The sequence below is a fragment of the Saccostrea echinata genome, unplaced genomic scaffold (assembly GCF_033153115.1).
Source record: "Saccostrea echinata isolate AGI-Se365-2 ecotype Australia unplaced genomic scaffold, CSIRO_AGI_Sech_v1 ptg000008l, whole genome shotgun sequence".
Taxonomy (NCBI): domain Eukaryota; kingdom Metazoa; phylum Mollusca; class Bivalvia; order Ostreida; family Ostreidae; genus Saccostrea; species Saccostrea echinata.
In genome coordinates this window covers 218,173-285,647 of record NW_026889757.1, presented here as the reverse complement: position 1 = coordinate 285,647, position 67,475 = coordinate 218,173, and the positions used below count along the sequence as shown (strand labels likewise).

The 67,475-nt window shown below is 31.9% G+C and overlaps 1 protein-coding gene and 2 non-coding genes across 3 annotated transcripts; 1 reads left to right on the top strand and 2 right to left on the bottom strand.

The window, feature by feature from the left end:
• The first annotated feature begins 32,387 nt into the window (after positions 1–32,387).
• Positions 32,388–38,374, top strand: LOC133181189 (homeobox protein EMX2-like). Its single transcript, XM_061315726.1, has 3 exons — positions 32,388–33,057; positions 35,834–36,000; positions 37,871–38,374. Exons 1-3 carry the CDS (start codon positions 32,499–32,501, stop codon positions 38,108–38,110), a joined length of 966 nt encoding a protein of 321 aa, XP_061171710.1. The 5' UTR covers positions 32,388–32,498; the 3' UTR covers positions 38,111–38,374.
• A 19,238-nt stretch (positions 38,375–57,612) lies between these two features.
• Positions 57,613–57,685, bottom strand: Trnar-ucu (transfer RNA arginine (anticodon UCU)). Its single transcript has one exon. It is a non-coding gene; the product is annotated as a tRNA-Arg (tRNA).
• A 536-nt stretch (positions 57,686–58,221) lies between these two features.
• Positions 58,222–58,294, bottom strand: Trnar-ucu (transfer RNA arginine (anticodon UCU)). Its single transcript has one exon. It is a non-coding gene; the product is annotated as a tRNA-Arg (tRNA).
• Positions 58,295–67,475: the final 9,181 nt, after the last annotated feature.

The window sequence follows — 67,475 nt, the reverse complement described above, 5'->3', positions numbered from 1 at the left end:
CTGTTAGTTGAACGACCTCTTACAAAAAGACCGACAGAGAATTTGGACACTGGACAAAGGTTGCGATTCATACACATGGTAGAAAAGTTTACTTTCGACATCAAAAATGGAACAATTAATCTCTATTTGGGCGGAGTGGTTGGTTTTTGGTTTGTTTCTTTTGTTTTGCATGTTTTGTTTGTTTCTTTCTTTTGCATTTTTTAAAGTTGCTTTTTTTTTAATTTGCATTTTTCCTGCTGAAATTACATATTTTTCAAACATGAAGAAATGGAAAACCGGAAACAATATTGTAGACTATTTTTCACCGATTTCTTTTCAATGAATGTCGTTCCTTGTTACTGAAATTACACATTAACCTATGATTTTGATGATTTTCATAAAATCGGACACAAATGTTGTTCTGTTTACAATACATAGTTCTCTATATTTATTATAGTTCTGAGGATAGATGTTACAGCCATAACTAGAAATAGAATTATCTATTTAAATACATTTAAACTTCTACTCCTCCTGTATAACTCGTTTGTTTGAAGTAAGACCTGGTATTGATGTAATATCCATAAAATAAATAATTTCATTGAACAATTTTGTCAATATTTTAAGAATATAGTAGAAATAAATAAAACCCCTTAAATATATTTCAAAATCCTTCAGCATGCTGCTCTTTCTGCCTTTATTTCACAATTCAAATAGATTCAAGAAAGTTTGGGAACTTTTCATGGCAAAAATGAAAGTTCAGTCAATAACAAAATTCTAAGTATAAGTATTTTCTTCTTGACGAGTTTAAGCTTGCACACAATAATAGCTATGGCGTCTTCCACGCTTATCTTCATCATTGTTTCATAAAATTCATTAAAAATGTTGTCAAACACAGATGAAGAAATCAATATATATATTCAATCAAATTTGTTGGTTATTTTTGCTATAATTACACTATTCCTTGTGTGAAGAATACGATTTTGAGAATCATATTGAATTTTTTTAACATAATAAAATTGTCTTAGATTAGAATGAAAATTCAATAGGTTATTTACACACTGAATTGTCTACGGATTTTTCCGTTTGCCCGATCATGACAAGGAGCACACGGCAGGTGTGACCTGTTGACAGGGGATGCTTACTCCTCCATGGCACCTGATCCCACCTTTGATGTTTTTAGATGTCCGTGTTAGCTCTGCTCCAAAGAATTGTTTCAATGGACTTTTGAGCTTGATTACTGGTCGTTATCTCCATATTTCATCTAAGAGATGTAATTAACAAACAATATTATTGGACTATAAAAATTGGTCCCAACCGGTTTCAAATTCCGGAGCCATGCATAGCCTACCTACACTACTCATTAAAATATTCGTAAAATCATCAGCAGGCTTGTTTATTATTTAGTTCTGAACTAATCATAGTTTCTATATCTTCAAAGTTAAACATGTATTTATGAATTAAAGTACATTATATGTATAATTGTAAAGATTAATAAAAATTTATCTTAAGTGTATTCAACTTGTATGAATAGTCATAAGATATTCTTGCAAGAATTTATAAATCGACATTATTCATAAATAAATAAAATTTGGATCTTACAAAATCCATTTCATTGATTATCTTTACAAACAATAACCCCCACCTCTTTACATGTAACAAATATGTCCTTCGAGTGTGTGTACATGTTCAGTAAGTGCGCAGAAATTAAGTAAAATGAGTTTTTCCGAGTTTCCTCTGTTATATATATATATAAAAGAAAAAGTATTACTAGTATTTTAATTCATGCCATCAACACGTATCTATCCATTCTTTACAGCCATTTGAATTATGTTCATTATATATATATATATATATATATATATATATATATATATATATATATATATATATATATATATATATATATATATATATATATATATATATATATATATATATATATATATATATATATATATAAAGCACTAAAAATGACCAACGACACGAACAATAATAATTGTCAAATTTTTTAACTTTTAACTTTTTTTAAAACTTTTTCTTTGTCCTGAAGAAGGGACAGGTTGTCCCAAAAATTTGACAATTATTATTGTTCGTGTCGTTGGTCATTTTTAGTGCTTTATATAAATTTCCATCCGTGACCTTGTATTTACTTAGTAGATCCGACACTTACGATATACAGTGTTGTTGGTTTTTAGTGCTTTATATATATATATATATATATATATATATATATATATATATATATATATATATATATATATATATATATATATATATATATATATATATATATATATATATATATATATAAATCAAGAAAAATAGATTTTAAAAAAGAATGAATCCTACCTGTTGAAGTTATCGTAAAAACTTCGTGTAATCCAGCTATGTATATTGCTTTAAATAAGACAAAACAAATGTGTAATGACAAATTAATATAGAAAAAGCACTTTATATCTTGCCAATAAACTTTTGTGGATGATGTCAGATTACAATCATTTGCATTTTATTGGTGCATGAAGGTACCAGGTTTAAAATGGTAAGAAAACAATTAAAAATTGTTTCAAAATTTGAGGAAGGGTGAGAAAGCATTCATTTGTTTAGAACAAATGGGACAAATTCTTTTACTTCATATAGAACAAATTATTCTTGAAAGAAATTATATAACCACCACATTGAAAGTACATGTAACATCAAGAAAAACCTAATTGCAAATTCAATTCACGCTTTACTTGTTTTTATGTATAAAAATTTCTGTATTAAGTCCCATCTCATTTAAAAAATGAATCTCCACCCTTGGGAGATTAATTATTTATATATAGATATTCTTTATTGAACTTTTTTTGTTTGTTATTTTGTACCTTGCAATTCTGTAGTATACAAGATCGAAAATCGGGGGAATGATAAAGTTTATATAAGTTACATGTATTACTATGTTCATTGTGTTTATTAAATACTAACACATGTAACCATCTTGCCAAAAACAGCTGCTTAAATGAATTAAAACTCAGTTCATAAGATGATGGCTTTGACAAATATAATGTATTTTACGGTGCAACCGTTGGGACAAGAGCAGTTATATACCACAAAAAACCTCTACATAACTTACACTTTAAACTTTGATCCTCCTCTTCCAACTTTAAACCGCACAAGACGGTTTACACTGTAACGTCACATGACGTCGAGAGCAAGTTTCCGTAAATGAGCCTAAGTATGCCCTTTGTAGTTTTGTAGAGAAAGGCATTGTAGAGAAGATGCAGTTATTTTTTGTTTCGTTTAAGCTCTCTGCAAGAACTAAATCTTAACACATGATGACTGTGGGACTGTTTATTCGCCATCATGGCATGGAATCCTGGTAGCGAAGGAATTCTGGGAATGTTTCACAGAAAAATTTGCTTGACGAATATACAGATTTTAATTCGAATTTTTCTCTGTTATTATACGATCTATTGAGCTCGCTGCGCTCGCTATTAAATGGTTAATTTTAAATTTTAGACAAAAATGTCGATCAAAACCGTTTAAAAGATTCTGTTTTAGAAGCAGTATACTTCAATAAGTGGTGTTTTAACTTTTAACCATTAGTTTAGAATGTGTATTTTAACCATATCTTCCTTCTTAGATACGAAACTGCAATGCAGAGTGATAAAAGTAGCAAACAAATGATTCACTCAAGTCTCCATGATACTTGGAGCTCATGGTTTTTGAGCAGAGAGGGTTCTCTTCATGACACAATGACACCTGGCTGCCAGCGTGGTGCAGTGGTTGGAGCGTTTGCTTTAGAGTCGTGTAGTAAGGATTGATCCTTACGTCGCGGGTTCTAATTTCATTGGGACGAGGAGACCGGTCCTTTGGAAGAGACCGTATAAACGAGTCCCCGTGTCGCAGTAGGCATGAAAAAGATCCCTTGCTGCTCAAAGGCTGTAGTTGCTGAGTACAGGTCTAAATCTGCAGCCCTTCACCGTCAAATGGTTGCGTCTCAATATGAGTAAAATATTCTTGAAGGGACATTAAACAAGCAAACAAACAATGACCCTGCTGTAACACTAATGATATCTTAATATCAGAGTTTATATCGTTCCTCAACTACACTTGACTATGCGTTTACTATGTTTGTCCCAGAAGATTGTAAATACATCGTACAATACTATCGTCACATTACAACGTGACCACGTTTGGGACATCTTCTTTCTCATTGTTTCAATATAGCAATACTTTTTTCAATTCCTATGAAAAGAGGAGCATTTCAAATAATATTTAATATTCTATATCAATGGCAACATTATTCAATGAGTTTCAAAATCAATTCATAAAATTTTCTTCATGTAGTCGAGTAGCTAGTATGTGGAGTAATTTCATGCATTAATCTCTTTTAGTGAACCATCAAAACAATTGTTCAGTATAATTATAGAACAGTTTACCTTAATAATTTTACGTATTAAACCTTTGCAAGGATAAATTGTATCAAAGGCTAATACAAATTTCGGAGTTATGCTTTCTTGAATTGACTTCATATAATAGTATTCTACGTTCACATTTTATTAGTAATATCATTAATACATACACCTTTCCTCTGACATTGATTTAGATCTTTTAATACTGCATCTTTTGAACAGATTTTCTGATTTATCATATGTTATCTGTGCGTGTCTGTCCTGTTGTTTTCAATCTCTAATGATATGTCAAATGACCTTGTACTTCTTTCATTGTATACAATTATCACAACATCCACCATATTAATTACCAAAGATAATTATGATGCATTGAGTCTTTATAAGCCCCTATCTTTATTCAACTCAAAAAATTAACTGCTGTTAAACTTCAGACATATTGTGCTACAGCACAGTCTAGAAGTGGATTATGAAAAACTCCAAAGAACTTTTAGAAAATTTAAAAGTACAAAATGTATTTAACATCAAAAGCATCAAAGCATATTTCTTTTCTACGCTTCCTACAATTATTCTTGGAGATAAATTGAAGAGCATGCGTTTTACCTTCACAAGAGCTTGTTTGGGGAGGGGACTACCTACGTTTTTGGAAATTATGTCCAATTCCGTTGACATATATTGTCATATGTTCAAAACAAAAAAAAAACTGCTGGCTCAGTAAAAACGGAACTCGCATTTTTTTAATATCATGGACAGAATTACTTTGTTAAAAATCTTTCTGATTCTATTGATACATACAAGTACTCTGAAGTTGATACTAAAAAGATGCTTCAGTTTCTCATCGATAATATCTATGTAGTTTTTGGAGACACATCCTCGCAATGCCAGGGGTCCTGAGTCTTGAATTGCGAGTATGTTGGAGACCAGATCTTCCCAATATCTATTGGAATTTTGATGGACAGTTATTGTTTCCCTTTATTAGCCGACCTGTCTTTATATTCATAGAAAGCCGAATTTATTCATAAACTTCTACATGAGAAGAAGAAAACTCTTGCTGTGGCCTTCAACTTGACATTTAGATATATCGACGACGTTTTATTAATTATTAATAGTTAATAAATCGACTGAATTCGAAATAAGTCACTACAGTCTGCCACATTTGTTTCATATGTGGATGCTTTGCTGACCACAGACGATAATAACCAACTAGTAACAAAACTGTATGACAAACGAGATGACTTCAGCTTTTCCATCTTCAACTTCCCTTTATGTAGCAATATTCCAACATCACCTGCATATGATATTTATGTCCCAAACTGATTCGATATGCAAGAGCATGATCTGAGTACGATCAATTTTTAATCCAAGGCAAGCTACTGATAAATAAGTTGATGTTACAAGGATTTCAACAACTCCGTTTAAAGTCAGCTTTTTGCTGATTTTACAGTCGTTATGATGACCTTGTTTGTAAATACAACCTATCTTTGCTCGCATTTTGTTCGACATATCATACCATTTGTAGGGTCATTGCTTTCATACTAAATTTCACTACGGAAGATTACGTATTTCTTAACACACATAGGGCTCACGACGGGTGTGAACGTGTACAGGAAATGCTTACTGCTCCTTGGCACCCGATCCTGCCTCTGGAATTTCCGGGGGCCCGTGTTTTGTGCTTCGTTCACAGATTTGTACTGTTTACGGGTTTTATGAGATCAATCACTATTCGTTATTTTCACCTTTTCTTATTGCAACTGGTCACTTACAGTGTCTCTTCATTGGATCACTACCTGTATAGTTAGTAGGAATGAATCTTTGTGCATATTCGATATGTATTTCCAATTCTGCTTCAGGGGCAGTTTTGTTGTGGTGAATGTAACAAATTTAATATTGCAATTCTTACATTTTTGTAATTCTTTTTGCATGTATTATAAAATAGTTAAGATAGTAGAGTGTCAGTTGTATATAACTTTATTTTCTAAAAGAGAAATGTTTTATTATATTTTAATAAATACTTTCTAAAAAAAATTGTTTTGGTCATGCTTTGTTTCGTAGCAGGTCATAGGTACACGTACCTATAAATCAGTCACAAGCCTAATCTGTCTTAATGATGCACAAGGTATGCATGCACACAGGTCTAGACAACTTACCTATATGGAGGGCATAAGCGAATAATAACCGGATATTACAATTACACAGTAGACAGACTCTTCATCTACATCCCTCTACTCAGATAACTCCATTTGAGAAAAAAATCCATACAAAAATAAATAAAACACATTTATTTACGATAACTTTCTTCCAAAATATCTTTTTTCCACAAAATTTGTATTTTTTGAAAATTGGGAGCACATCTACATGTAGGAATTATATAATGTACTTTTTTTCATTTCAGCCTTAAACACCATGACTGTTACTTGATTAAAAACATTTTCCTTTTTGTACACATATTTAAGAAGCCTTAATACTTTTATTTATTATAGTGGATTCGATATAAATGTGTCAAATGTTTCCGTCTTTGAGTCTTTGTCTGCCTGGCGATGTCATGTTAGTAAATTTTAGCAATTTGTTTTCCGAGAATACGCAATTCTCTGATTTATTGAAGAATTTTAACATCAGAAACAACGTCTGCAGATTTTTTTTATTTTTTTTTTAATTTATTTTTTTAATGGTTTTGAATAAAAATTTATTTTTGTTTCTGAAATATATCTGGGGAATACCCAATTCTTTCTCATTGGTTCCTCTCTTTTAGAAATTTCGAGGTAAAGAATTCATATTCTTTTTTAATTATGCAAAACGACATGTTTTCTAGATGTTTCTGCAACACCTTTTTATGAGTGTGTGAAATAAGTGTCACCTGATTGGTTGGATTAGCTTTTAATGTTTGCCGAATTCATTATAGCGATTTCCAGTTATTGTATGAAAATAAAAAGGGTGATGATAAAGATAGTGATCGATATAAAAGAAAATTAACAGATAGTGTCCAGGTCTAATAGATATTTTATGAACTTTGTTATATATAAGACTTACACTTTCTAGATAACTGATCTAGGAGACAGTTTTGGGAGCATTTCCAATTCATTATTCTTTAAGTTTTGCATTATATTCTTTTAGTGTTGCACTACTCGTCATGCCTTCAAAGATGCATGAGACCAATATGAAGTGGATGAAACATCATTTAGTAGTTTTGGTTGGTTGGTTGTCTGCTTGCTTTAAGTCCCTTAAGAATTTTCCCTCCTGTTCGGACGCCATCAAATGCTGAAGGGAGGCTGCAAATGTTGACACTTCGGCACTTATGGACCATGGAGAAGTGAAAGATCTTTATTGTGCCAGCACCTGCTGCAACACTTGACCTCGGTTTAACGGTCTCATCTACAAGACCGATCTCTATATCCCGCATGGATTCGAACCCACGATGTAAGTGTCATGTTGTAAATTTTGAATTTACCTGGTGGCATAAATACAAAATTTACCAAGTAGTTGTCATGTTGTACATTTTGTATTTACTGCCGTGCGTAAAATTCAAAATTTACAACATGACGTAAGAATCAACTCCTTACTCTACTACATTTGAACGAAACACAACTGATTAAGCTTTTGGAAATCAATGTAATTTTCAGTTATGCTCTTGACACTTCAAGTGGCTGATATTTTCATGATGCGTGCAGCTTTAAAGGTTTTGTAGCATGATTATAAACAAGTAGTTACAAAATCGTCGTAAAAATCAAATAAAGATATTTAAAACAAACTAATTATTAATGTGAATTCTGAATACGACATATTTCTTTCATGATATTCAGGGCATTTTAGGAGGTTAAATTCTAAGTTATTCGATTTATACCGATCAAGTTTAAATTTACATTACTTATAGAATGTTTTATGTTTCTTTTTTTTTCTTTCTTAAGTTTTAAAATTAACCCAGCCAATTGGCAGCTGAGCACAGTCCTGAGAGTTACATTTTTTTTTTTATAATTTATAGTTTTTGGTTTGCAATTTTAAAAAAGTATAATACTGTGTTTATTAAAATTGTGCCGGAAAGCTATATTTTTTATTTTGTCATAGAGCACGATGAAAATGCGTGAATAAAATAAGGTAAACCTAGTTGTGCAAGGAGCGTCTGATCTATTACACTACTACAGTAGGGGATGATACACGTTGGTAGTTTTATGTGTGTATGGTGATTAACTTGAGGCATATACATGTATTTGTGGGGGGCTGTGACACTTTTACTGTCTTAACTTGTTAAAGACGTTAATATAATTTCAAATTAGGACGGTATTTACTGTTTATTAATTTGACAATGAACATAACACAAGTGAGTAATGAACAAAAATATTTTAATTAGCAAAAATGTTTATAATAAATAATATGGATTATTTGCGCATCAGAAAAATGTCTCACTGATATGGGGGAGGGGGCTAGTTTTACCAATCACAATTAAGGGATTAATGCATGCAGTTATTAGCAACAACTATATGTAGGATTATTTTTTTTCTTTAAACTTAACAGATAAATTGGTGGTGATGAGTGTCGGCGTGGCTTCAGTTAGAGAAGAGAAGTAACAGTTTCATTATAAAGATAATCAAAAATGGTTCGAGGTCAAATATATTCTTATTGAGTCCGATTTATATCATTACTGTTTATACGTGTCTTTACTTTCTCTATTTGAAAAGAGTCATACATTTGCATTGTTTACTTGTAAATATACGTATTATCAATGTGTTTTCTCTTAGCTAATAACTTATTGTATGATATTATATATATATATATATATATATATATAGAGAGAGAGAGAGAGAGAGAGAGAGAGAGAGAGAGAGAGAGTTTGAACATATTTTATTGTATAAATAATATACAAATGGTTTGAACACAAGTCCTAACAACTTACGAGGTTTTCATCATAAATGGCTACAACTGTCAAGGTCTATATATAGAAAAAAATATTGTTATGCAAACATGTTTGTTTAAAACATACATACATAGAGAGAGAGAGAGAGAGAGAGAGAGAGAGAGAGAGAGAGAGTCCATCCTTCTATATACAATATCTTTAAAAGTGTCAAGTATTCCTTAGGTAATTTTTGGGTTGTTTTTTTTCATATTTTGCAGAATATTTACCTTTCACATACTAATTCTTGGCTGCACCTTAAAGTATTTTTTTTTTGTAATTAAGAATAAAAATTTTAAAACGAACAACATTTGATGTTAATTCGTTTAATTTTAAGCATATATGTTTTTTTTTCAAAAAATTCGCATTCTTAAATAAAATTTTGATTTGATGTCTTATTTTTGAATATCACAAGCTTGATAACAATTATAGTACGTCATAAGTCAAATATTTGTCGATTTCTACGGATGTATTCCCCCACCCTGTATTGTATTTAGAAATTGAATACTAGTATTCTAATTAACTTTATAGACCTATATTGTCATAATTAATTGGCTTATTTATTTTATGCTATTCTATTTATTATACATTTCATCAATTTTCATATCATTTCTTGAGGGCATCGCAACCATGAATCCCAATCCCTCAGGGTTCGTAGCTCCCACAAATTGTCATATACATGTATTTGAATTAAAGAACCACTGTTGATTTTTTAAAGATGTTAATATAATTGTGTTAAAATTGGCAAATTTGCTTTAGGTTTAGAACATCAACATCTATTAACCAAGACTGCATCTTGTATTTCCATTGTAAATGAGACATTTGTGGTAATACGTATCTAATTGACCCACTGCCTGAATTCTGGTTCGTCTGGAAGTTTTAGGCGGAGTTCACTGAAAGTGGTGTTTAGTGAAAATAATGCAATGCAATTATAATCACTTGTCATGCTCATACATATTTTGGTATTACAAATATTTCAAGTGTTTCATTCTAGGCAGGACACAGGATTGTAGGGGTTAAATCTGTATTGTGGGAACATTATAGATGTATTTTCTATGATAAATAATACATGGTGGTTTACAGAAAGGATCAGAGCGATTTTACAACTATGAACCCTTACAAATTTTATACTTTTATTTAACAGCGGGTTGCTTTCAAAATAGTTCAAGGATTTTTCGACGATCAGAAGCTCTATTACAATTCAAGTGCTTCTTTAATTAATAATAACAAAAGCAAAGTTTTCCCTTTACATAGGAATACATTTGAAAACTTTTTTTTAAAAAATCGATATCTAGAATTTCAACATCCGCTTAATTGATAAATATGTATCTATAATTGAATAATAATTTTCTAGATATTAAAGCAGCTACTATACATGTGAGGAAATTTCTTTTTATAAGCACAAGTAAGTATAAATATAATATAGGAATATTTTTTTCAGTATTATCCTCTTTCTGTGCAATTTTGAGTTCTAAATCCCTTTGTGCATTCCATACTTATTTCACCATTATAAAATATATTTCAATTAATGTTTGCTTTCCTCAACTTTCAAAATATCAATGCATCAAGCCTACACGGAATGCTTCAACTGCCTTATGTGGCATGATTATATCTCTTCATCACGTGTTGATAGTTTGTCTCTATGTGCCGAAACTTTTTCATGGTATGCTGATACATGTACTTCGTTATTAAATGCTTGTAATTCGTGTTTATATTGGGGATGATACGTAATATTCTTAGCCATAAAAGGGTTCAGTTTTGTATCCAGCATATTCAAAGTTGAAGTCCACACCTTATTTCTTTTAAATATCATTCAACCATTGCTTCCAAACTTTTTAATTACTAAAAAAATTCTACAGTGTCTCGATACATCTAAAAGACATCAATGGCAAACTGAAAACCACTTTTTATGATAAACGTGATGACTTTAGCTTTTCTACCGTCTAGTTCCCATACTTATCAAAAATCAAAACAATTTATCAAATGAGGCAGGCTATTAACAAATAAATTTATGATACAAGGATATCAACAATCTCTTTTAACGTCAGCATTTCGCTAAGTCTATTCAATGGTCAATTCAATGACCTTATCGCAAATACAACCCTAACAAAAAATACTATAGTTAATTATTGTTAACTACAGTAAATCAAAATTATCAAAGTGATCGCTATAGTGTTATAGAGATCACTATTGTAAATCAAAGTTTTCAAAGTGATCACTATAGTATCATAGTTATCACTATAGAAAATCAAAGTTTTCATCATAGTAAATCAAAGTTTTCATAGTGATCACTATAGTATTTCAAAGTTTTCATAGTTTTCACTATAGTGTAATAGTGATCAGTATAGCAAACCAAAGTGTCAAAGTTATCACTATAGTTAACTATAGTTTTCATAGTGTCAAAGTTATCACTATAGTTAACTATAGTATTTTTTGTTAGTGAATCTGTCATTAGATCGAATGTAGACTGACGTTATTCATACAAATTATTAGACCTTTTTTACCTCATTTATCTACGGATTTTCTGTTTAGCCAATCACGACAAAGAGCACACGGCGGGTGTGTCCGGTCTTCAGGGGATGCTTACTCCTCCATGGGACCTTATCCCACTTCTGTTTTCAGAGCTTCGTGTTGGCTCTTGTCATAATTTGTTTAAATGGACTTTTGAGAATGATTACTGTTCGTTTTCCTCACATTTCATTAGAATTTAGTGTTTTAAGTTTTTCACAATCTTCTTTCCGGAAGTTCAATTTTAAATTTCACAAAATATCAAAAATAATAAATAATCATACCATTATAAAGTATCGTATTACAATAAAGATGTCTCACTATATAGTGTTAAAATATCAGCATACAGCTGTAGAACATTGTCAAAGTACATCATGATATAATAAAGAAGTTGCACATTTAAGGACAAAGTATTAGCACACCATGTCAAAGTATCATCATATAATGAGGAGCTAACAGATTGTACTATTAAAGTATCATCATGTAATGAGGTATCAGCATCTAATTTAAAAGTATCGTTATAAAATTCAGAAGTATAGGCATATTTTGACAAAATATCATCATAGAATGAAGAAGTAACAGTATATAAATAAGAATCATCAGAGTATAAAGATAAAATATCAGCATATATGATGTATGATCACCAAATGAAAGTTATTTACGTAAGGCAGGTAAAGCGATCTTTACATCTACACCTGAATTCTTACCTGAATGATTTCCTATGTACTTTACTATTTCAGAGGTAAAAGATAATAAAAAGTTTTAATACTTTTGTTCAGGAATGTCTCGAAAATATTATTTAATGATTCTTTGATGATCTTCTAAGCATGAAACAAACTTCTGTTTTATTTCCTGTTTCATTTGAGCCTGGTGCTTTTAATTGCATTAATATTTCTTTGGACACTCCAGTGTTTTCGTCAAGGTTATGTTGAGGGGAGCGATCGGATCTGTCATGCATGATGCAGATTAGAGTCTGAAAGCAAAAATGTCAGACATGATACCATTTACATAAACATGGGCAATAAAGTTTGTGTAAAATCCAAAATTTTAAAGTTAATGATTTCTAGTGGTTATTTTTTTAATAAAATGTCCTAAAATCTAACTATTTAGGCAAATTTCCATATAATAACATTTAATTATGTAAATATGTAAGCAGATCTACGTCATCAAAAGGGTATTGGTGTTTCGTCATTATCTTTTTTTATTTTAATTGCTTGTTTAATTAGATAAAAACTGTGAAATTACCAAATCAACGTGTTGTATACATCCTTGACTTATTGCAGCATCTGAGGTCTTGAAAGCCATAGTTGCACGATCATCACATTTAATTTTAACGATGATATACATGTAGAATTAAATAATAATTCATAGGGATAAACGTTTCGATTGTGCAAACGAAACTTCTTCATAGAACAATTTAAAAGATAATTTTAAGGTATATATGTGATAAATCTCCCCTCCGTTAAAATACGTGCAGAAAAAATAAGGAGTTTCAACAGATCATGGATCCAAAGAATCTCTTTCGAAAAATGATTTTATAATTTAAAAACTTTTTTTGCTATTTTATTTGATATGAGATATATTTATTATATGATAAGAAATATATATATGTATATATATATTGATTTTTTTTTTCGAGAACATAGAAAATAGTTTTGTCGCAAGAAAGATTTTCTTGAGCTTAAAATGTGCTGCTAATTGATGCACAATGAACATGTCTAATAAAACTTGTTAAGGAAATGCAGGTTGATTTTAATTTTATAAAGAAAATTATTTCTGGAAATGAAAATAGGCATTATTTGTTTATATTTTTTAATGTATGGCTTAAAATTGATATAAGATTTCCTCACAGCTCCCTACTCCGCCCTTAATTAACCGAAACAAAATGAAGCATTACTCATTTTTTTGTGTATTTTATTTTTAAGGTCGTACCTGATTGATACATTTCATTATTTTCAAAGTTTGCAAAGAATGACTTGTAAAACCTGATATCACTAATATGAGGATAAACATTGTTCAAAAGATTATGATGCAAAAATCATATCGGCAATTTTAATGAATATATTTTTGTTAACATAAGACTCTAATATAAAGGGGGAAGATAACGAACAGTGATTAATCTCATAAATCCTGTAAACAAAACGAATAGTGAACAAGACAAAAACACGGATCTCTGAAAACACCAGAGGTGGGATCAGGTACCTAAGAGGAGTAAGCATCCCCTGTCGACCGGTCACACCCGCCGTGAACCCTCTGTATTGATCAGGTAAACGTAGTATTCTGTAGTCAGAATTAATATAAAAACAATGACATAACAATTGAATTGAAAGATATCAGTTTAAATACAACCCAAGAATAGGTTGTAATTACAATCAAGGTAATTATAATAACTACCTTAGAATTTCCTCATTGCTGACTTGATTGTAAAAAAAAGCCCTGTAAAATCAACTCATTTGTCGGTAGCCTGCCACTGTATAAAAATTGATCGTACATGTTTTTCGTACCGAATCATTTGGGAGAATAAACCCCATACGCATATGATAGGTGAATATTATTACGCAAAGGGAAGTTGACAATGGAAAAGTTCAAGTCGTCCCGTTTGTCATATAATACTTTAGCTGTTAGTTTATAAGCATCGTTATTTATTTGTTTAGTGAAAATTATACGTAACCGATACAAATGTGAGAAAAATCCAAAAAGAGACCATTCCGTTATTTTTCCTAAAAATCCTGACCAGATTAAACAGCAATTTAATCATAATTTAACTTTTGCTGAAAATCTTCTCATTATCTAACTAAAATGCTTTCAGTTCTTTACGTAAATTACATATAACCAAATATGATGATTTGGTGCACAACTTTGTAAAATGTGAGACTGTAGTCCTTTGTGTTATTATTTGGCCATTTGAAATTTTGGGTACGTATTCTAAACCACTGTATGTAAATCAGTATGAAAGGATATCGTTAGGTTTAGGCTTTTTTAGTTGGCTTCTGAGTTGTTTAGGATATTCAAATAATTAAAAAAGAAAGAAAGTTTTGATAAGATTGATGTGCGTTAAGTAATGCATAAAATGTACGAGAGGAAAAGGGGATGAATCAGATATGTTCCCCATTTTTGATGAGAGTATGTGAGAAACGTAAGATCAAATCCCTGAGAGGGAGCCATATTAACCGGAAGTCCTGTGACAAACAGGCGTGATGTGTAATGAAAATTAAATCAAAATTAAGAATATTTCAATGTATCATTCAACTATAACTTACACATGTTATTCTAAAGCACTGGGACACTAAATCTCGTTGAAAATTCCTTACATACTGATAAAATTCCGTCTTTTTCTGATGTAATTTGCAATTTGTGCAAACATCGAAAAGTACTGACTCGACCCAACATTATTATAGTCTTGCTTTGAATTGTCCTTGCCAACACCGCCCCATACAAATTACACCAGTCCCCGTTGAGATGCTGAGGATGGTTTAACCCCAGTAGTGGTTACAGTAATACGTATGTTATTAATTGGGGACAATTTACGATTGTGCGTCAATAAATCACCCACTAACACGAACACTAGGGCCAAAAAGCTTTATCGAAATGTTTAACGAACCTTTAAACCTTTTAACAGAACAAATCGACCGGTATTCTTTAACTGCTCATTGACAGAAATTGTCTCCATACGCTGGTCATAATAACTGTTATTAGTAAGATATATATCTCCCTAACTAGGTTGTTTAATTGACATATAGACCTCGGGTTGATTTCGGCGATTCCGTTTTTGTTCGGCCGGAAATCATCCCGGAACGAATAGTCATGTGATGAAACCAATTGCGCGAATCTGGGACGCCATTAAATAATTTGTTTTGACTCAACGATGGCAGTATGCGAGAGATGCTTTACATCAAATGGCAAAAATCTCTATGACTGTAATCGACCTTTAATTAAGTGATCTTGTAGTCACTTCAACCATTGTAATTTAGTGCTGTTTTACAAATAAACGCTTTTAGAATCTTTTATTAAGATTCTTAATGTTTTGCTATCTCTGCTTTGACCTGCAATGAAGGATGATCTTAATTCTCATAAATGTTGTTGCCAGACAACAGGAAATGACCAAGGAATTTCAATTTTTCCCCTACGATAATACAAACGTTACACTTTATTTTCAAAAACATAATAAACTTATTAATTACTTTGGCTTTACATTTCTATATTTGTTCGAAGCATAGAAGAATAATTAAAAAATCTAACAATAGACAGAGAATATTAAATATGGCAAAATATTTTAATTTTCAAATGCCATATCAACAGAAAATTCCAAAGGCTGCCCGAAGGCCCTAGTTCCACCCTTTCCTTTTCCTTCAAAAAGAAGACGCCTAAAATGTAAATTATATTGCAAGCTTAAGTTGTGGCATATTCTGTGAGGATTTTTATCATGCCAACGCATACCGTGACACGGGACTTCATTTTTTGATGTCTCTTCCGAAAGATCCGTGACTTTTACTTCTAATGCCAGGCGCTTGGCGAAGGAACAGTCACTATCTATGTGTTTACATTCTTAGATTTGACGCGGAGAACGAGAATCGAACCCTGGCCTTTCAGTCACTAAGCGAACGCCATACCACTAGGCTACCGTAATATGTAGTGAGAGGCAGATACATCTGTGTCGTTTAAGGAGGTGATCAATTTGAAAATATTAGAATAATCAGAAAAAATGTGAGGCAAAGTAACTGAAAAAGAATATCATCATAACTGCACCCAAGTTCTATCTCGATATGCTTCAGTAAATTTACTGGCAGAATCCCACATTTAAATTCTATTTCCACATTATATTTTCTAGTTCATTAGACACTTGGTTTATATATTGGTATGATACATAACTGATTAAGCATCATATCGAAAGTCTACTGTTATAATGCGTATGAAATTCTACTGTAAATTTTGCAATATTATTGAAATAACTTAGTTTCTTTAATTTAAAGATTTACAGTACTTTAGGTTCATCAGACTGATACAAATTGGAGGATAGACAGATCCCTGTTTAAGGAGGTAGGTGAGACATTTGCTGTTAGTTGCGTGACGCGAATTTGGGAACAACCACATCAGACGTAACTGTATTGCTCGACGAGAGGGCAACGGGTACAGTTAAAATGATTATGTTTAAATTAACAAATTTACAAATTATGGAGAGTACATGATTTCTTTGTGATTTATGTTTTGAGACATAAGGGTGGGACTGCAAAAATATGTAAAATTCAAAAGTTTACACATCAAGAGATGTGTAGGCGATTTTATCCTCCGATTCTTAGGATGTAAGCTATTTTTGAATTAATTTTTAATATGAGGTCTATTTGAATCAAAATGTTACAAACTACAATATATCTTTAAAAAGATTTTGAAATGGACTAAGTGATGGACCCCTTTTGATATGAAAAAAAGTGCGTTCGAATTAAATAACCGTGAATTCTTAATTATGGTTGCAATATTTGAAAAAAGAATAGATCATGCAATTATCACCGACTTTACTTTTTCACATTGATTGTTCTCAATAAACAAAGACAAATTGAGAAATGCCAAATTGGTAATGGAATTGCATTTTCTTTAATTGATCACTAAAGATCAGTTAATAAAAAAGAAAGGAAAGAAAATTTAATAAATCAATGCATTTTGTCATCTACACCGACCCGCTAAATAGTTTCGGAAACTTCGCCTTATCTGCGAAAAGAAACCATAGTTATCAAAATGTCTAGAACCCATCTATTTATCATTAATGCTTTCTCACTTAGAGCAACCTTTCAGATCAAATACTCTATCAGAGTTTTATTGAGCTCTAATTTGAAACTTTATTTTTCATTAATTTGACCCTTGTTGTGAAGTCCGGATCTTTTGATTCCGTGGAGAGAGCGTTAACATTTATCAAAACAGGCACTTCCGGTAAGAGTTTGGATGACCTAAGTGCATTCTATGTATTCAATTATTAACATTGAGAGTTTATGTACTCTATTGATTTCCTTTCAGCTAACTCGTTAAAGTACTTTAAACGAGGATTTGCTATATCCACATTTCTTTCTGTTGACACTTATGTCAGATACTAAAGGATTCGATGAAAATGGTGGTTATGAAATTGCTACAAATAACTTTAAGTAGTGGAAAATACATTTGAATTCCTTTTGAAGTAAATATATATAAAGACAATCTTCGATTCACCCCTCATTATTATTACCCGATCGTATTTATTTACGTTTTGGAGAAAATTCACAGACTTGAACAGTTATATGTAAGTACTGCTGAATGCTGCTTGTATTTCATCGTAAGTGTACTAGGGTTAATCCCTTAGTTATTTCGAATTTAGGCATATGAATTAATTAACAGTACGTATTTAATTTCAAAGTTATGCTTTTTACCTAGATCTGTGGGGATTAATATATTACGTTTAGCTGTTTAGCCTCAATATGTCCGTATTATATACGCGGACGCAAAAAATGGAACAGTGAAGAATTTTATTTCGCAAGAACATGCAGTATTAAAACACAAATGTTGAAAACTAAATTATTCACACCTTTGTATATCAACTGCTCAATCAGGCATAATTACTGTCACCAACCGTAACGACAGCCGCCAGGGAGTACTTCAATATAACCGTTATTAAAACAACTCATTATCACCTGTGGGGACCAATCAGTGGCTTCAATATAAGCGAAATTTCAATATAACCGATTTCAATATAACCGTTATTTTAATGCAAAGAATATGAGAGGCAAAATCTGGGGATTTATTTCTAATTCAAAATAAGCGGAATTTCAAAATAAGCGAGTTCAATATAAGTGGAGTAAGCTGTATATATATACTGTTATATATATATAATTTACCAGGTGCAATAATAAGGATTTTTTCCCTTGTTAACTTAATTTTTGTACAAATTCTAAGACCTTTCAAAAATATCCTTGAAGATTAGTTCGTCTTTTTAAAATAATACCGTAACAACAAAAGCCTTTTCAAACTTATAAAATATAAGCAAAAAGACATTCTTGGTCAGAAATGACAATTTCAGGCACAAATTACTTTTCGAAAGGGCCAGCATTCACTAGCTTATACTACCTAAAATATAACCATCGTGTTGGTGCAAAGAACGTATGGAATATTAACGTTAAGTATTAAAAAGACAGTTGGTATTTATTGATACACATTTACATGTTAAATGATTGCCCTATGCAAACAAATATATTTTGATATTCCGCGGTATATATCTAAAAAACAGGCACTTTTATAAATCTTATCTGGAATGCAAACTTCGTTAAGGTATAAATGTTTTTTCAAAGCCAATGCCGGAGCTTAACTTTGCTCTTGGTTGAAGGAGGATACCTTTTGACCAGAACTTTACTATTTCACGTGCATGATCAATACCTTTAAATCCTTGCATCAAGATGTTACCTGATGCTATTTTATTAATAACAATTTATCAGAATTACAAGCACACAATTGCCAAAGACTCCATCTTCGAACAATGTCTACATGCTGGGAACAATGACGAATAAACAATAACAACAGCTTAACACCCAATAAAAGTTTTAAGGAAAAGAAATTCTTTTATTTAGAGAAGGAGAGATATTGGCCAATTGTGATAATTGTCAATGCCATGTGTCACATCCCTACTCATGGTTTTGTTATGTTTACTTTCAACAGATCTGTAATAGATTTGAGCGTTATTTTCCATGTTTAACAAATGTTGCAGGAACAAACACAACAGCATATAAGGTCTATTCGTGTGCTGAAATACCAAATTTATGGATATAAATTGTTATGGTAGTTATTATTGATAGCTTCTATATCCGCCACATATTTTGAGTTCATTCATCGTTAGTTCCTTTTGTCAGAATTTAGGCTGATTCATAACGCCATATAAAATCACTAAATCTGCTTTTATAACCCCACTCTCAACTGTTTGACACAGTCTGTACTCATTCTAGACCAAACCATGTATTAATCCCCTTTCTCACAATATAAGCGATAAATTGATACAAATGCAAGGTTTTTACCAGGGTTGTGCAAATATCCATTTTTTAAAGAAAAATTTAGATGATTTTTTTTTAAATATATCAAAGAGATGATACATTGTGTTAAGTCTTTTAAATAATAATTCGAACGATTTTATTTGCGAAGTATTTATTCGGCAATTAAAGAGTTTACTTATATTCAAACCCGAATTTTAAAGCTGTTAACAAGAATTTTTGTACAGACGAATAATGACCCCCGCAGAATAATGACCGGGAGTCATTTTGCGACCCGGTCATTATTCAACGTCGAAAAATGACCCCTGGTCATTATTCGACGTCGAAAAATGACCCTTTTGCCTGTAGAAAAAGTGGCATCACCCTTAAAATCTGCATAGTTTATCTAATTCTTAAGGAGGGATTCTTGTCTGGTTTCTGACTAGAGGTATATTTGCTTATACAGGGTGTTTCAGCAAACATGTCCCAACTTTGCGGATTCAATTTAATGTTACACAGTATTAATGTAAGAAATTTTTTGCAAAAATGAAAACCACATAAACTAAACAGTTTTATCAATATGAAATTTGAAGTAATTCTGAATCAATTAATTTTTAAGACAGGTATTTATAAAGTTTGAACACCAGCAGCAGTTTTCAATTTAACGTCATTTTTTATGTGTTCGAAAAAGCCGCAATGTATTAAAGTCAGCATCCTCATTTTGTCTTTGAAGTCCTGTATGACATATATTTTGACACCATTTGAAAAGTCTGCTCTTTAGCAAGATGGTTTACATATGAGTACTTCTTTTTTCAAAATCTTATGCACTAGAATTGGTGATTTTGGAGATTTTCTGTTCGTATTGTTTAGTTCAAAAACAAACATAGATCCATTTTTGGAGGAAAAAACCTGACTACCTGATTTTTGAAGATGTAATCAAAACTTCAATGGAAAAAATAAAATGACGTTATTTTATATTGTTTGTATCACAATTATATTGCCGGAAAATGTGCTATAAAATACAGATATAATTTTATAAATATTTTATTATTGTGCAAAAATATAGACATCAAAAGTCGGGACATGTTTGTTGAAACACCCTGTATGTTTTATGTAAGAGATTTAAAAGATCATATTTTTCTTTCCTCATCACAATTGTACAACTTTAAATAGAAATGGTAAACTGAATTTGAAATCTAGCAGGGACTATATTTTTGGTGGAATGGCGGCGTATGAAAATATCTTCTTTTCTGCCTCTCAAAATAATTATAGAACAATGAATTTAGTTATAATTTTTACACAATCAAAGACTTGAGAAAATTTTTAAATGTAAGTTAAATTAATAATTAGGGACTAAAGTTTAAAAATATATCAAATAAATATGATTTTCCAAACAAACTACAATTATGTTAGCATTTAAAAGCTTCCAATCTAAGTTCAGATTTGAGCCAAAAATCCGTAAAAAGTGTTTTTTCTCTCTTAGTAAACGGTCAAAACTTTTTGTTTTTATATCATTTTGTATCTTTATTTGACAACTTTACCATATGTGAAAATAAGAAAAATTTTAATATAGGAAGCATATAAAAATAACTAAAATATCTTAAAATTTTAAGAAAAATAGAGAAAATTCGGATCAGCCAATATCTATTTTAGTTAAATTATTTATGTCAATTTGATAATATCATCTTATAGACCCTATATGGTAATACCTCTTTATGCAAAAAGAAAAACATTTAATTCATTGAAATAGAAGTAGGCATCGCATGATTGGCAACAGTAATTTTCTATTCTTAATGTCCAGGGAAAAGGTACTGACCTTGACCTGACCTTGCCTCTAATATTAAACGGTCAAATTTAATCTAACTGATACCATCACTTAGTGATATTGTCTTCTTGATTCTGTGAAAATTTCATTGATTTGTAAATATACGAAATAAGTGTTCTTATGAGAAGAATCCCACCTTAAACCAATGGATACACAATATCACAATATGTGCAATACACAGTATAATGAGTAATGTTATATGTATTCATTTAAAGTAATATTGCACTTTTAATTCATCTAACAAGTATTCATACCGAGTTCTTATGCAAGCAATAAACTAACCACCATTTCTAAAAAAATAAATAAATAAATAAATAAATAATATTTAATTATAACGATTTGATAAAATTTCCTGATAAATAAATTCTTAGAAATGAATTCCAAAATTTTAATTCAGAAAAAAATGCATTGTTAATGACGACTAGGAAATGTGGATATATCATTCCCCTTTTTTTCTATTGCTCAACCGGATCCGTAATACAGAGATTTAATTTATGGCTTGCAAAACAATTGGGGCTACATCAACTATCGCATTACGTTATTTTAGAATAGAATAGAATACCTGTAAAAACTTAATTCTTATAGCCACTGAATTTGGCCTAGTCATGGTCCTAATCATCCATCCCCACTGGACCGTGTTCGCTATTAGGTACAGTAGCCTGACAAATTTAAAAAGGCACAGTCACGGGACCGTGTCTGGTACTTGGTACGGTAGACAGACGGGTCTGAAAATCGTAACTGAAAAAACTGAAAAAAGTCACTGAACTGTGTCTAGTACTTGGTACAGTAGACAGACAGGTCTGAAAATGGCACAGTCACTGGACCCAATCGCATCTCCTCGGGTCTTTTCGTCAAGCTCGGAAAGACACCTCGCATGTATTAACATATCACCAGGTGTTAAAATTTTGGAAAAAAAATTGACTTACTGAGTCGCTTCCTATTTCTTAAAGTATTGGAAAGACAGAGGTGATTGTCATTTCCGCCGTATATTTTGGGTTATATTTTTAAATTCAATAAAATAAGCTCCATACTCTACAAATAAGAGAACTCCCTGCATTTATTTCATTGTTCATGAAAAGGGGGTTGTCGTGGATGCCTACTACAACATGAGGTTGTTTTTCTGCTTGTCGGGAAGACCCGAGATGTTGCGAGTGTCTGGACCGCTTACTCGAAATACTTCGGTGTTTTTTAAAAATATTCAAGAAAGAAAAAAAAAGATTTTGTAGTGTTTTTATGTTTAGTCTATAATAAGTAATGAAATATAAATGTCATCGTCAGTTTTATCCAATACTTACAATCCATTTATACTTTACCTATATAACTGCTTATCAAATATTAAAAGTCCTAGAAAAAACTCAGTTGCATTTTAGGTGTAAATGCAGTGCAATACAGAACGTCACCATGATAGTGATTTCGTCACCACGATAGTGTTTTAACCAGCTGAAATAGTTTTTATGTGTATACATAAAATGGTTAACAACACATCAATATGTATAACCAACGAAAATATTCGCTTTAAATTATTTTGCTTTTCACCGTGTCAAAAATCACACGAAATGCACTGTACATACATGTACAATGTTTTATATTAATGAGCGATTCCAATCGTTTATATATCTACTTATTAGATTATGACATGAAGCAATGCCAAAGAAAAAGAAAATATCAATTGGAAATTTTACTAAGAATTTTATTTTGGTGATTTCCACGCATTGTTTATTATTCATGAATTTAATATATCACTTTAAAAAAGCTTCTCCAAATGACTTTTACCTTCGACCCACTAATACTTAAGTGCAAACCATTTCGTGATCGTTTTCCCCGTAATTTTAAAGATCAAAGTCATAAATCACCCCTAAATACCCCTAAATACCTGTCCAACCCAGCTTCTTCTCTGCATTTCTTACCCCAGTTGACAAATGGCTTATTTGTGACTGGCCAAAACGCTCATCCGCGAGAACAAAAACCGCATCACAACGAAGGTGATCATTACGAGATGACAAATAGCTTACGATTCGTAAACATGCATATTAAAAGTCCGCCCATTTGTAATTATACCGACCTGATATATTAATTAAATGTTATTAAGCCATATTGTCGGAAAATAGATGGTAAACTACCATTTAAGGGGAAGCCTGATACCCCCTTTCTTTACTAACAAGGCTGCTTGACGTTGAGGAATTTCAGCTTTTAGGTCGAAAATTGCAACTGCGATAGTCTAATCGTAGAGACTGTCGAGAGACAGGTATTTTTATTTTCAGAAAAGCTATTAAATATTGTGAAAAAAATGAATAATTGTCGCTGTTTTCCCTTCTTTTTAAATTTTCAGTTGTAGCATGTTTTTTTGCGGTAATAGACTTTTTTAATTTTCCCCGTTTAAATGTACATGTGTATGATGATTTTATTCTCAAAATCGAGAAGATGAATACATTCCGCTAATTAAATAGAAATGTAATTATATATCAGCTTCTTAAATTTTCTCTTAAATAGAAGTGTCTACAATACATCAATCTGAAATATTTCTTGTCAATATCCATATATCTTGTTGTAAATTTTGAATTTACTAGGTGATGTAATTGCAAAATTTACAACATGACAACATCATGTTGTATCTTTTGCATTTACCTCCACCTACTAAATTCAAAATTTACAACATGAGACATATCAGAATTTCAAAATCCCCATCTCTTTTGTTTCTCTCAGTATTATTTTGCTTGCAATTTAAGTAAGCACAATTTTCCTTGTTTAACATAAACTTTCTTGTTAAAAGTCGTTATTTTATGAATCATTACACTTTTAATTAGTTGTCAAATAAATACGTGTTGATTCTAACACGTATAAAATGTCTGGAGAAAAACACGTGTTTTAAAAAATCATGACATCTACTGAATCTGACATTTACTATACTGGTAAAGGTTTCGTTTCTTTTCCATGGTCTTTTCTCTATCTGTATATCCATTCTTCTCCTTAATTATCTTAATTTGTTTCAGATTTAGTATCACGTTTCTCATCCCCCTAATTAACCCGGTTCGCGTCTCTTAAACCCTGGTACGGTGTTGGGATAAATGACCCTAACATATGTCAGAATTTATGTTTAAATCTTAAAATTTTTCCTGAGAAAATTTGTTTTTAATTGGAATTTCATCGCCAATGGATTTAAACCTCATTTGTTCATCATAAAACAAACTAGAGAAAGTAAGTGGTTTATATCACAAGCTTGATAAAAATTAAGTTATTCCTAATCATAAGGTCAAGAAAAATAGAAATTCACTGACAACAACTGTGAGAGAACAGTATTGGAAATCCTTATATTCCAAATACTAAAGGAAAATAAATAATTCTATACAGCTAAAATCAAAGTGAATGTTTTTAATTTAAATTCCTTCCTAATTGTCATTTTCTTCCTTTCGGTTGAATTGCAGAATGTTCCCCTCATCCAGAAGACAAATTTTATCCTATAGTACTCAGCAAACGCATGTTCTACCACCTTGTTATATAGCAATTTTCTCTGATACAAATAATTCTAACATTAACAAAAGCTGCATGGGGATTTATTTTGTTTATTAAAACAGCAAATTAATCATAACGATTAACTGAAGAAGAAAAACCACGTGCATTATTGCAGCAGCTACATATATCTTGGACCGTCCGTCCGTCTGTTTGTCCCAACTTCTCTTATATCCCTCTATGTGGACTGCAAATACATGTAATAATACAATTATTAGCATTGCCATGAGGATGAGTAGCAAGGTTTTGGGATTTGAATTCTCTTTTCTTTGGTCCACATGAACCCAGAATGATTTGTTTCTAAATGCAAACTTTTGAATCCTCCTCTGTCATTTTTTGTACCTGTTTTTGAAGTGGGTCGTTTAAGATAAAGTAGTGAAATAATAAAGTTTTTTTTCCTTGTGAATGATTGGTATAAAGCCATAACCCCATTATTTGTTTGATGCATGTTTCATTTGACCTATCACGTAATACGTTTATGGTCAAGTAAGATTTTGCCTTGTTTTATTTAAAATAAGAGTAGGAACATCAAGCATTTCTACAAAAAACCATTGCTGCATGGATATGCCATCTGAAGGTAAAAATTTAAAAATTACACCTGATGCATGACCTCTTGATATTTTGTGCTTGAAAAATCGGGAAACGAGATTTTGGAGTAAAGCAATTCCAAAGCTTGCAAAGATATCAACACTTAGCATACTACATAGTATAATTCTGAAAGATTTTTAGCAGGTCCTTTTTCATTTATTTACAAATTCTGTATTACCTATTTTACTAAATCCGTGTAGTTGCATCTGTAGAGACATACACTGTTTTCTTTGGACACTTCAAGTAGTGTGTATAGTGTTTATAGTGTATTACCTTTAAAATTTTGACAATTATACATTTTACTTCAACTAAAGGTATATTGGTATCTAAATTACACTAGTTATGATATTGCAGGTTTAGCTTTTATACTAATGATTTTCTGAAAGAAATATGGTTTGTAATTAAAATACAGACAATTTCAGCATACCTTGCGGGGCAAAATTTGATAGAATGAACTTTTAAGCTTTATAAAGGAATACCAGTCATTTAATCTGGATGTTATCTCTCTTATCGGAGGGTCAATGTACCTAAGTAAAAAAGAGGTCCTACCTTTGACTCAAAAATTTTGCATTTTAAGATGCAAATTAAATACTTGTAGGTGGCCTTTATTTTCCTTATGATTGAACAGGTCAAAATACCTATAGAAAAAGTAAATTGCGAAATACATGACATTGTACATGTAGTTACAAGTCTCTCATAGACCAAACTTGCACAGAGGTTGCATCTTCGGATATATTCACCTATGATGCTGTACCCCTATATTTTCCAGAAAAATGACCAGGCTATAGTTAAACAAGGAAAATTGGATTTGGGTAGAAGATCGAATATGAAAACTTTTTGTACCCTTCACCCATGTAGACTATTTCTCGAGTTAAGTCGCTGCTCTACTTTTGCAATACAAAATATTTCTTTCGGGAATATAGACTTTGAAGTCATAAATACACCGTAATATTATGTGTTTTTACTGTTCAGAATAAACACTCTTGATGAATTAGAATTTACAAATGTCAAGGCGGAATTTTATATTTGGAAATATATCGTGCATCTTTGTAAATTAGAAGTGCACTGTAAGGATGACTCACGAGAACAAAAAAAAATAATTCCGAATTATGATCGCTCATTTGAAAAGAGAATAAAGTATGATGATTTGTGCATAAAGATACATGTATTGAAGAAAATACGGAAATATCCTTTCTTTCAAATTTGATATCCAGGCAATCTTTTGCGAAATTTGTAGCTAGTTGTGTTGAAATTTAGATATTTTTTTTTCATGCATTTTTAAAAAATTAAAAGTGAATGCTGATAGTTTTCAATTGTCAGAGTTTCCTTGAAGTATCATACCTAATGAATTTGAAGGGAGCATGAAGATTTGCAAATTCATCCTAGTAAGTTTTAAAACTGGTTCAATAATCCTCTACTACCTATCTGCATTATATATTCCTCCGAGCAATTTACTCTTGGGTTGGGTTTCAGTGAAATTACATCAAATTAAATATCGGTGAACTTTAGTGTTTAATAGGTTTTTTTCAGGATTTGGTATAATTAATGGTATAATTTTTATATATTTTCCTCTTTACGCTCTCTAATACCAATCTCCATCCTTTTGTATCTGGTGTTACGAGTATTTTTTAGGATTAAGTGTATAAGATGATAAAGTATGTTATGTTTGTATTAATTTTCATGTACATGTGTATAAGATAGATTTCTGTCCATATTAAAGTGAAATGACCGAAGTAAAATTACAACTAATCATTTGACCTTTTGGTGGAACCTCATGGCGCAGAGTAACAAGTGCGTAAGTCAAAAGTGAAGTTGTTCTGAAAGTTGAAATTGTTCTAAGGATAAAATTTTAGTTTGAGTACCTAGTATATAATAACATTGCAAAATTATACAAGTAGCTTTGACCCCATTGTAGCAGAGTAACAAGTGCGTAAGTTAAAAATTAATGTTGTAAAGACAAATTATAATTTGACGAACTGTAATGTTTGTGTTGGTGTTCGGCAAGGTGAAAATTTATCTCCTTTCTTGTTTTCCTTATATATCAATGACCTGGAAGGGTTTCTATTAGATAAAAAATATTGTTGGCTTGCTAAGCATAACAGATGCAACTGAAGAAAAATTATATGCGCACTTTATGTGTATTTTAAGCTTTTTATTTTGTTATATGCAGATGATATTGTTATTATGGCTGAAACAGAGGTAGATCTGCAAAATGCTTTTTATTTGTATTGTTCACAATGGAAAATAACTTAATGTTAATGTTAGTAAGACAAACATTTAATATTTTCTAAAGTACAGTTTAACTTACCAATTGAATGTTAGTTATATCTTTTTGATAAAGTTGTTGTACCAATTTTGACTTATGGCTGTGAAATTTAGGGGCACGGAAACCTTGACATCATTGAACGTATACTTTTAAATATTTTTAAACATATTTTCCATTTAAAGAGTAATACAACTTCTTATATACATGTAGTGTATGTGGAGACTGGGCGATTCCCATTGTATATAAATGTTATATATGTATTATATACATACAAATTTATATAAGATAACTGTATTTACAAGAATGGTCTCTTTGTGGTGAAGATTACTTGCTTCGAATTCTTCAGAAAACAAAATTGTCTGTATATTGTATAAATATATTTATGTTCTCAATATTTTAAAAGAGGCTGAAAAATCCATTGGCAGATTTTATTCACAAAATTTTGACCTCATGGATTTTCCAACATTTGGTATGAACAAAGTACCAGTGGCAGGAATTGGGTCCTTGCTGTTGTGATGCAAAGATTAAGCGACCAATTTATCAAAAATAGTACGGTGATATAAATAAATCATCAAAAGGCCATATCTAAAAAAATTTAAGAGTTATTGTGGACTTGATAAAAAAATCGGTATTTTTACCAAGTAAACTACGAAAAATACTAATAATATTCAAAACTTCAAAACACTACCTCCCATTTGAGACTGGAAGATGGTCAAATATATGATTTAAATGAAAGACTGTGTAAATTATATGTAACTCGGGTCAAATAGCAGACGAATTCCATTTCATTTTACAATGTAAAACATTGAGTAGTATTAAGAAGAATCTTTCACATCCCAAATTGTGTAAAACACCAAATTTACTTAAGTTTATTGAAATTATGTCAATCAGAAATTTTAAATCTTTAAAAAATCTCTGTATATTTATATCTAAAATATAATTTATATGTCCTCATTTCTTTTTCTTTGTGTGTTATTTTGCTATGTTTTGTACAAATTTTGTATATGTTTAATATTCGTTATTGCAACATATATTTAATTTTCCTTTCACGATTGACTATGACGACTTTTTATACACTGTGCCTTATGTACCACTGATTTGTTAGTGTGAGCGTAATAAATGAACTTGAACCACCTAGTATATAATTACATTGCAAAAATTATAAAAGTAGTTAAAATTTTACACTATAGATCTCTAGACGATGGTGATGTTTTATGAGTTCAAAATTGAAATGTTTGACATACTATTTAACAGAAAAATATCATTGAGTAGAATTTTACCACTGGTTTTGGGTTACACAGGCGAGCATATACTGACTCTGGCATTTATTTTGTTAATGCATTGTGTCACATGACAGCACACGTGATGCCAAAGGATTTGAAAAATTATTTGTCTGTTTTTCAGTTTCTTCATGCTAACTAGTCAAAACTGAACATGACATGTTGATTGCATGTGCTGTGTTGCAGATATTTATACCACTGTCAAAATATACCTGTTTATTTCTTTGAAAAATCTTTCAAGGTACTTTAAAATTTTAAAGTTCTTTTTGCGTCATTTTAAAATCTGTAGGTGTATATTGTGGGATATGAAAATTCAATTTCTGTATCATACAGACACGTTTTCCCCTCATCATTTTCTTATTGTCTTTTTTCTACAAAATTCAGGGGATTTGACTAGATGTATGATGTTTCGCAGGTGTGAATTTCAGACCGACTTTGGTTTTGAATAGAATGTTTCAGAAATCCATCTTGGTCAGATATTGTCTTCAAACTTAAGATGTGTGAAATGAAAGGCTTATTTCCGATTGATGACAAATTTGTGGAAACGTGTGGGATAACTTGCGATTACAATAAAGGGTTCCCCATTAGGACATACCAATCGGTAAAATATTATTCAGACTTACCTCAAAACTCAAAGACTTTTGGGAAGAAACATTGCACATACAATGTGCAAAGTAAATTCATCCTTTGTCTGTCCCTTTATTCCTTTATAACGTTAACCCTTTTATCCAGTGGATGTCACTCACTGAATAATTCTTCCCCCATATCACACTTTGTATTCCGACGCCTTGTGATATCCTATGTACAAATACAACAGTGTGTATTTGTAAACATAGAAGAATTCCAAATAAATTAAGAAATAATTAAACAATAGATGTTACTTTTTCTTTATTTCTTTAACGGCATAATCTTTTTGGCGTTTTGCGGCGTATGACAGTCGACGAGAGAAAGAGGTAAAATGTATAAAGATCATGTAATATATACACATGTAATTGAAAAAAAAAATCCCATTAAAAATGATAACAGTTAACAGCTTTTGTGTTTCATTATTCATCTTTCGGATTAATTGGTCACTTATAACATTTTGCATACTATATCCAGGTTTTTTAAAGATTTTACAAAGGACATTTTGGTATGAACTTGCTTCAAAAGTACCTAATCACAAAAAATATAGACATTTGCAGCATTATAATAAACCTTACCCTAGCTGATTCTGATTTATCAAATATTGAGCATTGGTCTAGTTGGAGCTGACATATGGAGTTACTTCCTGAGCATTTATGGCTTTGGTGTGCAGACTTGCTCTTCGTGATGTAGGTACATGTAGAGTATGTGTCCTTAAGTTATCTTATGTATATTTTTTTATTCTCTGAGTTCTGCATAGCATTTCCTGTATCTCTGAAATTAATCTCGGCAACAAAAGTATCGACTGGAAATATTACGGAGTGAAATCTCTGAAATTTCACCTCATGTGGTGGATTAAAAATGCATGGTTTGTAAATAGAAATGAAAGCAGCATATTTTTCACAGAATGGACGCCGTATGACATTCTGAGTCCATTAATATTACTCCCAAGAATTTTAGATTTATTTTCATCGTAAACAACCAAAGTAAGGAACATTGATACAAGCATGAATTGTTTCATCTTCGGGAGGCCGACAGGTTAAAACAATGGAGATTTTAAGGACACAATGTTTTATTCAGATGATTTAACGTGGAAAAATTATTAATAAAAACAAAACATATTTTGTGCTTCGGTCTAATATCGTGTTAGTTATGGTTTTGTACTTGTGGAAATTTTGTATTGTAAGAGTATAACCTAATTAAATGACTAAACATTTAAATCCAGCACCAGCGGCGAAAATATTAAAAAGGGAAATTGAATCCATTTTCACAATTTTTATGGGTAGCTGTTTCTTTGAAGCGTGGTCATTTTTTTTCTATTCGTTAATAGCTAGATAATACTAAATTAATTTACACAAAATAACATGTCGCTGTATTATATTTTATTTCCAGAGAGAGATAGAGTTGTTGACTACAACGCAAAAAGTATTTTGCTAGATAATTTTCCGCTTTTGTTCTAGTCTCTGATAAAATATAAACAATTGAACCAATTTACACACTTGTGCCATCTGAATTTCATTATTTACCCCCTTTCCCCCATTCAAAGTAAATATACTATTTTTTTGTAGATCACATATCTGTATTGAACTTAAAAGAAAAAAAATCAAATGTGCACAGTAGATAAACGTTATCCTTATCAAATCGTTTTCATTTTTTCCTTTTTCTTCTTTTTCATTTCTTAAAAAAAATTAACAGAAATTGAAAAATCATTATTGAAATGGAAATGATCAATTTTATCATTTCGAAACAAACATTAAAAATGATAAAACTGATTAAATTGGTGTTTCACAAAAGAAAAAGAGACATAGGTCAGTTGGGAATGAATGTGTGATTCAAATCGGACACTGATATAATTTTTCTTACAATAATAAGCACAAGGAAAATAATTTAATTTTAAGTTTTTGAAATTGTTCCAATTATTTTTGTAAAAATATTGAATCAGTAGCGGATCCAGCGGGCGATGAGTTGGGTTCAGGGGATCCTTTTTTTCTTTTTGCTTTTCAAATATTTCTGAGTCGGATTTTTTTTTTATTTGGCCGAAGTGGGTACGGACTCTCCCTTATGGAAAATTCCTAGATTCATCCTTGACGATACAAACTTTTTTTTAGATGTCACATTCTAAATGATTTCTTGATTAAATATAAAAATATTATATATATATATATATATATATATATATATATATATATATATATATATATATATATATATATGTATATATATATATATATATATATATATATATATATATATATATATATATATATATATATATATATATATATATATATATATATATATATATATATTCAAGGTTTATACAGTGACACAGAATACAGAATAAATTCATTCGTGGGCTGTAAATCTTTTTTTTTTAAATCTTCAAAAATGCAGCAGCGATGTTGCATGTACTAAAAAGAATAATTTGGGATTTAGTAACGCCCTCCTCACAATTTTCATTTGATTACACAGGAGGAAGGCGGGGCTATGTTTCGCAAGGACAGCCTACCATTTGATAGAGATAATAGTGTGACTGCACTTTGTCACTGAAGGAAATCGGATAAGTGTCTAAATAGATTTCAGCTCGAACTTTTCCAATGTTTTGTCGCATACATTAAGATAAATCTGGATAAATACAAGTTGATGAGGAGACTAGACATTTTTCTAAGGGACCGATGGTGATAACAAAAATGGTGGAGCACAGTTTGAGAAAATCATCTGGTTTTACTATTGATTCTTTAATAGGAAAAGACTCTGATAAAACAGAGAGTTCTTCGAGTGGTAGAAATTATGAAGAGTATGTGCATTTAAATTCAGAGACCAATAAAAGTGACAGTCCAAGGCCGCGGATACAGGATCGACCAGAAAATCTGGAACGAACGCGTAGGGAACCTGTTGTACATGATTCAATGAGACATTTTCCAGATTTGGCCACAGCACGGAGGGACAGGGATTTGTTCCTTGCATCAAACCCACACAGTGCTTCAGAATCATTAAAACATTTACATGACGTTTTATCTCAAACTGCGGGGGCCACGGGAACATATTTTTCCCCCCGAATGTGTCGTCACCCCATGTCACCTTTTAATTTACATTCTATGTATCCTGGTCAGTTACCAGCCTCTACCCCTCTTCATCCCCTGATGCTGAACCCCTCCACCTCTAGAGATATCAGACATCTGCACCCCTGGATATCAGAGCGTTACTCTGGATATTACTATCCCAGATACCCAGGTAAACATATTTAACAGGTACCAGCTAATTGTCAATAGATGACTAAAATTTCAATGTCTTCTTTTATTTTTAATTTAAAAAAAGATAAATTATTTTGAGTTTAAATGCTTTTCTTCTTATTTTCATTTATTTTTTAAGGTAATTTGGTCGAGTCAACAAATGATAGATAAATTGAATATGAATAAATCATATCTTTAAGATCAATTATATTTAAACTAGCACGCTTTGTGTACGTATATAAGTAGAAAATATCATGTACCATATTACATGTTATCAGAATTTTCTAAATGAAAGTCTGTTTTACTTGATTTTAAAATACGTTTCACAATTAAATTGAATAAGGATATGATTTTCTAAAATTCTAATTGACTCCTTTTATGACCTCCTCATATTAATCGTTAGTTGGGCAAATATTCCTCTAAATTTATTATCTTATAGGTTTATATATCACCCAACCACCCAGAATATCTTGTATAAAACATATCACTTGGTTTATTTAAACTTCCCTTGCTTTAAATGTATAGTCAGCTGTTTATCGATTTCCTAAATATAAAGGAAAAAAGTTTATAAATTTCTTTCTTTCTTTATTGAATTAACAATCGCGTTTTATAATTGGATGTTTATCGTTTGCCAATCGCTTAATTTTCTACTTCTCCCACATCAGTTGGGGATTATAATATGAGAATAAAGAATAAACAGACTTTCTTTTAAATGCCCTTTCTTCATGAGAAAATGACATTTAATTCTCGTGCACGAGTGTGACTTTAAAGAAACGAGGGATTATTATTCTCTCGATATTCTACATAACGGAAAGATTATATTATGAAAAAGGAAAAGATTTAGAAGTAAGAAAGTTGCAGTGTTTTTATGTTTTCATAACAAAGACACAATATATGTACATTTACCTATGTTTAAATTCATGAAAAGAACAATCTTCATTTTTTTTTAATTTCACAAGAAGATGAAGCTTTATCTTTTTTGATTTATTATTCATATTTACTAGAAAATAATTTTTATTGCTACCCCAGATCTCTCATAAAGGTTTTTAGTCATTAACAAAGATATTTTTTTATTATTTTTTTAACAATGGCATTTTGGGATTTAAAAAAATTATAAATATATATGTGCATAGAAATTTATGATGAACCTTTGTTTAAAAAAGAGTCATACTTTGATATAATTCAATGGAATTAATTATGTTAACAAATTAAAAAAAATAGCAATGAAGCATCCTTTTTCTATTTTCATTTAATAATATTTTCTAAATATCAAAAATGAATATAATTGAAAAAAAAATAATGTCCACATCGATAGAAATGCACTAAAATACAGGTCATAAGATATAATTATATCATATCATATCAAAGGATATATTTTTTAAATAATAATGTTTATGGAAATAACTTTGAAGAAAAAAAAATTAAGCACCAGTTACAATTATTATCAAGTTTATAATTTTTTTAAGATTATTTATCAAAAGCAGAGATTTAGAACTATTGGCTCGAATTGAAAGTGATGACAAAAGATTTTATCTACAGTGCTTTTATTTCACGTAAGATATTTTTCTTCAAAGGATTTAAAAATATTCAAAAATACAGAGTATAAAACTGCTGATTTTAGTGCCTGTATCACATTGAGTGAAAAGTACTTCTTGAAAAATTCGTTGTAATGATAAATTTCCAAAGCTTTGATGTTTTCTGTCTATGGAAAATCATTCTTAACCTATAATTTATCTGTTTGATACCACTTTATTTCAATTATTGCTGTTTCATGTAAATTTCATTTGTACAGATATACATCGTTTTTTGTTTATATGGACAACAAAATGGGATGAAATACGATGTATGGTAATTAGAAAAAAGACAAAAATATGACTTAATTAATATGTATCATAGAAGTGTATGAGAGCAGAAAACAAGACTTGTTATTTACGTCTTGAATAGAATTAAAATGAAACGAGATGAAAACGCCGTGCAGCTCTTAATTTTCCAGCTTGACACTAAAAACCAATCTATTTTCTGTTTTTGCGCGCATTAGTTGCCGAAATGTGTCGTAGGACCATTCATAAACACGAAAGCTCATTAATAATTCTATGACAACTATAAAATATAACAGCTTTTGTGTTTAAAAAATACTGCAAAACTGCCTCCTTGATACGACGTTGTCCCAGGATAACTTAAAACACACTGACTCACGGAGACTAATTTATAAAGACACAATTAATTGCGATATTTACATGTTTGTACCATTATTATGATAATTATCATTTAACGTAAATTAATTTTAATCGCAGTAGTGGATTTTTCATCATAAAGACGAGTGTTGCCTTGCACTTTGACCTCTGAAGAGAAGGTCATCCTCCTGAGAATGACAGCGAGGCTAAATAATTTCCCATGACTTGTTTTCGTTTAATATTAAATCTCCCTGGTAAAATACAGCTGTTTTATAGGAGTAATAATTATCCAAGACCTTTCTGTCTTTTATGAGACCTTTGATAAAGTATGTTTCCATGAATGAAAAAGCTGATATGCAAATTTATAATTTGTTTCAAATTGCACCAAGGTTAATTTTCATTGAATGTTATAAGGGGGATTATGCAAAATTTGTAGATGTCAAAGAAAGTACATGATCAAAATGACCTTCATGCATATTTCACCGATTTATACCACGCATGCCAGCGCAAAATAGACCGTAGATTTTAAATGTAATTAAAACTTTCAGAATGCTATTCTATAATGATACATGTATATTATACTGGGTTTGTTTTTCATTGCAGCGGCTCCAGGTTTTCTTTTCCAGCCTTACAGAAAACCCAAGCGAATACGTACCGCATTTTCCCCTTCACAGCTTCTTCAACTCGAGAAGGCGTTCGAAAAAAGTCATTATGTCGTCGGACAAGAAAGAAAAGATTTGGCTGCAGAACTGCAACTGACAGAGACACAGGTACTGTATATTATGTATAGAAAAAAAAACTACAAACTACACAGAATATGCACAAATAAACAATCTATACATGCATAATTCATTTCTGACGTACAACAATGCAATGCAATAACTTATATACAGCCACAAAAAATTATTTACGGAATAGGAATGCATATGCTATAATTCATGATCAAAAACATGTATATTTACATGCATATTTGATAAATAAATAGTTTTGTGATATGTTTTCATATTTAATATTTTGACATAAACATGAGATCTGTCTCGCAAAGTAGCACATACTAGTATACTTCTCAAACCTTTGATGAAAATAAAATGGAAAACTTCGGGACAATCACATTTACATTGCAATTTTTTTTAAACTAATATTGCTTTGGAAACTAGAACCCCGATATATATTGTGATCTAGACGTGCACTGGTACAAAATTCATGATATTGACAGAAAGATGAGAAGAGATGAAATTCATTTCCACGACAAATAAAAGCCTTGATTAAATTATGGCGAGGAAAGTTGGCAATGGGTGACAATATTGCTAAATGGAGATCTCGTTACCCTCTCTCTAAACTCTGGTTTCATGAAATAACGTCCCTGATATCCGACTATAGAATGAACAAAAACAGGCGTAATTACTTTAAAATATTCGCGCGACTGATAATGCTTTAAAGTTAATCTGAATTTTATTGCCTTTAATACAATATACTTTGTACTTCAATTAACAGTCGAAGAATTATATATTTTTCCCCTTTGGTCTTCTATCAATGGTTGCATTACAGTGTCGTCTGTCTGGGTTTAGCGTTAATAGCTCGACCCCACGTTTTAAGGGAAATTAACTCGGAAATATATATAGAAATTGCTACATTGCTCTTTGCATTAATGCTTTCTATCTGTTATTTAGCCATTCCCTGCTGAAAGATCATCCTCCATCTAATAAATAGGAACAGATAAATTGCCACCGAGTAAAAAACCTATCAGAAGTATTTAATAGACTAAATTACTGCAATCGCCATATTTAATTTAGTTTCGAATGAATTGAATTCTAAGCCGTTGTCGGTTTTTGTACAATATTACAATATATGCCGATAGTTTTAATGGGACGATTCCACAGCTAATCCCCCATGTTCTGAATGAAACTATTACGATTGATTATCTATTTGATGGGCCGAACGGGAGATTAAATTACCGTCGACTGCGCACTTGTGGCCAGCCACCGCAAGATAAAGAACCCCACTTTGTTCCTGCTATCAAAAGGATTACTTTTGCAATCAAAATCTAATTAACAAGAATTCCCGCCATTTATTTGAGAGTATCTTTTCATTACAAAAATAACTGAAAACGAAAAGGCTGAAGCTGCAAATAAGAGGATAATTAGAGTTGTGCACGCTTAGTTGATATAGACATTTTCTGATAAGGTATTCCGACGCTACGCTAACGATGGTTACAGAGGTTGTCTAGGGGGTGTTGCCTTATCCTTCCCTACGGACGACGGGGCTTTGATAACCCTTTCACAGCAAATATCACACCTAATTAAAGACCAACACGAGAAATAAGTTGTCTGAATTCTGCGCTTTACTGACAGGAGTTGTCCTGTGGGAGTCATTTTGATTCCCCTTTAGCTGAAGGACAGATTAAGAATAAGGAGTGATAATGATTGTGCGTTACCCTTGTGTATTCAAAATGCTGTGATCTCTAAGTACTGGTCATTGAAGTTTAGCAGTTTCCGCTAAATCTCTCTTCCAATGTTTCAATATTTGATAAGAAAATCATAAGAATACAGTAATCAAAAGCTACTTATTATTTTCTTTTCAAGAGAGGGGGGAGTTGAATACTTATACCACAGAAATTAAAGATTTAATTGAACATTTTAGGTGAAAGTATGGTTTCAAAACAGACGTACGAAACATAAGCGGATAAAAACGGAAGATGGAGAAGAACCAAACAGTCCTGGCAAAACTTCTTCAAGAGACATGGACAGCGACGATGACAATAAAGATGACAGTGACATTAGTGACATTGATGATATTGGCGATGACGGTATGAGTCATCTTCGTGGCAACGAAATTCACCACCCGCCAGTTCCCGCGTCTGCGCACTTACTGTTACAGTAGGTGTTCAAATTTCTCTAAGTGCGATATTATAGAAATGTGAAAACGGGTTGTTATTTTAAAATGCCGACAACCATAGGCCACGAATCGGTTCTTTAAGACTATATATTATTGTAGAATGAATTCCTATTGTTATTTTGTGTCTGCTCTGTTTCCATTGTGCCACACCGTGTTGTGATCCGTGGAGTCGTACTATACATGTAATACAGATGTCTGAAAATCCCACATAAAATTGTACAATTGCTCATAATTATTTATTCAAAGAATATGTGGACAATAAAAGTTGAATTCATACATGTATTTCTTGTGTTTTTTGTTCTGAAACCTCTTTTTTTTAAAAAAAAAAAAAAAAAAAAAAAAAAAAAAAGATGATCTGGACTAGAACAGAGTTTCAAATTATTAAAAGTACTATTGTATAAGCATAGGTACGGCAAGCACATATTTTACACAGTGACAAAATTGAAGACAAATACCATTTGGCAAAGTCACATTGTGTCGTAAATTCTAATTAGTCCTAATTATACTTAGCGCCAAAACAAAAATCACTAGTTTCTAAATTTGTTCTTCTTTAGATGACACGTCTGAGGAGAGGGGCAAATTAAATATCTAGCCTGCTATGTTCGTCGGTAAAACAAACGATGATTTAAGTCAGTTGTGCATAAATCTTAATATTTTATTACCATATATGTCAGCTCAGTATCTTATGCAACTGGCTTACTGGTAAGCCTTGTTTCACTTTCAATCATTTTTCGTTTCTAACAAAGGTCTTTCATTCATAATTCTAAAAATAGGCAAAATACTTTAAATACATACCTATACATACTTACAAAAAAGACCTCACATTAAAAAACACAATTGTCGGATTTTCCATTTTTTAAATTTAAGAATGGACAATTCATTGAGCAAAAAGAATGTCGATTTCTTTTTAAAAAAATGTTGGCAACATTATGTAGCCAAAATGTCTTATACATTAGAATCAACTTAAACTGAGGATGCTTCAATATTTCTTTGACTAATCATGGCTTTAGAAAATTTTAAAGATTTATTTCTATACTATTGATCTTCTATTATTACCCGGGGAAAATAATTTGAACAAACTTGAATTTACACTAAATGAGGATGCTTCTGCATTAATATGATTAATCATGCTTTTGCTGTTTTCGAGAAGAAGATTTTTAATGATTTTTCATTTATATTTCTTTGAATAACTTTGATTCCCTGTTATGGCCCCTCTCTACTCCTGATGCATCATGATTTGAACATGACTAATCTTGGCTTTGTTGTCCTTGAGGAAAGATTTTTATTGGTTTTTCCTATACATTGCCATACATGTAAAACTTTGATCACCCATTGTGGTCCCAATCTACCCCCCGGGGGTCATTATTTGAACAAATTTGAAATCTACCCTGCCAATTCCTATATATCTCCATATATATCTTTGATTCCTTGTTGTGGCCCCACCCTACCCCCAGGGGATATAATTTGAATTAATTTGAATCTACACTACCTGAGGATGTGTCTGTATTAATATGACTAATTATGGCGTTGTTGTTCTTGAGAAAAAATTTTAAAATATTTCCTGTATATTCCTATGTAAAATTTGATTGCCCATTGTGGCCCACCCTACCCTCAGAGGTCATGATTTGAACAAATTTGAATCTACACTATCTGAGGATGCTTCCATATAAATGTGACCAATCGTGGCTTGCTGTTCCTTTGAAGAAGATTGTTAAAGATTTTTCCTAGTATGTATTCCCTTGTAAACTTTGATCCCCCAGTGTGGTCCCTCCCTATCCCTGGGGGTCATGACTTGAATAAACTTGAACTACACTACCTGAGGGTGCTTCTATATAAATGTGACCCTTTTGAACCCCTTTACCCAAGAATACTCTGTGCCAAGTTTGATTGAAACTGGCAAGGTGGTTCTGGAGAAGATGAAATTGTATGAAGTTTTCGACAACAACGACGACAGTCAAATTTTGATCAGAAAGTTCACTTGAGCCTTCGGTCTCGTAAAAAAAGTGGTTAGTAAGTTTTGGTTTATGCTGCTTTCTTGAGAAAAAAACATGGAAACTCAAAACTGGTAAATAGTTGTACGTTACAAGGATCTTTATTATTTGGTTGCATTTCAACCTATCATTGCTTTAATTTTTGAGAGTATGACTATAAAAATGGATGAATAAAGTTGTTTTTGAATACTTTGTTTCCATAGTAACGTATGTAATAGTTGATTTCCAAGATATTTTTATCATCCATTGAAGACATCAGGCCTTCAACTATTGGAAACAGTCATTGTAAATTGTTTGCATTTCTGCAAGTGCTAACTCTGGGAGTCTGAACGTGTTCAAAAATGCCATTTTTTAAACTTTAAGGCATGCTGCCATAGAAACCATAACATACAGCAAGCCAGTTTTGCCTGATTTGAGTTTACAGTATCAAAGACTTTCATCATAGAGAGTTTGGAGAAATTCTGAGACTATACATCCTATATATAAAAGTTGAAGTCATTAGAGAATGGCTCTTAAAAATGTCAAATGCCCGTGTCATTTCCCTTGTTCCTCTCCTAAATAAGCTAAATTACTGGATGACTATCTTAACTTCACATATTTAGTCATTTAAATCATTAAAGGTTTTTACTGATACACATAATTGGATCATAAGGACCAAACATTTAGCGTGGATCATATTCTTTCCCATTTGGAAAATAAATAAATGTAGGGTTTAAAGTGTAATTCTGTGTATTTCTGCAATTAAATGTATGGTTTATGTATGTTCATAAAAGACACTCTGAATTTAATTCTCATTAATGTTGACATGTAGTTTGAGATGTCATCGAGCTTGTTGATTAAAATTAAAAACATCAATATTTTTTATCTAAGGATAAAAAAAAAACGTAAAGAAAGAACAAATTTGTTGTTCATCAACCATCACTTCTCCATTGCTAATGAGTACATGACTATGGTCATTTGGCAATTGAAAATTGTTAATTAGTGAGAGACACATTTATGCGAAGTGTTTTCTTCTTTGGACATACACAAGTTGCAGACTATATCACTAAAACTAAACCTACTGTCATAGGCATCAAATATTCTTTAATTTTGAACAAAAATTGTGATAAAAGATAAATTTTGATTCTGAACTATTCAACTTTTATCAGCTGGGACCATAAAATGTATTTGTCTGTTTGTTTGTTTGTTTGTTTATTGTTTAACGTCCCTCTCGATAATTTTTCACTCATATGGAGACGCCACCACTTGCCGGTGGAGAGCTACACATTTTGACCTATACTCCGCACTTAGGGCCATTGAGCAGTGAGGGATCTTTTTCGTGCCAGCACCTACTGTGACACGGGACGTCGGTTTATACGGTCTCATCCGAAGGACCGGTCTCCACGTCCCACAGTGGGATTCGAACCCGCGACGTAAGGATCGACTCCTTACTCCGCGATTCTAGAGCGAACGCTCTAACCACTGCGCCACGCGGGTATTTGTCTGTTAAATTCTCTTTACCCCATCTTTGATTTATATAATAATGTCTTCCCACAGCTAAGAATTCAAAAACAAATGTGTACATATTAACTCAGCTTTCTGTAAAATATTTTGAGAACTAGAAGAAACACAGTTCAATTTGCACAAACAACTGAGGTTTTCTCGTCTGGAATGACGAACATATACATATATGCTCGGAAAACTGGACGAAAACAATGGTTGGGAGAATAGTGTGTGATTTGCCGAAATTTGGACAACTTTTTCAGAAAGAAACAAGATGTGTTTGTGAAACACTGATGCCCCAGTATGGCAACTTATAGCAAAGGTTAAACTTTCTCAATTGCAAATGAAATATGTGGGTACCCAAAGTAAGATCTTGTCTCGAGGAATAAACCTGTGAAATACCGGGTATGAAAGCCCTAGCAGCAACCATTGAATAGATATGGAAAAGGTTAAAGTTTTTTTCCAAAAGTATGTCAAACATCAAGGTCAAGGTCAAATGGTCAAAATTAATGGTGCCCAAGGAAAGGCCAAGGTCAAAGGGTCAAAGTTGCTGTATCCAAAGAAAGGTCTTGTCACAAGGATTACATATGTGAGGTATGAAGTTCCTAGCACCAACCGTTCAAAAGGTATGGCCAAGGTTAAAGTTTTTCAAAAGTAGGTCAAACTCCAAGGTCAAGGTCAAAGAGTCAAAGTTCGTGATATTCAAAGGAAAAACTTGTCACAAGGATTACACAGGTGAAGTATGAAAACCCTAGCACCAACTGTTCAAAAGTTATGGCCAAGGTTAAAGTTTTTCAAAAGTAGGTCAAACTCCTAGGTCAAGGTCAAAATTGTTGGTATCTAAAGGAAGGTCTTGTTACAAGGATTACATATGTGAAGTATGAAAGCCCTAGCATCAATTGTTCAAAAGTTATGGCCAAGGTTAAAGTTTGGTAAAATTTTGCAAAACGGTCAAACTCCAAGGTCAAGGTCAAATATGGTGGTACCCAAAGAAAGGTCTTGTCACAAGGAATACACATGTGAAATATGAAAGCCATAGCTCCAACCAATCAAAAGTTATGGGTAAGGTTGAAGTTTTTGCGGACAAACACACAGACGGACGGACAGGGCCAAAACTATATACCCCCGAATCTTCGATACGGGGGTATAAAAAAGAAAAGCTTGTCAAAGTTTACAGCGTGTTACAGAAATCTTAATCATTATGATTTTTCACAGATGTATATATAAACTTGATGAAATTAAATATTTTTTTTCATCATGCACTGACCACGGCATTATATTTCTAGTTGTTAACATACTAAACAACGCACTTAAAACACACAATTATTATATGCCAGTGTTCTAAACTGTTATAAAACACCTATTTCCGTTCAAGATAAGGAAGCATTTTAAAAGAATTTATATTGATAAAACAAAATAATGACCGTTTGCACTTTGTTTTACAAATGGAGAGAAAACCTCATTTTTAACTCTACATTGTGTCATGACTGCTCACGACCTTAATTAATGGTTTCATTATTCTCCGAAATATTACAGGAATATACTTAATTTGACATAAGATGGCAATTACTCAGAACAAAGAGACAAACTGAAATTTAAGCCTTCAAGAAACTTTCACCTTAGACTTAACAAATCTTTTTTTTCCAACAAAGTGGAATTGTGTGAAATGTTCAGGGCCGCGCATGTAAACGTCCCTGCACTGAGACGATTAGAGCTGCTAAGTGGTAAATATCAACAATGTTACGGAGGCTTATGTTTATATTTTTACATTCAATATCTAATGTCTACATTACATTATTTTTAAATCCAAGTTTGAGGTGTGAATTAACAGCAAACAACACATGCGACATTCGTCATTTTACAAGGTTGTCGAATTCGGAATAATAGAAGAAAACTTCTGTTATGTTATCTTAGGAAATTTAATGTTTCAAAACAATTTTCAACGTATGTACATGTATTTCTAATGTATCTGTAATTTGCAACCCTCTTTATTACAGAGTGTCTTTTGTGGGTAACATGTAGAGTCTTTATCTGCAAGTGAGACGTAATATCACTAGATATTAATTAATTAAAACCAATCGGAGAGTTGCTTTAATTGACTGTATAAAAGATAAAGTAAGTCAAAATATGGTAATATTTGCTGCGAAAGAAAAACAAGAGGCCCAAGGGCCTTAACGGTCACCTGAGTACAACAATTTAGAGGATCCATAAACTGATAAATGAAGCTTTGTTGCAAAAAAGCAAGAAAAATAGTACGATTAAGATCAACAATATAATTGTTCTAGTATATATCTATCTGTCCTCCCTTTATCACTATTACCATGCAGACTTTTAACAAAATGTCTATAACCTCTCACATTGACCTCATTTGGCCTTTGAAGAACATTTAAAAAGATAAGTTATTTTTGTTTAATTTTTATTCATGTATTATTTCCAAGTCTACCTGATCATTTAGACTAAGAAAGTACTTTTTGTATTATACAATAAATGTTCTTGCATAATTCTCTTATTCTATTAACCTTTCAAATACATTATCTACAGTGATTAATTATCAAAGGTGAATGGCAAAGGGGAATAACTTCATTCAGTAGAATACAAATTAATAGAGCCCTGGTCAGGACCAGAACACTTGACTAAATGGTCCAGATGTTCAAAATTCTGGTAAAAATACCCTTGCTTATTAAAACTTTTTACTCTGTTAGCCTCAAGTATGCCCAGGAGCAGAAAATAATGCAATTTCACTATTTAACACAGCCCTACCCTAACACCAGAACCCATGACCCAGGGTCATGAAATTTACAAATTTGGAAGAGGTACCCTCATCATCATAACTATGCAATTACATGTAGTTGAAGATTTTCAAAGAATTCACCCATTTTCACTATATTATCAATAGAGCCCCCCCCCCCCCCACAGACACAACAGAACCCCTGGGACAACAAGTTTTAAAAAATTTGTAAAAGCATCCTTGCTCATCATAACTATACACTTGCTTCTTTGCTTTATAACCAGGAGTAGAAAAAATATTTTGAAAGAAATTATGAATTTTCACTATATAATCAATAGAGTCCCCCCCCCTTTCACCAGAACCCCTGACCTTGGGGAAATGATTTCACAATTTTGGAAGAGGTATTCTTGCTTATCATAACCATGCACTTCCATTGTTTAAATAATACCCAGGAGCATAGAAGATTTTCAAAGATTTAATGCATTTTCACTATATAATCAACAGAGCCCCGACCTAACACCAGAACACCTGACCCAGGGGCCATGAAATTCACAATTTTGGAAGAGGCGGTCTTGCTCAACATAACTATGTACTTAGTTACTTTATTTAATACCCAGGATCAGAGAAGATTTTCAAAGATTTAATGCATTTTCACTATATTATCAATAGAGCCTCGCCCCAACACCAGAACCCCTGACCCAGGGGCCATGAAATTCACAATTTTGGAAGAGGCAGCCATGCTCATCATAACTATGTGTACTTAGTTAGTTTATTCAATACCCAGGATCAGAGAAGAAGATTTTCAAAGAATCAATGCATTTTCACTATATTATCAATAGAGCCCCGCCCTAACACCAGAACCCCTGACCCAGGTTCCATGAAATTCACAATTTTGGAAGAGGCAGCCATTCTCATCATAACTATGTACTTAGTTAGTTTATTTAATACCCAGGAGCAGAGAAGAAGATTTTCAAAGAATTGATGCATTTTCACTATATAATCAATAGAGCCCCGCCCTAACACCTGAACCCCTGACCCAGGGGCCATGAAATTCACAATTTTGGAAGAGGCGGTCTTGCTCAACATAACTATGTACTTAGTTACTTTATTTAATACCCAGGATCAGAGAAGATTTTCAAAGATTTAATGCATTTTCACTATATTATCAATAGAGCCTCGCCCCAACACCAGAACCCCTGACCCAGGGGCCATGAAATTCACAATTTTGGAAGAGGCAGCCATGCTCATCATAACTATGTGTACTTAGTTAGTTTATTCAATACCCAGGATCAGAGAAGAAGATTTTCAAAGAATCAATGCATTTTCACTATATTATCAATAGAGCCCCGCCCTAACACCAGAACCCCTGACCCAGGTTCCATGAAATTCACAATTTTGGAAGAGGCAGTTTTGCTCAACATAACTATGTACTTAGTTAGTTTATCTAATACCCAGGAGCAGAGAAAAAGATTTTCAAAGAAATAATGTATTTTCACTATATAATCAATAGAGCCCAGCCCTAACACCAGAACCCCTGACCCAGGGGCCATGAAATTCACATTTTGGAAGAGGCAGTCTTGCTCAACACAACTTTGTACAGTTAGTTTATCTAATACCCAGGAGCAGAGAAGATTTTCAAAGAAATAATGCACCTTCACTATATGATCTATATAGCCCCACCCTAGCACCAGAACCCCTGACCCTGGGGCTATGAATTTCACAATTTGGTAGAGGGCTCAATGCTTATTACAATCATACCAACAGTTTGACTGCTTGATGTCCAGGAGTAAAGAAGAAGATTTTTAAGATTGCATTAATTTTGGTGGTTTTAGCCCCACCCCTCAGGCCCCAGGGGGCAGGGACCATGAAATTTACAATTTTTGTCCCCCTTCACCCATAGATGTTATATGCCAAAATTGGTTGAAATTTGTTGAGCGGTTTCGGAGAAGAAGCTGAAAATGTTTAAATGTTAATGCACGACGGACGACGCACGCCGACGGACAAAAACGGATAGCAAAAGGTCACCTGGGTGACTCAGGTGACCTAAAAAAGTTCAAATAACTTTGACCAACATTGCTTCTATGTGCATATTTACCTAAATGGTTCATTTTGGAAAATTAAAAAAAAAAAAAGAAGACATGTCTGACAGGAACGTTATACTTAAATCAATAGCATTTGATACATTCGAGGAAAACTGCTTTCACCTAGCAACATGATAAAAGGTGATGGGATATTTATGACTTAATAAATCTCAGTTTATGAGAATTTTGCACCTGCACCCAAGATGTGGCGCACGAGCCTTCTTGCATTCCTAAAAGGTTGGATCCTTATTCAAAAGTCTTTTTAAAAAATGTAAATTAAGTTTGAATTCTTGAATTAAAAAGCAAACTCATCTGAGTTACCTTGGCCCTGCTGTTCTTCAGAAGAATATTTAACGATTCTTTCCCTCTTTACTCACATGAAAAATGTTGACCCAAAATTGTGGCTAAATCCCAACCCCAAGGGATCAGGACATAACCAAATTTGAATCGACACATCATGCTTCAATATCAATATGATTGACATGCCCTTTTGTTCTGTAAATTTCGTATTTTTTCCCAAATACATACATTTGGTACCCCCCCCTCCCTCCCAATTTTAGCCCCATCCAAATCCAAGGGTTCCTAATTAAAAAAAAAATACTGAATCCACACAACAAGGTACTGTTAATCAACAATTATTCGCGATACAAGATATCACAGAGTTTGACATATCCGTTTCATATTTGGATATTTTACTAGAAAAAAACGTTAATAGTAACCAAAACTTTATGATAAACGTGATGACTTCGACTTTTCTATCGTCATCTTACCTTACGCATGTAACGATAAACCCTTGTCACCTGCATATGGAGTTTATTTCTCCCAGTTGATTCGATACTCAAGAACATGCTCCACGTACGAACAATTTCTAAACCGAGGCAAGCTTTTGACAAACAAGCTGATGAAACAAGGCTATCAACAGTCTCGTTTAAAGTCAACATTTCGCTAGTTCTATAGTTGATATAATGACATTCTCAGCATATACAATCTATCATTAAGTCGAATGTTGACTGAAGTTTTTCATACTAATTGTGAGGCCATTATTTAAACACTGAATTGTTTACGAATTTTTCCGTTTGCTCGATCATGACAATGAGTACACTGCTAGTGTGACTGGTGGCTAGGGGATGATTACTCCTTCATGGCACCTAATCCCACCTCTGATGTTTTTAGAGGTCCCTGTTTGCTCTGCTTCCGATTTGTATTGTTCCAATGGACTTCTGAGCTTGATTACTGTTCGTTATATTTCATCTCAGGAATTTTACCTAATGAGAACCAGACACTTTATCCCCCTTTCACCATAATTTCCATTTGGGAAAGAGAGTGACCCTTTATGAAAATATTATGCTCAATCACGTATGGTTGCTTTTGAATAAGTTTGGTAAATAATTTGTTTTGAAGTTCTGTATAGATAATTTCGAAACATCAAAAGAATAAATAAAAACGAAAAAAAGACGACAATTTGAGTGTCACGTGAGTGACTGAGGTGACTTCATAGAGATATCGCATTGTAATTTATCAAATACTCATGCTATTTACACAACGTATTAGAAAACAAACGTTAGTAACATTTATTTGTAAGGGAAAGAAAATAACACTAATAAATTAGCCCTTCTTGAATTAAATCATAACGTACCTCAACACGTACAGGAAAAATACGTGACAACATACCATCAGCGAATGTAAAAATTGTAAAAATATCTTGTCAGGTGAGAAGAAAAAGAGATCAAAACAAACACAAATAAGCAGTAAAAACAGGCACAATCAATAGACCTGTGTAAAAAGTTCGACTGCAGTCTGGTCCAGTCGGAGGAAGTAAGCCGGATAAGGATTGTTTTCTCCATGAACGCTGGATTTAAAAAGTTTTCAAAAGACAGATCTCCAGGCAAGTCCAGGAAACTGAGATCCCATACCACAGCGCTGGCACGATAGGGACCGCCATGAGCCTTTTGTCTTGCTCGGGTAGAAGTGTTTGGTAGACATTTCAGTATGAAAATAAAGACCTACAATTTGTATTAAATATGTCAGTCAGGCAACATTCAATCTAACTACAGGTTGTAATTGCAAACAAAGTCATTGTATCGACTATAGAATTTGCGAAATGTTGACTTTAAACGAGATTGTTGATACTCTTTCATAATCAACTAATTTGTCAGTAGCCTGTCTTGGTTTCGAAATCTTCATACATGTATGCAGAACATGCTATTCCTTATCGAATCAACTAGGAGACATAAATACCATATTCTGGTGATAATGGTATATTTCTGCATAAATAGAGAATTAGACATTAGAAAAGTTGAATTCATCGCGTTCATCATAAACTTTGGTTAGTCTACCATTAATTGCTTTCTCTAGTAAAAATTCCAAATATGAAACAGATGTGTCAGACTTTGTGGTGTCTTCTAATTCAGTAGTTCAATGGGAAATATCTATTTGACGTATGAAAGACAATCAATATTTTTTGATTGATAAAAGGTCGTCGATATACTAGTTTATAAAAGTCGAATTTAAGGCCACGGCAAGACATTTTTCTCTTCATGTAGAAGTTTTTATACAAATTCTTCTTCACAGGAGTATAAAAACTGGTTTGCTAATAAAGTGGCAGATTGCTGAAAGGCCTGGTCTGAGAAGGAAGACTATATAGATATTGAAAATGAGAAACTAGAGCATCTTTTTAATATCAATTTTAGACAACTTGTGTGTAGAATCAAAATGAAATTGAACAAAGAAAGTTTGCTGAAGACCATACACAAGATATGAAAATTTCCGAGTTCCATTTCTATTGAAGAAGCAGTGTCTATGATGTCAAAAACCCTGATTCTTGATCTAGCGTGAAGAATGGTTTCATAAAGCATTGAAATATCACGTTTGATAATGATGATTTTGGTAAAAGGTTTTGTTTTCATATTTTCTAAAAGTCCTTTGGAATTTTACATTTCATTACTATCACTTCTCGAATATGTTGTTGCACAGTACCGTTAAAATTTCTCGATGCTGTTTAAAATAGTTGCGTGAGAAGTAACGGTTACAGCACATATGTAAACTATTTTTCTTTAGTTTTGCTGTCTACCTTTTTCAATATTTAACATATAATAAGATGATGTTTTAGTCAAAACCGCATATTCCTTTTTTTTTTGCGAGTACTTATAATCGCGAAATGGCTCTTTAACGTCAAATCGCGAGAACAACAATTCGCGGTGGACGGTTGATCAAGAGTTTTTACACTGATTTCAGCACCATAAAAATAAAAGCGAGCAAATTTATTTAGCGAGTGGTGCTTTTCGCGAAATTACACAATAATTAATTCCTTGCGTATATTCAGGAATCTACAGTAATTGTTTATAGATTTTGTGAAAAGAGTTTGTTAGATATAATTGCAGGAAGAGATTGTCAAATGTGTTTTGAAATCTTATCAATATATGTAAATCATTTTTAATAGCATGTAGTGGAACAAAAAGCATGGTATTTCAGCTTCCTCCTCGTCACACCACTCCTCGAAATTAAAAGCCTTGTAAACAATAAAATTTTGCTGTACCTAATTAAAGTTTACTATAACTAACTTAAGTTTACCATTGTGCATACATTAATGCTTTGAATTATTATTAAGCTTTTATCTACTATGATACATTGGTAATTTATTGACACTTTTATGTAATATGAAACTTTTCTCTGGAACTCTATTGAAGATTAACAGCAAGAGAACACTCAAAATGCATATTTATAATGATAATGCGAGAAGTACTATTGAAAAATATCAATGATATTGCCATTTATAATAAAAAATTCTCGTTTAAACAATTAGAATAATTGAAAGATTTTGATTCGTTATGTTTAATAGCGTGAAACACTGATAAACAGCAGCATGAAGTTTGATCTTTTGGAACTTTGATCCTTTCGTATAACTGTAGATGACTTGATTTTCGCGACACCTTATTTTCGCGAGATAGTCATTGACACTTTATTAGCGAGACAATATTTTCACGAATTGTGGTTATTGCTCTATATAATCTTAAGGAATACTAATATACGCGAGAATGAAATTTTCGCGAGCACACTGTCTCGCTTATAAGGCGAAAATAAAGTTCTCGCAAATAAAAAGTGTTTTACAGTACTATGGCAATAACTTTTATATACATATACTTGCAAACAATATTCTTATTTATTAAAGCAAACTTTGCTTACTAAAGTAACTTGTTTTTACTGTAATATTTTCTCATGGTAACTTCTCAGTTGTTGAGGTGTATGTAAAGTGCACTTAAATTCATATCACTGTGTAGGAGAAGCAACTGGTTATGTTTTCGATTTTTGGATAAGTTTGATCATTAGAAGAGAGGTGACTTTTTAGGCCAAGGGTGAAAATCACAGATCTTAAAAACCTGAATAACTGAGACCTCGTACTTCTATGGTAGCTGACACGATGTTGAATCATCACTGTAATGATGTGAGCACAAAGTTTAGGACTAAAGTTCAACCAAAATTGTTGGCATCTTGAAGTCTACTTTAAGTAAGATTGGTGATAAAAGAAAGGACACTCATTACTGTGCCTGCAAAATCGCCAAGAAGACACTAGAATACCGTAGTAATTAGTACGTAAAACAAATACCATAGTGATTAGACAGTACGTAAAACATATGGTACAGATCTGAGTAAAATAATGTTATGATAAGAAAATAGGTTAATTTGTGTTAACCACAACTTAATTTATGTTGTGGTTCACATAAACGTTAGAGGACAGTCACTGTAACTGTACTAATCTAAGCTTAATCATTTCTTTCAGAGCTTCTGCTCTGAAAAAAAAAGAAGAAGAAGAAGAAACAGATCTGAAAAGGAAATTCCTATCACAAAAGTGCAAATTATGATTATAGGCAGTAAATATTAAAATGAGAATAAATTTCAGAATACATGTACGAAATGAAACTTTAAAAAATATGTCGCTAACTTTCTAGATTAAAATAAGTTCTTTTATGAAAGACTAAGCATATTTTCAATGTAAAGATACACTTTTTTATTTTTTTTTTTCCTGACGAAAGTCTCCCATTGAAAACAATTATTTTAATAAACGAGCACATTTGTTTCGCTTAAGAGATACATATATTCTGCGAGGAAATATAGATGGAGTCTTTTTTCACTGTACTAAATTAAGGTATTGATAGTAATCATAATTGTTTTTAAAAGAAATTGAAACATAATATTCGTCTCTCGTGAGGGAAACATGTTTTGAAGAAATATATCCTCGTTCTAATGAGATAGTTTTTTTTAAAAATATATTTTTTTACTTAAATAAAATCCCCTATTTCACAAAAACTTTGATTTTTTTTTTTACTTCTTTTTTTTTTATCCAAAGAGATATCTTTTGAAGTAATCGTTATAGTATCTAGTAAAATAAATGTAGTAATTAATTGAAAGTTATTTCAGTTTCTGAAGATACCTACAGCGATGCATCTTTTCCAAAGCGAAATCTTTTTTAGAAAACGTTTTGAAAGAAATGTGTTGCGAAAAGATCTTTTTATTTTCCCCTCTACCGTTTCACATGAATTAGAGTTCGACATCAGACAACGTTTTTACACCTTTCAGATCCAGTTTTTTTTTTTTTTTTTTTTTTTTTTTTTTTTTTTTTTTTTTTTTTTTTTAGAAACTAAAATTTAAATCAATTTAAGATAAAGAGAATTGCTTTGAAAAGATAGAAGACGACAAAAAAATCAATTACATGTAGGATTTTGGATAAAAATCTGGAAATAAAACATTGTTGGAGTTATTACAGGTATATATTTTAATTCTCAAGTAACACATACACAGAAATCATGTATTTCAGTTACTATATCTGTTTTATTTTTATATCCCTTATACACAAGGGATATTTGTTCCATTATTTATTTATAATTTATCTGCTTTTAATTGGATTTATCTAGAACAAACACCTAAACACCCATAAAAAGGAATTCTACAGAGCATTTTATATTAATACAAATATCTGTCAGTAATTTGCTAGCACTTTATGAAGAGGTTTTATAAATCTCTCATCAGAAAATTTCAAAACTTTCATATTCTCCGAAGAACTCTTTGCATCAAGATATTGACTTATATCTAGGGATCGTGGCGGGTGTGACCGGTTGACAGGGGATGCTTACTCCTCCTATGCACCTGATCTCACCTCAGGAATATCCGAGGGTCCGTGTTTTATGCCCTGTTCACGGATTTGTATTGTTTGTAGATTTCTTTTGAGATCATTGTTCATTTCTTGACCTTTTTCATTCTACATACCGCCGAAATATGGCTGAAATATTGCCGACTCGGCGTTATACAATAACAATCAATCAATCATTCTACTCAAAACTATTGTTTTAGTCTGGAGTTCGTTATTCTTCTGACTTCTCAATAATTACGTTTCAGAATCTCCTTCTTAAGAGACACTGACATAGTTGTTTGAGGACAACAAAATCCCTCCGCCCCCCCCCCCCCTTATCCTGATATATACCCCTAAGCCTTTCCAATTTCTCTTTCGTTTTTTTATCTTTCGCTGGCATATTTAATTTGTGTTCCCAAGAAAAGTAAAAAAAAAAAAGAATAATAATTTAAAACAAACATTTATAAAATCATAAATGTAAATTTATAAATAAATTTATATAAAAAATGTTTTCCTTTCTTTTCTGTAGTTTAAACATAGATTAGATCCAATTGTTATAGAAAGACAGCATGAAAAAGTCGGCAATACTTTCGTTAAATATTTTGGGTAAATGCGGAGTACTATGTCACTATGACTACTGATATTCAGTTATATGTGTAGTTCTCACTACATCTCTAAGATTATATGAGCTCGAGGTTGTCAGGTAAATTACGGAAGCTAATACCTTATCCTAAAAAATAACCCTTCTTGACTTTCTGTCTGTCCAACCCTGTTGATTCCAAGTATTTTTTTTTTAAATCAGCTTTGTGAACAGAGAAATGTCTTTCGAAATTGTTGATGAAGAAAAAAATGTTTCTAAATCCCTATTTTGTAAACTATTACAGTTCAAAACAGGGGATTAAGAAATATCTATTGTACAACGACTATAATATTGGTTAATATCGCTATGATCATTATCACAGCTGTCGCCTTTTATGGTGTCTAACTTGCGGTGACGTTTAATCGGCTATAATGATCTTTTCCAATCCAAAATCAATATACTAATATTCCATTTTCCATTAAAAAAAATCGCCATCAGCATGAAAGCAAAAGATGAACTGAATAAGAGAATTTGTTCCCTGTTGATAAGTCGTGGGAAATTTCTAAAAATTCTATTCATAATTATGCAATGATCTTTTCGGTCAAAGAGTTTGTGGCTTTGAAGCAGCTTATTTTAGTAACACATCGACCCTGTACAGTACAATGGAGGACAACTCTTGGAGGCCACCTGATCATGACCCAGGTTGAAGTATGTCTTTCGGGGTAATGTACACTGCACCTGGGCCCTAGTTAAACCTGCCTGATTAACATGAGAATGTATTCGATGGACAATTGCACGGTAATTTAATTTGTTCAAACTCCTAAGTATCAATTCACATCACACCAGGTTCGACTAAATCATGGTTAATTTATATCTCCTAAATTGAAATCTATACGCTACTTACGGTTCGAGATGTAGAGGAGTGTACCGTTTTAATCTATTACAGTAATTGTTCGCCTGAATTTGAATAAAATCAATCTCATTAGGGAAAACAAGATACCACGTCCATTGATGGCTATAATTTGTCGGAGGGAAATTCGCCATAGGGAAGCTATATGAGAAATGTTTCTCTAATTTGTTTAAAATGCGCATACTTTAATGCTTTCTGAGTACATTATCCCATTACATATATGTATATATTGTTACAACCTTAAAATTGATTTTGCATCACATTTTGGAACTATAAGAAAAAAATCTTTAAATTATGCCAATAAAATTTTACTCGGACTAAAATATGATGAAATTCATACTATATTCCATCTCCAAAACACTACATTTTTTGGTGGAAAATATCTAAAAAGATAATAATTTTGATTTTCCTATTTCCGTTCATTTGCGCATGTGGTGAAATATATTGCCACTCTTTTAGTAACGATGAAAACAGAATAAAGAACCATTGAAATTATTAAACCTGTGTGTCACTTATTTTTTCCACAGCAAAAGAAGAGTAATTAAATTGATGATTTTCACCCTGTTTGTTTGATTGTCAATTTTTCTGTCTTTGTAATAGATTGTCACAATGTTGTCTATGGATTTCAGAGTTAACGAAAAATCATTCAGAAATTACAATGGATTGGGGAATCTTCGGATTTTGTCTTTATTGTTATTACAAAAAATCGGAAAAACTCAAGTTTTTTTTTTTCAAATGAGACTGCCATAACCCGTTTCCAATATGTTCGGAACTCATAGGTTATAGTTGATAAGTGTACCGTACCTCCAGAAAATTCCGAATGACATTACACGAGGTACCATGGAGAAGTAAGCATCCCCTGTCGACTGGTCACACCCGCCTTGTGCTCCTTGTCATGATCAGGCAAACGGAAAAATGTAGACAATTCAGTGTAAAAACTAGGCCTTATAATTTTTATGAAAAACGTCATTAAACATTCGACTTAACGATAGATTGTATTTGTTGACAAGATCATTGTCATAGAATTTGCGAAATGTTGACTATAAAAGAGACTATTGATATCCTTGTCTCATCGACTTATTTGTCAACAACTTGCCTCAATTAAAAATTATTGATATGTAGATCATGTTCTTACATATTGAATTAACTGGGAGACATAAACTCCATATGCAATAATAATGGTATATTGCTACATATATATAGATAAGGGAAGTTGACGCTAGAAAAGTTGAAGTCATCACCTTTATCATAAAGTTTTGTTGTTACTTTGCCATTAATGTCTTTCTGTAGTAAAGTATCTGTCAAAAATTTACAAGAAGCGGCGAGGAGAAAAGTAATTTCGAAATACCAACATAACAAAAGATTAATTTTGAAGGCAATTACTTAAGAAATTTGGCCTATAAAATAGAATTGTAATGATACGGTTTAAAAATTGCATTAGACTGTTTAATTACCTGTTGGATCACATTCCTTTGCATTTGAATGGGTCGGGATTGATCACATAGCATAAATTAAAATAACATATGAAGAGTGAGAAAGCTCCGTTGCCTGTGTTTTTAAAAAATACAGTGGCATTCGAACCCACGACATCTGGATTAAAAGTCCGCTGCGCTACGCGGACGCTTACACGAAATTACATGGGATAATATAAAGGGAGATATACATGAAATATATGAAGATAAGGAACATAATTCAAGTCCATTAAACAATACAAATTTTGAAGCAGAGCAAACACGGACCTCTAAAATATCAGAGGTGGGATCAGGTGCCATGGAGGAGTGAGCATCCCCTGCCGACCGGTCACTCCCGCCGTGTGCTCCTTGTCATGATCGGGAAATACATGTAATAAAAAAATTCGTGGACAATTCAGTGTGTAAATAATGGCCTAACAATTAGTATGAAAAACGTCAATCAGCATTTGACTTGATAATAAATTGTATTTGCAGAGAAGGTCATTGTATCTACCATAGAACATATTCTTTTTTATCAACTTGTTTATCAATAACTTACCTCGATTTAGAAATTGTTCATAAGTAGGCATGCTCTTGCTTATTGAATCAACTGAGAGATATAAACCCCGTATACAGGTGATGAAGGTATTTTGCTGCATAAGTAAGGGAAGTTGATGATTGAAAAGTTAAAGTCACCACGTTTATAATAAAGCTTGGTTGTTAAATTACCATTAACGTCTTTTTCTAGTAAAACATCCAAATATGAAGTCGCCCGCATGGCGCAGTGGTTAGAGCGTCTGCTCTAGGGTCGCGAAGTAAGGAGTTGATCCTTACGTCGCGGGTTCGAATCCCACTGTGGGACGTGGAGACCGGTCCTTCGGATGAGACCGTATAAACCGAGGTCCCGTGTCGCAGTAGGTGCTGGCACGAAAAAGATCCCTCACTGCTCAATGGCCGTAAGTGCCGAGTATAGGACAAAATTTGCAGCTCTCCACCGGCAAGTGGTGGCGTCTCCACATGAGTGAAAAATTCTCGAGAGGGACGTTAAACAAAATACAATCAATCAATCAATCCAAATATGAAACAGATGTGTCAGACTCTGTGGTATCTTTTATTTCAAGCTCACCGGGATATATCGTATCGACATAAAAATGGAAAAACCATTGTTAATTAACAATACGTCGTCGTAATATCTAAATGTCGAGTTGAAGGCTACAGCAAGTGTTTTCTTCTTTTCGCTTATAACATCTTGGAACAAATTCTGCTTCATATGAATACAAAAATAGGTCTGTCAATAAACGGGCACAATTAGTTCCCATGGAAATATATTCCAATAGATTCCAATAGATTGTTGGAAGACCTGGTTTCCAAAAACCACATAGATATTGTCAATCAGAAAGTCGAGCATCTTTTTAATATCAACTTGTTACAATCAAAACGCTTTTTACCAAAATAATTTTGCAGATTACCAATGACAAGGTTAGTAAATGTACGAGTTCCATTTTTATTGAAAAAGCAGCTGTCAATGATATCAAAAAGCCTGGACTTTAATTTATAGCGGGAAATGGTTGTATATGAAGTTGAAAAGTCGTAAATTTTTATGTTGTTGATTAAACAATGTGTTTATATATATATATATATATATATATATATATATATATATATATATATATATATATATATATATATATATTTAATTGAACAATGTTTTCATATTCATATACATGAATAAACTATTTTAAAAAAGTTTTTAAATATTTTTAAATAGTACTTTCTCACTTTTTCCACCAATCATTTATTTTTCTAAACTTAAAATACATTGAGCAAGGTATATTTTAAAGTTTCTTTAAAAAACATGTAACTTTGAATAATTATAAGGCATTCGCCAATTAGTACATATTTAGTTACATAATCCGATTTTTTTGTCTAAATCATACTCTTCAAAAATCGGAAATGATTAGAATTCTACTCTTACTGTTTTTGGTTCAATAGATGAGAACGATATTTAGCTTCTGCATCGGCCTCTTACCCCTTTTTCTTTAAAAAATCAATTTATGTGTTACTGACACTTGTTTAACTGTTGATTTGGTGATATTGGTAGGGGTGAGGCAGGTCCAGTTGATAATTGGTTTCAAAAATGCATCCACGGTGGGATTCGAACCCACGACCTCTGGATTAGAAGTCCAGCGCGCTATCCGCTGCGCTACGCGGACGCTTATGAAGTATTATATAGGATTACATAAATTACATATGCCTGAATATAATTTATTTAAACAAAACAAACAACAAAACAGAAGTAATGTCTTATTTTTTCCTTCTTTTCTCATATCTTTCTTACCTTTTTCTTACCTTAAAAAAGAAATACTTTGTAATACATCGGAAAAGTTATTTTTAAAAGTCTTCTAAAATAAAACTCTGTTGAATATGACGGGAGTAAATTTCTATTAAATGTTGAGATAAATGGCCAAATACTTTCAGTCATAAATATCTATGTTCTAAATATGTTAAGCAAACGATCATTTTTTTAACAAGTTTTATTGCAAAAAAATTGTTTAAATGACAACATTTTTCTTTGTGGAGACTGTCAACTAAGCAATGAATGTGATGAAAGTGTACATACTTTGAAATATATCATGAACAATATTATAAACAATTTTAATTTAATCAATTTTTGGAAAAGAAAAATACTCCGGTCTAAATGATCTAACATGATGTGATGCTGAAAATAATCCAATTGGTTTCAAAAATGCATCCACGGTGGGATTCGAACCCACGACCTCTGGATTAGAAGTCCAGCGCGCTATCCGCTGCGCTACGCGGACGCTTGTGAAGTATTATATAGGATTACATAAATTACATATGCCTGAATATACTTTATTTAAACAAAACAAACAACAAAACAGAAGTAATGTTCTTATTTTTTCCTTCTTTTCTCATATCTTTCTTACCTTTTTCTTACCTTAAAAAAGAAATACTATTGTGATACATCGGAAAAGTTATTTTTCAAAGTCTTCTAAAATAAAACTCTGTTGAATATAACGGGAGTAAATTTCTATTAAAAGTTGAGATAAATGGCCAAATATTTTCAGTCATAAATATTTATGTTCTAAATATGTTAAGCAAACAACTATTTTTTCAAACAAGTTTTATTGCAAAAAAATTGTTTAAATGACAACATTTTTTTCTTTGTGGAGACTGTCAACTAAGCAATGAATGTGATGAAAGTGTACATACTTTGAAATATATCATGAACAATATTATAAACAATTTTAATTTAATCAATTTTTGGAAAAGAAAATACTCCGGTCTAAATGATCTAACATGATGTGATGCTGAAAATAACCCAAAAAGTCGGATAGATTTTGTTTTAATTAATGATAAATTTTATCGTAGTTTTGATGGCTTAAGAATCAAGAAAATTTCCGGCATTTCCTGGAAAGGGATTCGAATATCTGACCATAAGTTTTTAAAATTTCATTTTGAGGGGCACAGGATACGTGAAAATAAACGTGTCTTACATTAAAATGAAAAATTTAATGAGGGGATACAAAATATTATTGATAACTTAGATAATTCTTTAAACCCGTCAGACATATGGTAATATAAAAGATTCCTCGTTCAGTTTTTCTCAATTTCAACAAAAATCACTTAAGAAAAGAATTATGGCAATTGAAAATGGAAATGAAGATAGAGAAACAGGTAAAACCGAAAAATATAATCACAGAAAGCTAAAATCTTTAGAGACAGAATTAGAGAGTACCTAGGATAAAAAATCTAAAGGAGGGATTGAGAAGGGAGAGAAGAACACTGCGTATTTTTTTTAAATTAAAAACCGCTTCAACCCTCAAATGCTACACCAGAAATTTTGACTTCCAACAATGAAACAATTGAGATCTTAATAGAAGTGTTTAACCTTTATCAAAACTTGTATACGAGTAAAAACATTGATAACAGACTACTATTGATCTGAGATAGACGTACCAATACTGAGTGACGAAAATAAGAATATCTTAGAAAGATTTCCGACTTTAGAGGAATGAACAGGAGTTGTTTACAGCATGAAACTGATTTAATCATCGATAAATCAACGTAGCATTCTTAAACTTAAGTCAGAATTTGTACATTGTCTTTAACTTTTATAATAGGGAGAACATAAAATTTGAAATGTTATAGAAAATTGTTTTCATTATATGTTCTAAATTTAATTTTCAAATGTCATGTTACAATAAATATTCATTTTATGAATAGCTGAAATTTTTACTTAAGTCTGAGACTGTTTCAATACACTGGGGCCTGGTCTCGATGGCTTACCAAGTAAATTTTACCAATTTTTTTGGACGCAAATTATCCTTATTTCTATGATGCTCTGAAAGACACAACAGCAATCAATAGTATCATTATTTTTTTCAAAAAGAGAAAAAGTATTGAAAAATTATCGGCCAATAAGTCGGACAAACCCTGATAACAAAATTATAGCGTTTGCATATTTACCAAAATATTACAAAAAATTTATCTGGCTAGCTTAATTAATGAAATCCAAACTGCGTACATAAAAGGACGATACATTGGGAAAATGTCGGGCTAATACTGGACATCTTTGAATATTGTGAATCAGAGAATTTAGGAGGAATTTTATCATTTTAAGATTTCAAAAAAAAAGCTTTTCATTCTGTTGAGTGGAACTTTCTTTTCAAAGTACGAAAGAATTTCAAAGGGTAATAATTTCATTAAATTGGCCAACATTTTTTATACAAAAATAAAAAAAATTAAAGGCTTTCCAAAGTGTGTTCAATGACAAGAGGAATTGGGCAGGATATCCCTTATCTGCACTCCATGTCTTTTTGTAACCGAAATACTAGAATTACAATAAAAATTAATCGGAATAAAAATAGTATTTCAATAAATAAAAAATGAAGTTTAAAAAATCCATCATGCAGGTGACTTAACGGTAGCTCTAAATCAAGAAATATCCAAGAAGAATACATTAGATGTAGTAAAGGCGTTCTAAAATTAGTGTTAATAAAACAGAATGTATTTTGCTTGGGAATATAAAAAAATGAGTTTAACGAGCTTTGTGGGATTAAAGTTACCAATAAGGCAATTAAATGTTTAGGCATTTATTTAGGTCACGAAAAAGAGGATTGCTACAATAAAATCTATCATGAGATAGAAAAACTTTTAAATCTTGGAAACAAAGAGGATTAACTATTTTTGGTTAATCTTTTACTATTCAGACGTTTGCTATCTCTAAGCTAATACATACATCGTCAATTTTATGTCTTTCAGATAGTAATTATGTTTAAAAATACAAAGGCTAATTTTTAATTTTCTTTGGGAAAAAACAAAGAATTTAAATGAAACACACTGATTGGTGACATATCACGAAGTGGATTATCTAAAGTCGATATAGAATGCAAATTAAAATCATTTAAATCAGCGTGGATTCTACAATTGCTTAATTCAAAAGGTATCCTTTTCGACAATACACATTGTGATATTTTTAATATCATTTTTAGAGTACCTGTATCTAGAATTAGTAGGGTTTTTTTGTAGATGACCAATTGCATGAAATTAAATTTACGAGTTCCATTTTTATTGAAGAAACAAATTAAGAAACAAAAACTATGATTGCAACATTTTCTCATTCCCATGTGATGAAACCTTTTCTTTTCAGAAATCAGACCGCTTAAATCTTTTCTTCTGATTTTTTAAGGTTTCTAATGATGAAAATCAAGGAAAATATACACAACTATATTTAAGAAATTCATTTTTTCCTTATTTCATTTCACAAATCATGCCAAAAAGTGTAAATAATGAAAAACAATATAATTCTAATCTATTTGACGAGAGAAAGAAATCGTTTTCCTGTTAAAAGTAAGACATTCTACCATGAATTTAGATCCGTCATTAGGAAAATTTTGTTGATACTGCAAACAATTATGGTTTGTTATCAATTGTAAGGCCTTTGCTTTTTATACTAGAATTAACTACTGAATATTCCGTCTACCTGATCAATACATAGGGCTCACGGCGGGTGTGACAGGGAACGCTTACTCCTCCTTGGCACCTGATCCCACCTCTGTAATTTCTGGGGATTCGTGTTTTATGCCCTATTCACAGATTTGTATTGTTTTAGATTTTTTGAGAACTATCACTGTTCGTTATCTTCACCGTTTTCATTATCATAAAGTTTAGTTCTTAGTTTGGCAGGAATGCCTTTATTTAGTGTATAATATCCAAATGTAAAACAAATTTTATTTCTTATTACGTATAATTTATTTCTAATTATATACAGTTGGAAGTATCGAATCAACAAAACAAATAGTTTATTAGGTAAAACGTCGTTTATGTCGAATTGAAGGCCGGAGCAAAAGACGTTTTCTTTCATTGTAGAAAATTTTTGATAAAGTCTGTTTTATATTACAAAGACATGTCAGCTTATAACATACACATTTAATACCCACTGGAATTCCAAATGATAGTCGGAAGACACTACATAGATATTGCAATCAATCAATTACAATCAGATATTGCAATACAATCAGAAATTCAAACAACTTCTTAAAGTCAACTTCAAAATACAAATGAATTTATGCGAAGAAATAATTTTGTGGGGGGAAAATTATGGATGATGTAAAAGGTGAATAAAACAATCAGTGACTATCTCATAAATCCAGTAAAGAATGAAATATGGAGATAACGAAAAGTAATCAAGCTCAAAAGTCCATTGAAACAATACAAATCGAGAGGAGAGCATCAGAGGTGGAATCAGGTACCATGTAGGAGTAAGCATCCCCTGTCGACTGGTCACACCCGTCGTGTGCACCTTGCCATGATCGAGAAAAAAACGGAAAAATCCGTAGACAATTCCGTGTGTAAATAATGGTCTCACAATTAGTATGAAAAACGTCAGTCAGCATTCGAATCGTGAACAGCAAAACACGGGCCCCTGGAAACACCAGTGGAGGGATCAGGTGCCTAGGAGTAGTAAGTATACCCTGTCGAATCACACCTGCAATAAACCCTCTGTATTGATCAGGAAAATGGAGTAATCTATAATCAAAATATGTGTAAAACAATGGCCTAACAATTGGTGTTAAATACGCATGTATGTCAGTTAAAATACAACTCAAAGATAGGTTTGTATTTGCAAACAACGTCATGATGGAATTTGCGTAATGCTGACCTTGAAAGAGATTGTTGAAAGCCTTGTAACATCAATTTATTTGTCAGTAACTTGCCTTGGTTTAAAAAACTGATTGAACTCAATGCATGCTTTTCCGTACCGAATCAGACAAATACCATATGTAGTCAACAATGGAATATTATTGCATAAATAAAGGAAGTTGACGATGATAACTAATGATATGTAAATTTCCCAGTGAATTTTTATTGAAGAGTCGGTTATCTATTATATCAAATAATTTTTTCATTTATCATTTAGAATGGTTTTATTACGTGTAGAGAAGTTGTTTGTTTTGATTGAACTGATTTTGAAATTTTCGTGTAATTTCTTATTTGCTATAATTTTTTTTAGTATTTGCTTCAAACCACTTCTCCAACATGTTGTAGCACACTACTTTTGAACTTTCTTGTAGTGGAATAATTACTAGATTCTAAGTGAAACTCTCATGGATTATATATATCATCATTCAGTTTCAGTTTTATACATGCAAGACATTAAAAAAAATACATTCACGGTGGGATTCGAACACACGACCTTTGGATTAGAAGTCGAGCGCGCTATCCGCTGCGCTACGCGGACATATAGTCTGATAAAAGTGAATTACATTACAAAACAAATCATTTAATGCGTTCATTAGTCAGAGATGTTCATAATTGCCTAATTCATTTAAAATTTATGAATTTTTAATCTATTGAAGAATGCTAAATATATTAATTTAAAAACAATTTTTAAAAGAAAAAGATTGCCAGCTCCAAAAGGAAGAAATAAAGATATTCAAGTCATATGGTCTGTAACTTTGTTATTTATTTCGATAGAATAAAATACTGTGTAGACAAGAGTACTCGTATTCTCCCATTTCTATCCAAAATTATTATAATTCTGAAAACTGTAAACCTCATATATCATGAAAGGGGGGAAATTAATTAAAATAAATTTTGCTGACCTCGTAAGCCCTAACCATATGTCAAGCAAAATGTGTGAGTATAAGGACAACATTGTAAACAGAAATTCACTCAGGTATGAAAAGTCACAATGTGTGTTCCTACAGCATTTGTGTTACGTGTGGATTCACAAAAACTTTCTTCAGCAACTAAGTGGGGTAACTCACCTTTCTCGACATATATGTACACATGAATGTACACGTTTGTACACATGAATGTACACGTTTGTACACATGAATGTACACGTTTGTACACATGATTGTACACGTCTGGGATAACGCACCTTTCTGGACATACATGTACACATGAATGTACACATCTGAATGTATACGTCGAAATTAGTAATGATTTTTTTTTAAGTAATTTTTACGGACCCGAATCATGTTTTTTATTAATTTCACATTATATTCCAGATCACATCATATTACACCATTAAAGCGTAATACTGTAGACATCCTTATTTCCACACAAGATTAATTTACGCTATGTACATGGTCACATATTTTCAGAAGAAAGTTGTCACAGGGTACTTAAAGTGCATTTAAGACATATAATGCGTTCCAAGAAATCCATGTAATTTTATACCTGCGGATTGAACGTAAATTTGGATTCCGTGGAGTTATGACCGGATGGAAAAAGTACATTTACAGTATTCTTAAATATAAATCCTGATAATTCTTAAAACTGAAAAGTTTTATAAGCAATGAGAAAAAATTGGATTATTGGTACTCGCTACTTACTCTCTAGTCATTATATCTTTAAAATAAAGGATCAAAATCAATGCACAGGAATATAATATAGGTCACCACTTGAATTAAATGTATAAATATACTAAGATTATAAGCATACACGTATACTGGTGATTGAAAATCAAAATTACGATATTCTTGAGATGCTTTGCGTGTATCTTTTCGCTGAAATGAATTCTGATTCATATTTTATCTGAAATGCTGAAGATATATTATGTATCAAAATTCTTCGTTGTACATACCAAATTATAACCGATTCAATCTCATAGAACTCCTTTAAATCAGTGATAAATGAAGATTGAATTAAGGAATAACTCTAAGTTTTTGGTTTCATGATGTGATCAATCGATTGGCTTGCGTGATAATTTGCATAAGCGCCGAAGGCGTTTATGCATAAAATTATCACGCAAGCCAATCGATTGATCATCGTCATGAAACCAAAAAATCGGACAGTTATTCCTTATATTTACATGCTCTTGATTCTGCAAATTCACGTGCTACAAGCCCCGCTTCTGTTTCTATTTGTCCCGCCCTGCACGTGATTTTTTTTCACCACGCCTATCGATGAACCAGTAGATTTATGTAGAAATAAATGATTTTTAATTTTTGAAATTTTATCTCGGACAAAGACATTGGAAATGTAAATATTGAATTCTAGATCAGAAATAAAGGGTTTTTTTAGTCTACCTTCCTATCATGATTTTTTAAGGTCTTAATTGCATATATTTATTTATGATATAATTATATAATTTGTATTTACTTTATTAAATATGTAGTACCTTAATTTTCTTTTGAATACAGTTTGTTTTAAAACGCAGAGATAGTAAATCTTTATGGTCAAGATCTAGTAAATGAAGAGTGCCTACAGATTTTTCAAATTTGAGAAACAAATTCCTGTAATAATAAATTACAATTATAGCTTAATAAATTATGGTGATCGGGAGATAATTTTTAGATAAAATCAAAGAAAAAACGTATTTTAAACTGCCTTTTTCAATGAAAAATGAAAAAATCATGTATAAAAATGGGAGATTTCTCCATCTCAGGCAACGAAAATTTCTCAATATTGCCTACAGTCTCACAGAAAACGGCTTTTCATATTTTCTTGACCTCTTTTTAAAATTATATTAAATTGAATATAGGTATCGGGGTTCCTTTTGACATGATTTTAAATTGAATTCCAAGAAAATGCGTCATTTTCTACATAATTCTGTTAATCTTGTAAAGTACGTGAAAAAGTAAGTTTATATCGTCATAATGGATCTACATGTAGCACCAAAAAAAGCCAGTCTAAACTCATTTATTAGATCTTGACCTTAAAAGCGAAATTAAAATAATCAGAGGAAGTCCAGAGTTTATATTAATCCACAGAACATTTCATAGTTACTTGACTGCCTACTGCTATCTTAAAAGCACAATAGAAGTAAACAAACTGCAGTATGCCAAACTATCGCAGCTTTTCTATGACATAAAAAAAAAACATTAACGCGCTTTATGAAATATGCCTGTGGGAGATGCTTCATGGATTTTAAAAAATGATAGGCATTACATACATAACTGCTACATTAAAAGAAGGAGGTTTCTTGCTGTGGTTTTCAATTCGACATTTACTTAAATTGACAATGTTTTAACAATGAAATATGGAGATAACGAACAGTAATTAAGCTTAAAAGTCCATAGAAACAATACAAATCGGGAGCAGAACAAACACGGACCTCTTAAAACATCAGAGGTGAGATCAGGTGCTATGGAACCTTCGAAATGTTGATTTCAAACGAGACTATTGATATCCTTGTTTGTCAACTTGTTTGATAACTTGTTTGTCAATAGCTTGCCTCGTTTTAGAAATTGTTCGTACGTAGAGCATGTTCTTGCATATCGAATCAACTGGGGGACATAAACTCCATATGCAGGTGATAAAGGTTTATTGCTACATCAATAAGGGAAGTTAACGATAGAAAAGTTGAAATCGTCACGTTTATCATACAGTTTTGTTACTATTAACGTCTTTTCTAGTAAAATATTCAAATATGAAACAGATGTGTCATACTCTGTGGTGTGCTTTATTTCACCTTCACTGAGATATATCGAGTCGACATATGAATGGAAGTGACTATTAATAATTGATAATATGTCGTCGATATAAATAAATGTCGAGTTGAATGCCACAGCAAGTATTTTCTTCTCATGTAGAATTTTTTGAATAAATTCTGCTTCATATGAATATAAAATAGGTCTGCTAAGAAAAGGGGGAAATGGTTCCCATAGGAATTTCAACAGATTGTTGGAAGACTTTATCTCTCTCCAAAAACTTCATAAATGTTTTTAATCAGAAACTCAGTCATCTTTTTAATGTCAATTTTGTAGCACTTGTGTGTACAATCAGAATGTTCTTTAACAAAATAATTTTGCAATTGACCAGTGACAAGGTAAGTAAATTTACGAGATTCATTTTTATTGAAAAAGCAGCTGTCTGTGATGTCAAAAAGCCTGGACTTTAATTCATCGTGGGGAATGGTTATATAAAGTGTTGAAAAGTCGTACGCTTTGATGCTTTTGATTTTGTTAAAATTTTGTCATTTTAAATTTTCCTTGGAGTTTTTAAGTATTCACATCTGATTTACACCACTTCTGGAATATATTGTTGTACAGTACTCCTGAGGTTTCTCCTTCACTGCTGTTAATATTTTAGTGAGAAGTAAAGAAAGAGGCTCGGTAGAACATTTACTGGAACCCGCTGTGTATCTTTGTTTGTAAGGATTTTTATGTAGTTAAGGAATCCAGTATAAGTATGGTAATTCAAATTCAATTTGATTGGTGGGAATATTAAAAATATTTAAAAGTGACATATGATTTTCAAGAATTTCCTCATTAGAAAGGGATCTATGGGTATAGGTTAAAATATCATTTGCAGAATCCCAGCTCTTCTACAATACAATTAAGATTATCAAATGCAACTAATAAAACTCAATTTCATTTGTACAAAAAATTCGATATGTCTCAGGAACTCGAAATGGAGGACACCATGGAGTCGGACACATCTGTTTCATATATGGATATTTTACTAGTGATAAGCATTGAAAGCAAAATTACAACTGATCTTTTTTTTGAGAGACGTGATGGCTTC

What these genes read in the sequence shown, in the direction of transcription:
- LOC133181189 (XM_061315726.1), top strand. Translation starts at nt 32,499, where the DNA reads ATGGTGATAACAAAAATGGTGGAGCACAGTTTGAGAAAATCATCTGGT. An exon ending in TTACTATCCCAGATACCCAG is followed by an intron (nt 33,058 to 35,833) that starts GTAAACATATTT and finishes TTTTCATTGCAG; the next exon opens with CGGCTCCAGGTTTTCTTTTC. An exon ending in TGCAACTGACAGAGACACAG is followed by an intron (nt 36,001 to 37,870) that starts GTACTGTATATT and finishes TGAACATTTTAG; the next exon opens with GTGAAAGTATGGTTTCAAAA.